This window comes from Plectrocnemia conspersa, unplaced genomic scaffold (assembly GCF_051122295.1).
Source record: "Plectrocnemia conspersa isolate PC_06_02 unplaced genomic scaffold, ASM5112229v1 ptg000005l, whole genome shotgun sequence".
Lineage (NCBI taxonomy): Eukaryota > Metazoa > Arthropoda > Insecta > Trichoptera > Polycentropodidae > Plectrocnemia > Plectrocnemia conspersa.
Window position 1 is genome coordinate 6623100 of NW_028277169.1, and position 72089 is coordinate 6695188.

The following is a 72089-nucleotide window of genomic DNA, read 5'->3' on the forward strand; positions in this document are numbered from 1 at the left end:
AATATAAATTGTACATTCATATTATATTCAATTCAAAGTTTTAATCCTTTCTATTTGGACTGTGAGACCTTGTATAATGGCTTTCTGGTTAAGGAAAACTCTCAATATGTTCCTTCACACGTTTTATTTTTTCCTCATTGGGTTTCCTGAAGGAACCTTCCATTTTAAATTTTGTTGCATTGAGAACACGGTCCACTCTTCTTTTAGATATATTAAATGTGTAAAAAAAATCTTTTGCATACTAAATTTTTTGCTTCTTTGGTATCTAAGCAATATTTAAAACTGCAAGTCCTTTCCGTTCCTCTGTAATTTATCGGTCACATTTCTGTGTAAAACCATTGGTCTGTAAGACTCCAAAATTTTGTACAAAACTAATGCTTTTCAAATTATATTATATTAAAATTATTTTATTTTTAGTGGACTTGCCTCAATTTCAAAATCAACAAACAATTAATATCATTGACTAAAATAAATTACTAGTACAAAATTACACTGTTATTTATAGATATGATTGTGAATTGAATAAAAACAGAAATTTTAAAATAATTTCTAATGAAAATTAGCGCTAATTATTTTTTTTAACAAAATGGATTTAACTGCAATTTTATGCTGTTATTATTCAACAAATAAAAATTACAAGAGATTGCTCGTTGGACATTATAATATATATTCTTGTCTACCACATTACATTTTTTCTGGAAAATTGTTCGAGAAAATAGCCAAATCAAACATTTTCATAAAGGTTTTTTTTTGTTCAAAATTACATTTGTAGAATTGTTTTTGAATGTTTTAAAACTGTTGTTTTTTATAATGCATGATAAAGGATGGGTCCGTACCAGATATTTTAAATTATGCATTCTTTATTGAAAGTTTTTATTTGAAGTCAGAAATTTTTAAATGTAAAAAAGTGTTTTATTCAAACACTCTAATCGGCCATATCTTTGCTTTGGATTGCAAAAATGTATGTGGGATTTGGTAGATTGCAAGCTTCGGAAGACCGAAGGAAAGGTGTCTCTATTTAGCGCGGACGTTACATGTTCATTAGCTTCAATCCTCCATTTCCAGAGCCATGTTTATATCTTGTATATATAATATCATTTCTTTGTTATTACTTTCGGCTCCTTGTCTGATGCCATGATTATTGTATCGTTTTCAAAACTTTATATTTGTCTACCGTAAAAAACAGATACAGTACTGGACCCAGAACACTTTCTTGTGGAACACCTGAAAAAAATTGACGGTGGAGTGTCCAAGCATAACTTGCAAATGGCGATCGCTCAAATATGATTTGAATACTGAAAACAATTATCACTACTCAGAAGGCAAAAATTCACGTCAAATGCAATAAAATCGTGTCGGCACCATCACGGTAGGAACGCAATTTTATCGCTTTTGACGTAGATTTTTGACTTCTGAGAAGGGATAATTGTGTTTTGCACTCTCCTATAATGTACAATTCGGTTTAGAGGTGCTTTATTCGTTTTTAAATTGTAATATTGAAATACCAAATTTTGGTCAATATGAGGGCGTAAAAACAATTATCACTTCTCAGAAGGCAAAAATTCACGTCAAAAGCAATAAAATTGTGTCGGGGCCGTTGCAGTGGGAACGCTCGGTAACGAGCGTTCCCATGCTTTTGCTCCCACTTTTTATTGCTTTTGACGTGAATTTTTGTCTTCTGAGAAGGGATAATTGTTTTTGCGCTCTCTTATTGGACAAAATTCGGTTTAGATGTGCTTTATTTCTTTATTTAATTTAACCACGATGGCACAATTTTATTGTTTTCGACCTGGACTTCACTATATAGCAACACTGAGCAGCAAAGAAAACATGACTAATTACCAAGTAAATATTATGAGTAGATATTTTTAATGCCTAATTAAAATATTTTGCATAAATATGTCGCAACGGTGGCAAATTTTTATATTTATTTGTATCATAGAAGGGGTTAACTCGTAACTATTAATATTTATGCTAGAAATTATATTACGATGTTAAAAAATATATAAAATGCCATTTTTGTCATGAGAATCAGAATCATTATTTTCCCTTCACCAGGTTTACTGGTGGTTCATTTAGCTGAAATTGACTGTAAGAGCAAAACCAATATAATAAGATATTAAATTTATTAATTTAATATATATTTTAATACTCTACAATGAGTATAAATTATGGAAAAAGACGATTATTGAAAATTTGGGTGAATTAAAATTTACTGCAAGTTTTTTACAAGGATTTCTTCATGCAACATGTTTTCTTGCTTCTCCTAACATCTAATTTTGTCAATTGAAGACAACTGAAAATATATATGTTGTGGTTTGTGTAATGTATTATCATTTAGAAATGCTAATTATTCGTAGATTTTTTTATTTTGTTACGTTACATGTATAGCGAAACAATTTTTTCTGCATTTATATTTTGATGAAAAGCATACTTTTCCGATTTCATTTTTTTAATTCAACTCAGACAATATTGAATATATAATGCAATGATAAAACAGATCTGTTTGTCTTTGTAAAAAATATGGAATATATTATGCAGCATGTGTAAAGCGTCCTTTACCCGTATGTGTTTTACGAATGGAGCGCATGCGCATTCATCGGTGCAGTTCCATGTGCTGATTGGTGGGCAGCTCCGCTCCAGATGACATCTCACACACATTCTCAGCCAATTTCAAAGATGCCATTTCGAATATTTTCCTAGCGCCATATTGCACAATATGAATACTCACGAGCGGTTCAATAATTTAAATTGATAAGCATAATTAATTAAGTTAAAAATAAAATAGTTTCACTTATATGTAATAACTATGTAATATGATGCTATTACATAGTTAGTATTTTTTGTACTATAAATAAGTGGTGGAAACAAGTTAAAAAGCACTCGCTGTAGATACAAAATTCGCGCAAGTTATTAAAGCTCGATTAGTGGCCGCCAGTGAAAATCGACTAAATAGTGTTATAATACGTATGAAATAACGATTATCGTTTCACTTACGAAATATGACTTTTGTGAAGGCCGTTGATGGATGCTGTCATTCTACGCTTAATGACATATTAATCTTCGTTTGCGTTTACACACATATAGAATATTTATTATTGATTCGAGTTCTTCCTTAAAATTGCAAGCAACTTAAGCAATATTTTTTTGGTATTTTTTATTTAATATACGAAGAAAATATCACCCTATTTGAATCTACTATTGTGACATTTATGTATTGACATTCAATTATCAGAGGCACCAAATTATATGGTCTATAGATTAATATAAGAACAAGCAGTTAAAATGAGCTTTATTTATAAAAAGCATTTTTAATTCATTAGTTATAAAAAAATCGTTATAAATTGTTGTCATATATATTCAAATGTAGCAATATGATATTTACTCTCTATTAAATATTTAATTTGTATATATTACAAATAATAGTGGTCTTAATAAATACCAATACGATACACCATGAGTTTCACTCTGTATGCTAATCACAAAACGATGTTCTTTCAATGCCTTTTTTATTTGCTGTAACAGAAAAAGTCGCAGATAGTCTAAGAAAATTTAGCACCAGCAATTAATCGCTAGCAATTTACCGCCGCGTCAATTGATCGTATAAACAATTTATAGCATACAAATGACCTCTAGCATATTTTACCGTCCAGAAGCAGTGAGATGTATTTATAAAAACTCACATATTCATTAGTTGATTGACGGTGTGGCAAGTCTAAAAATGTTTTTTTTTTATTAAGACGAATTTAAAAGGTTTAAATTATACGCTGTTCTAAAATGTCTATGAAACTCAATGGTTGTAAAATAGCGTTAAACTGCTTGCGATTAATTGTTGGCGGTAAATTGCTGGTGGAGAATTGTGAGCGATAAATTTTTCTAGCTCCAATATAGCTCCCTGCGATAATTTTGATAGCTGCAAAACATCCATTTGTTGTTCACACCCAAAAAACACGTTAGAAACCAAATAAGTTTGATTTTGAGTATTAAAAAAAATGTTTTTTCTTACCCGTGTAAATCGAGGGGTGAGTGTATTTCTTTACGGTCTACGATCTAGTGATAAAAATTGTAGTAAACTGTACTGTTATAATTGATGAAAACAAGGCGAACTTTGCCAATCGATTGAACTTGACGTCCTTTATTTAAAATCTTTTCCAATCCTTTCTGATCTTATTTATTTTCAAATTTATAAATACTAATTTTTCATATAGTGATACAATTTTTTATACTAAAATAAACATACATACACTTATTTACTTTAAAATATTTTTTTATGGATTTAAACTATAAGAATAATTTTTCAAATTTTTTTAAATAAATTGATTATTAAATGACTTTTTCGTTAACTTTATAGTTATAGAAATATGTAAAACTGAAATATTGTAAATGTTGAAATGACTAAGAACTAGTAATATCTATGTTATAATCACATTAAAATTACCGATTTATATTTGTTCTTAACTTAAAAAAAATATTCATTACTACTGAATTAATAAAATGTTAAAAAGTTCACATACTTTTCCATTAAAAAGACAGAATTCAAATTATTTTGGCTTTTGCTACAATTTCTGTTCAACTTTTCTTTCACAGTTTTTTATTTAAAATTTTTTTAAATGAATTTTTAAGAAATTTATTAAAACTTTTTGTAATTTTATTAAATAGCTTAAACTTTTATTTTACTAATTAACTTAATTAAATTTTAGCACTCCTATTGCAGTTAACATAGAATTTAAATTATTTTGGCTAATTTTAAAGTAATTTGCGGTAACTTTTAGTAACTTTAGTTTTAATTTTGTTCAAAAGTTTAAATTTTTATTTTATTATTATTCTTAAATTAATTCTACCATTTCTATTACAGTTCACATTATTGAATCTTTACTTAAACATGTGACAGTCATTCTTGAATTTTTTTATGTTATTAATAATATTTAAGCGATCTTAAAAAAATTATCATTTAATAATACGATATGACTATCGATATTTAATCTTTTTATTTTACAGTGAATAATATGGATTTACTATTTTTGTAAAACCTGGATATTTTAAATATATAATACTCTGTAGTTTTAAGATAACAGAGTCGTATTTATAATTCGTATTAAATAAATTAAACTATGAACTTATAGAACTGTTGTCATGAAAAATAATTAATATTAAAGGTATTTTAAGGTACTAAATTTTAACTAAATAGTATTAAAAAAAATATTCACTAAATGTATAGATACTATCAAAGAGTAATTTATTTTATTTTGTATCATTTTCATGAGAATTTTTTTTTTAATATTGTCAAATAATTTAGGATGGTGACGAAAATCACTAGGATTTCTATGTTGTCTAAATTTTATTACGTTTGATAAGCAGTAAAACAAAAGTCATTTTAATTTTCATATTTACATATTTTTTTTTATTATTAACTGTACAAATAAATTATTAAATTATTAATAATTAAAAATCAATAAAATGATTTTAAATTAAAGCATTATTAAATACTGTCGACTATAAAAATGATCTAAAACCATATTTTATGTATTTGGTAATAAATAAATTTTGTGCTATATAATAAATTTACTTGACAATGTACGTAAATAGTCATTACTCCTACACATTATTTTCATTATTCAGAAGTTCATATTATGACGTATCTTTATTGATTATCACTCTTTTTCTAGTCGATGAAGAATGCTTCAGTTAGGACAGTGTATTTAAAAATAGTTTGATGAAACATGGAAGCGATGGAATCCGTTAAATATCCGTCTTTTGATGTTAAAACTGTGTTTTATGTATTATAAAAGTAAAATCATTTGTACAACTTTTTACATGTATTATAATTAACACATTATGTTTATTATAATATAAATATATAAAAAACAATAACGCGTATGTGAAGGCGGTCGCTTTGTCCGTTAACCCACGTCGCTTTTCTCAGTAATTAAAATTAAAATATGCAGATTGCTTTATAAAGCATATGAAAATGAGATCAAATTTCATTTCACAAAGCGCACACATCAGACACGCCACGGCTTTGTAATTAAGAAACGGAACGAGTAAAAAATAAAAAAAAAACACAACCTAACCGGCAATTAAACAGTTAGCTGTATTGGCATTGAAAATCAAATTGGATTAGAGTTTCGAGTGAATCATCCCCCTCGCGCTTTGTCGAACAAGAAAATCCTCCAAGTGGTTTTTCATATGTGGAATATGAAATAAGGGAGGGCGAGTGAGTGTGTGTGCGAACACGTAATATGGGTTCTCCCATATCTTGCCCCCATGGGATATTTTATACAATACGTATCCCTACCCATATCAGGATTAGATATTTTAGTTGTAGGGACTCCGAGTGTAGGTAGGTCCCTCGTTGGCTCCACACAACTCGAACAAAGCAACCTCTGCGGAGTTTCATATCCACTGCTCGACTTGGACGCGCCATTGGCGTCCATTTTATTTTTTAAATTTATTTTAATAAGTGTTACTTATATTTCTCCCCTAGAAGTTCAAGCGTTACCATTGAAAAATAGTATATACATATTTAAACATTGAAAGAAAAAATATGCCAATAAATATGGTTTTCTAAAATTTATTTTTGTCACAAAAATATGATGACCCGATTCATAAACGTTAATCCAAACTGTAAAATTAGTGATTTTACTATAAGAACTTGTTTTTTTGTATTTTTATGACGGCCAATGTGAAAATTAAAAGTGTCATACCTTTGCAAAATGAAATCCTATTGAAAAATGTGTTTAAAAGCTTAATTTGCATTTAAATTAAAATTAATTTTTTTTTTTTTATTAAAAAACGAGTCTTATGGTGAATTGACCGGGCCCCCATCGAGCTTTTATGCGACTTGGCATATAGTTAACGCTAGTATTTGGTTCCTTTTAAAGATATGGACTTGAATTTTATGCATAATAGATATTTTAAATATACATATGATACTGTTTGAAAAAATTAAAAAAAAAAGTTTTTTTTTCCAAAACACGTTTAGTGTTATGAGTCGATCGACCCACGCTTATAAGACTTGCAATATAGTTAAGGTCAGTGTGAGCTTATTTATACATATTTAAATTGAAATTTTTGTGATATTATAGAATTCTTAAGCACCCTGTGTATGTTTGTTAACAAAATCCAATGTGTCAATTTTTTGCAAAATGGCGACAAGTATAAAAATTCAATCACTCATAACTTAGTAGTGTTGAATTTTAACAAAAAGTTCTCTATACATGAAACGTTTAGAAACCTAAAATACATCCAAATAAAATATAAAAAATATAGATTTTTGCTTCAAAACAAGCGATGTATCAGTTCGATCGGACCCCCATACTAGCCATTTTGAGACTTTCAGAAGAGTTAACGCTCTAAACTGCTTGGTTTTGAAGATTAAAAATTAAATTTTTAGTATCGTATAGAACTATCGTGCACCCTCCTATACATTCTGTATGAAAAAAAAATATATTTTTTTTACAAAATGGCGGCCAATGTAAAAATTAAAAGTGTCATACCTTTGCAAAATGAAATCCTACTAAAAAATGTCGTATGCAAAAAGTGTTTAAAAGCTTAATTTGCATTAAAAAAAATTATTTGTTGTATTCGTTTTTATCATTACTGAAAGCAAATGTTACATATATAGGACGGAATAGCGCAGTCCATAACGTTTCAGACTAGTAACTCTGAAGTTGCGGGTTCGAGCCCCAGCAGTGGCACTCAAAATTTATAAAATATTCGCTATTATTAAAAACTGGCCTCAGCTGCAGTATAACTATAAAATATATCACAGATAATAATTTATAATTAATAAAATATACGTCATTGATACCCAAACCTTCAGTCTGGTGGTTAATACTTACGTGTAGGTATTCATTATATTTGATTAACTTATTCAGTTGGTACAGATTTTCTCCGCTGTAACGCATTGGGCTTATGCCTGTCAGGTTACAACGGAAGATTCAATAAAATTAAAAAAATATGATAATGGCGAATTAAAAGAGAAAAGCTTTTACTAAATTAAAAATTACTTATAAGCAGTTTAAATTTAATTTAATGTACGCCACTGATATGTATGCCAGCCGTTCTTATTTGGCAGCCATCAACAATATCACATGCCGTGGTGCTCCAGCGGCTCAGCTATACGCACATCCTCACTACTGCATGATGCAGGGCTCACCAACAAAATATGAATCATTAAATTAAAACTATTTTTTAAGCACTAGTCTTCACACTTATAAAATATATACATATATATCTATATTTATCATATATGTATATTTAATGAACCAACTACTATTTTAAAGCATATATATTTTTCGTTCAGTGCATAGGTAGTATAATTTTATAGCATGGAAAATTATTCAGTTCGCTTTTCTTAGTGATATAGATCGGATCTTGTTTATTATACCATTTTTATCACTGTCTGATTTTTCGCTATTAAGCCAATAATCATAATATTAATTATAATATAAAACATTAAAATAAGATATTTTTCGTCTTAGGGGGTTGCTTACCACTACCACTGTTATACATACATGTAATTCCATAGAATGGTGCTGCCGAAAACTTTGAGTCTTGCTGTTAATACAGGGGTCGGTATTTTTTGTGTCCTCAGGAGAAGCCGCCCCTCGTCTGCTCACCCCATTTTTTTCAGTGTCCCCAGCACGAGGGGCCGCTTCGGGGGGCGGAGCCCCTGCGAACGCAGCGGCAAATAAAAATGTTTCGAATTCACCCTTAGCGAGAGCACTCGAACGATACGTGCGCAGAAAAATGCATCTGTTATTATTATTTTATATTATATATTTTTATCTACAAGAAAGATCGTTTGTCAAGCGTTCTCTTCAAAAGCAGATGCAAAATGTGTGCATTTTTGTCATAAATATTTATGAAACGCTTTGCTGGGGGTGACTTGATTATGGAGCGTTTTAAAAATGTATGTATAGCTATAGTAAGTTTTTATGAAGAGTTATTTATTCATTAAAATAAAATTATAGACACACATATATTAAAATTGTTAATGTAATTTGCAACAATTTATTTGCAAAAAAAAAAAAACAAAAAATATAAATATGTGTCATATTTAAATGATTTTACTATTTTAAATGACTATCAACATATTACAAGATCAAACTTTTAAAATAAAATGTTATCGTCATAGTAAAATTATTATATTTATGTTATAATTGTTGTAGTGTCATATATTTTAAATGAAATCTAAATGTATCTAATATTAAATATTATCAAAAAAAAATACGATTTAACCAAAAGTTAGTTTTATATTTATGGGAATATAATATATTTGTCTTGATACGTATTACAAATTTATTTCAATACTTGACTATATATACAATATTTTTTTGTCTATGAATTTTGCAGTAGCATGTAATCGGTCATCAGCATATCGCTGTTCAGATCAATTTTTATCAACAAGTTAAATGTTTAAGTAAAAAAAATAAGTACATGTGCAAATGTCACGTCTCTATTATTCACTTTGTGAGGAGTACTTATAACAGACAGAAAAATCGACAAACAAATGTATTTTTATAGTATAGATTCATAGTACTACTTTAAACTTATATTGTATTTTATAATAATAGCTATTAAAAATTCATAAATCAAATATTTTGCATCCTTAATTTTTTATTATTATTTTTCTTGAAATAAAATAATCTAATTAGAACCGCCGCGAGCGAACCCGGGCCCTAGGAAAACAATGATTCCGGGCCTCATGACAAAAATTACATTTTATATTTTTTTTTAACAACGTAATATAATTTCTTGAATAAATAATAATAGGTACGAGTTAACCCTTTCTATGCTACAAATAAATATAAAAATTAGACATATTTATTCAAATCATATTTTATGCGAAATATTTTAATTAGGCATTAGGAATTATTAAAATTATTTACTCAAATTCTCTTCTGCTCAGTGTTGCCATATTGTGAATTTCCAGTCTAGGTCATAAGCTTTGACTTTTTATACCAATATTACTAGAGAGAATCGAATAAAGTGCATCTAAACCTAATTTTGCTTAGTGGGAGAGCGCAAAAAGAAATTATCTCTTCTCAGAAGTCAGAAATCCACGCCAAAAGCAATAAAATCGTGCCATTGCTGACGCAGTGCATACACTCAAATAGCTAGCGTTTATATTAAGACTTTTTATAGCAATATTACAACTTAAAAATTAAATGAATCACATCTAAACCAAATATTGACCAATAGGAGAGCGCAAAAAACAATTATCCCTTCTCAAAAGTCAAAAATCCACGTCAAAAGCAATAAAATCGTGCCGTCACCGTCGCAGTGGGAACGCTCGTTACCGAGCGTTCCCACTGCGACGGCGTCGTCACGATTTTATTGCTTTTGACGTGAATTTTTGCCTTCTGAGAAGAGATAATTGTTTTTGCGCTCTCCTATTGACCAAAATTCGGTTTGAAAATACTTTGATCAGCGCTCTTATATTAAAAGTTCATAGTAATATCGATAAGGATAGCAATAATATTTTTTAAATATAGTGTAATATCGAAATGCAGACAAACTATGGAGCAATATGTGAGATACGATATCTGTCTGTACTTATTCTTTCGCTTATTTCCTTTCTAAGTTAGTTTTTTGGACTTTATCTAATTAAAGTTTTAAATATTTAATTAGCTTTAGATTTGGTTTGGGTTTGAACAGCAAATGGACGTTTCGCAACTATCAAATTGAGCTTCATAGACATTTTAGAGCAGCATGTTAGCGCCTATCAGTTAAATTATATTTTCGCTAGTAGAAATATATATCTACTGGTGAAAATGTATTTTGATTAAGTCCAACAGCTTTTCAGCAGTATTTATAGGTTCTTTATTTTAATTTTTAATATGGATTATTTTCTTGAATGCGATTTTAAGGCGGGATATTAAAGTGAAGTTAATTTTTTTAAAAATGTTTTATAGGTGTTACAAAAATCGTTATATCCCGTATTTGAATATAACTCAAAAAAGTTTATTATTTTAACATTTCAACATGGCTATTATATTTTTAGGGGAGTTTTTAATGGTTCCAAATTTAAAATAAGATGGCGGATCAAGTTGGCAAATAAACTTATTTGATATATTTTTAAGGTTTATTTCTAAAAAACTCGATTAAAATTACGGCTGTTATTATGGGCCATTTTATTTAATATTTTTATATTTTATGTTATATTTTTTTAAATGTTTTTTGGAAAGATGAAATTTTGAAAACATGGCAGATAAGATAGGCTGCCTAGATTTATAAGTTAAATTTTTTTTATTATTTTAATTTTAATTTGTTTTAATTATTATTAGTACATTTATTTTTGGTTCTGATTTTTTCTCTGAGATCCTTAAACAAAGTGTTTTATCAAGTTGGCTAACAAATTTAATTAAGATATTCTTAAAGTCAATTTAAAAAATCAATAAAACTAAAACTTTGAAATAAATAGTATTATAATAAAATCGTATTTTTTTATGGTGTTATAATAAATAATAAAATGTATGTCCTTATTTTTATATAATATGTTTTAAAGGTCAAAGTGTCCCTTAGCTACACATTTTTGCGTGAAGGACGCCTTATACATTTTTAACGCTTTTTAGCGGATTACTATTATACGTACATATGTTTTTATATCGGTATTCTCTCAAGGCACGAAGTGATCTCGCAAAAAGCCTCCACCGTATCCACTGACATCCATATATTTAATAACCCTCTTGGGTACAGTCGAATGCGGAGGGATGATGTGTGGAATTGTTAGAAAAGGTCGTAAAGGGAATAACGTGAACATTTTACCCTCGTATCTAAACTATATATATATATATTTAATATAAAAAATAACAACATTATTATAACATATAGGTTTTGTAGAAAATTAAAAATAAAATACTTTAGACTTCATCGGTCTCACGTGAATCACAAAAAAATGTGAATGTTTCTTGGGCTTTCTTTATGATTAACAATTATAGGTAACAAATCTTATTTATTTTTCTCCGACGCTGAGCACTCAAACATTTCATTAAATATTAGTTCTTAGTACACTTCAGAAGATTTCAATAATAAAGCCTTAACAAAACAATGCTAAGACTACCACATCTTTTGAGAAACGTTGCTTTAAAACATTTGTAGTAAAAAATATTAGAAAATAAAAATAATTTTGTACCTTTTCGTAGTTTATTTTTCAGAATACTTAATTAGTTTTTGTTTGTGTGATCCAAAATTGTTTTGTATTTTTTTGTGTGCATGTTGAAGAAAAAGTTTTGCCGCTAATAGTCTCGGTCCACTTGCAATATGCTCTCCCCACTCACCTGTCAGTTGCCAGGTTGATGATTGGCTTCCAAGGCTTCGAGGGAGATGAATACCTGAGGGACCGGCTGACCCTTTTGCGGTGGGACGTCCCGAAACCTCATAATGGGAGGCCGCATTAAAAACTATCCTCAAATATCCTCGGCTCAGGTAAGATACCTATATTATTAATAAAAGGTGAGCCATCAAAAAAATTAACATTCCACCAACAGGTAGAACGATTTTTGATACAATCGACCAAGATGTCTGCTGGTCTTCGGCGAGAACGTTTCAGATAAAAACAAGATTGCATCTCAATATTTATCTCAAGTTTTATCAGATTAGCAATTTAAAATAGGTGGTCCAAAATATATTTTATTTTACAGATTATGTTTTTTTTTGTCTTTAATCTAAAAAAAATTAACCAAAATATTAATTTTATTAAACCAGAATTTTTTTTAAAATATCTTAATCTCAAACAATTAATATATTAACGTTTACATTTTTTATTTAATCCTGAAAATCTACTGCTACTGAAAATAGCAGTATCAAGGACCTGTGTAAAACCTCAGGATTGAAATTTTTTTTAAGTTATATAAGAGCAAAATACTATCTTAAAAAGTTGCATATTAGCCTTCAAATACCAATAATTAAATAGCACTGTACTTTTCATACCAAAAATATTTCGTGAAATCACAGTAACCTACTATCTTATTTAGCGGTGACTATTATCAAAATTTAGAGGCTTTAGAGGCTAAAGATAGCATAGTAATGGTTCCAAATCTTCAGTGAAATGTAATCAAATTATGTTTTTTTTTTATTTCATATGTTTTTCTTTTGCTAAAATTGTAAAAAGATTTTAGTTTTTTTCCTTAAATTATAGCCACCAATGTTTTATTTTAGATTCTTAATTCTTATCAAATATTATGTATGGTATATATTTAAAAAAATAATACTGGTCGATTGACTTACCTTGTTAAAACAGTTTTATTCCGTTGTAACGCATTAGGCTTACGCCTGTCAGGCAACAATGAAAGATTAAAAAATAATATTATCAGTGCCTTTTAATTTAAAGGAAAAATATACATTTTTCATGCGGTCAATTGACGCGATGGTGCTAGCGATTAATTGCTGGCGATAATTTTTTCTTGACTCGTTAAAAGTATATATATATATAATTTTATTGAATATTATTATTTATTCTTGACTAACTATTTATGCAAAAACTATACCCCTAATAATTAATGATAATTTAATAAAATTACTGATCCAATTAATACAGCCAAAATAACAGAATAGATATAAATATATATTATACATTATGCATAATTAAATCAATCATAAATGTTTAAAAAAAAGTATTTTTATAGCAGAAAATAATAATAATTGTATTAAAAACAAAGGAATTTAAAAAAAGCTAAAAAAGTAATTTATCTCATATTTGTTGGAAAGTGTGTTATTGCTTATAAAAATCAGTATAAATAAATAAAATGTGATAGTGTATATTAAAATATTTTTTTAGTATTTGAGTCTATTTATCTATTTTTAGCCAAAGACAGCGTGTAATAATAGATATAAAAGAATCTTATTTTTGTGGCAAACGGTTCATACAGTACTAATATTGCTTATAAAAAATCATTATAAAGAGATGAAATGTTAGCAAAAATAGTACTTACAATAAAATTCTTATAATAAGAGTCTATTTATCTATTTTTAGCAAAAGGGCTAAAATTTAAATAAACAAAATTTAAAAAAATAGTAAATATAAATTAATTTATCTTATCTTTGGCAAACGTATTGCACAGTATTTTTGCTTATAAATAAAAGTAAATATGGAAAAATGATTTTTTTATAGTAGTCTATTTATTTATTCTTAGCAAAAGGGTTAAAAATGAAATAAACAAAATTAAAAAAAAATAGTACATATAAATTAATTTATCTTATCTTTTTGGCAAACGTAATAAAAGTAATCAAAAATAGTAAAATAAAATAGTAAGAGTCTATTTATTTTTAGCAAAAGGGTAAAAATAAATAAAAATGAAATTTATAAGATCTAAAAAATAATTGCAAATTTAAAATAATCTTATGTTTGTGGCAAAATGCTGAATTCAAATAAAAAGCAAATATTGTAAAATATAATAAAACTTTTGTAGTAAAAGTCTATTTATCAATATTTAGCAAAAGTGCTAAAAAAATAAATAAATTAAATTTAAAAAAAATGTATATATAAATTAATTAATCTTATCTTCATGACAAACATATTGTTCATTATTTTAGCTTATAAAAGACATCATAAAAAAGTATTCAAACATAGTAAAATAAAATTCTTTAAGAAAGAGTTTATCTATTTATTTTTTAGTAAAAGGGTAAAATGCAAAAATTAAATTTCAGAAATCTAGGAACAAACAACTATTAACAACATGTATTTATCTTATCTTTGTGGCAAAACCTAGTACACTTACAACATATAAAAGGTAATAAAATTAGTAATGGCCTATTGAACTATTTTTAGTAAAAGTGTTTTTTTATTTGTCTAATGTACAACACATACAAGTATGCGACAAATCAGACTATTTTAAAATAGTATAATAACCCACAGCATCTTACAGATGATAATTTTAATTTTAATATTCTAATGAACGAGATTAAATCATATTGTTATGTTGCGTTGTTATTTAAAGGCACTGGATTATTTCTTAATGATATTAAATTGTAGAACATTTAATTTTAGTGTTTTAATTTGTTATTCTTAAGAATAACATAAATTTTACTTATCATTATGAGTCTGCAACTTTTGTTTAGTGTTTTTTTTCTTTATGTGTATTATTTTATTTTTAATATTTGTCATTGCGTTCAAAGTAAACGTCACATTCTTCCGACACAAGACATCTTTGACGTTTAATGCCGTTTCTTAAAATATTATCTCACTGCAATGCGAGAAAGCTCTATTCCCTCGGCGACAAATTTATCTTGTTCCTGTTCGGTGGCTACCAGTTCTGTACCAAAGTCTCCAGAGACCCAACCGCCAAAGGGTTGACAGCGCACTTTGGTCACTCGTGTGACGTGTCAACATCCACCTCTGCTTACTTTTGTTTCGCGACAGGCGTCCACCGGAGTAGAGTGACAGGCACACCGAAAAATAGCATACATTACATAAATAGCAAGAGTTTGCAAATCAAGAAAGCGTGAGACTCGAATATCGCATAATGTGCGGGTCGTAAATTATCATCTCTCAACCCTTTCACTGCCGATGTGCTATGCAAATATTCGTTAATGGGCTCATAAATCTACCTCTGTGCAGATTCTTTAACTCTATTGAGCTCAAAAACCCTTCGCTTCCGTCCAGAGCCATTGTTTAAATAATCTCTAGGTCCACGCGCAAAAATTGATTTATGGCAGTACAAAAAAAGATGTGCTTCGTTTCCACATTTTATTACCACGATAAATATTTACATTTTTTTCTAATATTATTCTTAACAAAGAAGCTCTCTTCAAAAATATATAATATGTATTGCGCGCGTGCGTTTGAAATCCGAATGAATTAAAAAAAAAACATTTTTTAAATATTTTAAAATGATTTGAATTTCAATGAAATTAAATTATTTATTCGTTTGAATTTATTTATTTGAATTTAAATGATTTAAATTTCACTAAATTAAAATTATTAACAAAGCGCAGTTTTATTTAAAAAATAATATTATTTTAAACTGATTTTAATTTCGCACTATTTTAATTCATTAAAATTTCAAACGCACATGTACGAGCTTATATTCGATCAGTACTTATTATATTATATTTATATAGGAATTTCAAGTGCAAAATATCATGATCGTATCACATTTTCTCGTCATTAAAAATATACATCATAGATGAAGAAAAATATAAGATTTATTATAGAAAAACGGTACTTATTTAGTATAGAAGTTTCCTGCTCAGCGGCGCAGTAAAGCGTATAGTTAAAAAACGAATGCGTAATCTATATAATATCTGCCTCAGAATAGAATCCCGTGATAATATTGTCTGTGTAGCGAGTTTCGTATAATAAATTAGTACCGTAAAAATAACATAAATATTGAAATTAAAGCACGAGAAAAAGCAACGACTTCTAGATTTTGGTAAAATATTTATCTAAATAGAACTTAATCATCGTTAACGATCTTAAGCTAAAATATATATGTATATGTATACGTATCGAAATTAAGTTCTATTAGTATTGTCACACGTTATAATTAATCTGATATAAAAATAAAATTAGAACATTCATTTTAATATTTAGTATTATTAATTCACACAAAAGTTCACTGTTTTCGATCACTATTTCTTTTAGTTTTCGCGTGGTTTCAGCACGAGCGGAAGTTCTAGAGGGCCGTTAAGCCATAGTCCGATTTGATGACAGGCTGATTACTCTGACCCATGCCGACGCCGCAGCCCGAAGGGGTCAAAGGGGACATGTGTCCTGCCATGTGACCGGTCATGGAGTCCATCCCGGGATGCATCCCCATGGTGACGGGGTGGTGATTGCTCAGATTGTGAGGGTTTGAGCTCATACAGCTGCCGTGTGGAGATACGGGACTGAGGCTGGGATTGTGCTGGTTTTGATGCATATTCGAACTATGCATATCACTCATTATATTGTCCGTAACGTTCTCTATGCTGTCCGGCCTCCCGTGGCTGTTGGCCTTCTTCTTGTTGTCACTGTTTTGGTTCTTGGTCCTGTTCTTGGGCGCGGAGCTTCCTTTAGTCGTGGTCACTCCGGCCGGGTTCGTTTTCCGCCTGACGTTTTTGGTATTTGGTAGCTTATTGTCCTTCTTCCACTTCATCCGCCTGTTTTGGAACCATATTTTGATCTGTCGCTCGGATAAGACTAGGGTGTGCGCTATCTCTATCCGTCGTCTTCTCGTGAGATATCGATTGTAATGGAATTCCTTTTCTAGTTCTAGTATTTGGTGCCGAGTGTAGGCGGTCCGCTGCCTCTTCGGCTCCATTCCCGGTTGATAAGACCCGTTCGCTGTAAAGAAATAAAATGAACTATTGTTAGTAAAGTATGAATAAAAATAACTTAGTGAGCTAAGCAAAGCCATTTCGAAACCGACTTCCCTTTAAAACAGTGATCTGAAATTTATTTCCCTAATTACTTTTTAGATCAGTAATATGAAACAACTAATTGGTAGTTTTTTATTTTAAATATAAATTCACTGACATGCGCCAATGAAATTACATCTTAAATGTCTTTGAAACTTAATTTGACAATTGCGAAATGTTCATTATCTGTTCAAACCCAATCCTAACCTACACGAATTAACCAAACCCAACTTAACCTAATCGATATTCTCAATCTAATTATAATTATAGAACTTTCATTAGATCAAGTCCAAAATACAAACTAAGCCAATTCATCTCTTAAGGGAAAATAAGCGGAAGATGAAGTACAGACAAACGATGCATTTAGAATTTTTCTCCATAGTTTGTCTGCACCTAAAATTATGATAGCTAGCCTTACCGATATTAACACAGACTTCTGATATATGAGGACTGATATATGTATATTTAAACCGAATTTTGGTCAACGGCGCCGACACGATTTTATTGCTTTTGTCGTGAATTTTTGACTTCTGGGAAGGGATAATTGTTTTTACGCTCTGTTATTGATCAAAATTCGGTTTAGATATGCCTCGTTTGATTCTCACTTATTGTAAGTCAGTGCGATTTTATTGCTTTTGACGTGGATTTTAATCAGGCACCTCCTTGAATTTGGTCAGCAAAATGCATGTCATATGATGAAATACTAGGAATCGTCCCAGTGGCTGAGGCACTTCTTAAACTTTGTTTAAAAAAATCAGAACTAAAATATTTTTTTTAAAAATGTACGCGGAAAAGTGATAAAAACCTTTTACAAGAATATATTTTTATAAACAAGGATTTTATACTCAAATGAACATAACATAAAACAAAGCACAGGAACCGTCTACACTCCGAATCAAAAGATCGAAAAGAAAAAGATAATACAGTAAACCACATTATCTATATAAATTGGTTATACCATTTTTTTGATTTTTAATGTTCTTTAAATATATTATAACGCTTAATAAAAAATAATGAATTTTTTAAGTGCTGAATTAATTTTCAAAATATAGCTCCATAAAAAGTAACGTAATTAATCATTTATACTTTAATTAATCATTAAGAAAAATTGTCGGTACTCCATCATGGTATTTATCAATGCTCGGCACACAGTATGGCGTTGCGCCATGGTGTGCTCCGGTGCTCAGAAAAGTTGACTTAGGAAAAGAAAATCATATGCGCCATAAGCTATATCCATAATGAGATTTAAAATTAGTTGCACCTAAAATAGCTTTTTCATGTGTAATGCATACCATAATATCCAGAGAAAAATGTATTTAAGTTATATTAAGTTCAGTCTTTTGTGTCATCGGATTTAATATTACTTTTACGTAATATTTTACTTAGAGCTTCTTCTGATGTATTGCTATATATATGTTTCCATATAATATTTTGTGTATTAAAATTTTTATGGATTTTGTAAATATAGAAAAAGCGTACTTTTTCTAAAAAAATACTTAAATTCTTAATACCATAAAAATCATTGTAAAACTTTTGTATTTACAAATTATTAAAAAAAAATGTTTTTTAAAAACAACAAGCCTTTGTATTATTATTGTATTAGTTATATTGTAATGAAATGTATTTTTACGATGAAAAAAAATATTTTTCATTAAAATTTCTACTGTTTTTTAGATAAAACATTTTTTTTTAAATTCCTATATTAAACTCTAGCTTTTATTTTTTTTAAATGTAGCTCAATAGATTCACAAATTTAATTAAAAATAAAATAATGTGATTTTAATGAAAGTTCATAATCAGAAAGTGCAAGTAAATATGACGTACTATGTCATTTTTTTAATTCTAAATTAAATATATAATCAGAAATTTATATAAAAGTATAAATTTGTGATTATTGACTTAAAATATGTTAGTTCGAATCCTATATGGGAGATCAAAATTAGTGTTATAATATAATTATAATTTAAATCGATTATCATTGACTAGGTTTTCCTAGATTTTCATAATCTCACGGATGAATATCGTAGTGATTAATTAAAAATCTAGCTAGGTCGTACATGTTAAATATTGAACATTTTCGTATAATAAGCTATGCCAGTTCATAGAAAATATTTTATACATATTAAAAATAAATATAAAAAGTAATTCGGTATAGCTTTATTATGTATTTTAATCTGTTTTTTTTTCATAAATTTAAAAGCTGATTTTCGTAATTTAAAAATTTAACAAAAATTGAAGTTTTATGTAGTTAATCATAAGGTGTTACTTGCTATGATTTAAAATGATATATTAAAAAATATTAACAATTTAAAAAGAAGGTAGATTAACTTACATTTCTCATAAAGACTTTTACTAGAAAAAGTTTATTCATTCAAAGAAGTATAATATATAAATATTAAGATAAAGAATAACAGCAGAAAGACAAAAAAGTCGATCAAAGCTATGATTCAAAATTAAAAATAATTTTCGTAAATAAAACTGAAATACAAATTTTGCAAATTTAACCGAAAAAAATAGGTTTTAAAATCTGTCATTAAATTATTTTTTATTTTTACTGAAATTCTAGAGCTGGATTTATTGCCATAAATTATCATTTTTAATAGAATAGGTCTTAAGGTTTTAATTGGTTGCGCATTAATATATTGTTATATATGAAAAAAAAATTTAATACACTGGTTTTATTTATATAAATTGTATTTGTGTAGTATAACGTATTGTGTATGATGACATATTAAGTAATTGCTATGTTAATCATAACAATTTGTTGTACATAAATGTTTATTATTGTCAGGTTGTTGCGAAAGATGTAATTGTATATACTTTCACCTTATCACTTATCAGAATCAGTCAGCAAATAAAATTGTAAATAATATATAGTATATAAGGTAGAACATTTGTATAATAAAAAGAGTCTGAGATCGGGCTCACAAACGATACTTCAGAATTATCTTTAAATACGTTCTCGTCCAACGTCATCCTCGCCTCCTGGTCCATAACATTTGTATTTCTTAATTAAGTAAAATATCATTGGCTATTAAAGTTTATAGATAATAAAAAAGTGCTATTAAAAAACACAATAGGTAAAGAAAATGTTTTTAAGAAAATAAGTATAATTTATAAAAATATTTTTTAATAATATAATATAATATAAAGTTAGTTTTTTATATTATACTGGTTCGTTAGCCATCTTGGTTTTATTTTAAAACAGCGGCTAATAAAATAACCATGGAGAGAAATGTAATGAAAATGTGATTTATAATAAACATTTTATTCTGATTTTTCAAAATTAATATAATGAATATATTGATAATGATAATGAGTCTGATCCGTCATCTTGTTTAATTACATCTGACAGAGAATAATATGTTCCATTATAAAAGTTGTATTTAGATTTTTTTAAATTATATATAAATTTAAATTTACCAGATCCATTTGAATATCAAATCAATTGTTTAATAATGATTTTAAAGATGCATAAATTAATTAATAAATTATTTTTCATAGATTTTGAAATGCATATTTTTAATTAATACAAAAACAATTTAGAGCAGTGCATAAACACAAAAAAAAATTTTTAATAGTTAACCATAATATAATTCATTATAAATAGATTGTATAATTTATTCTTATTAATTTTTTTATTACATATATGACCATTATGACTTTCTGACAAGTTTCTTCAATGCGGCATGATTGCCATTATACTATTTAACATTTAAAATTAAGATAGAAGACAGTGTACATAAGTTTTTCCAGCTTCTCATAGTTTACGCCAAAAATATTATTGTATTTTGCTAGTTCGCTGGACTTGCAGCAAGAGGAGCGTTCTCAAGTGCTGACGTCCTGGCCATAACAGGCAAGAATAAGGGACGCGATCACGACTTTCAAGGTCAATTTATAATTTTTTTTTTGCCCTATTAGCTTTTTTGCTTTTATTGTATACGTATATAATATTTATGTTCAGCATGAGAAGAGCAGAATAATCACTATAATGGTTTAAGGTGAAAATATTTATATAATTTATATACATGCAATTAGTTTTACAATTTTTTTTTATAACAAATATTGTTAATAACTATAATATACAATGTATGTATTGCTCTATTAAATCTATTATCTTAGAATATCGTTAATGTTTATATTGTCCCCGGTCTTCTTTACATAAGCAATCGCAAAAAAACTTTTTGAGTCCTTTACCCCGAAAAAAAATTGAAATTCTCCGTTCGTGTCCGTTTTGCGGAATTCGCCGCACGTCCCCTGGCCGACCGCGAACTGTCGGCCGAAATGCCTGGCTTTTCAATCACGATACCCGCCGCACATTCTTCGAGTCTCACACCACACGACCAGAAATGACGACGTCGACTTTTCCCCAGATTTTACAATTACTTTGTTAAAAAGTAAAAAATCGCGTCATTGTGAGTTTCCGCGGCAGACCAAAGGATTCCGTTTCCACATTCCGTCATCTTTGCGTCTCGGCGATTCCCAGAAAAGTCAAGGGAATGCCGGAGCGGTACTTTTGTACCCTCTGTATAGTAAGCGTCCCACCGGTGGGTACTGTTTTTGAACATGGTTCATATTTCACGCAGTGTCACGTCCGACGTCACTTTCTACATGAAATTATCTGAGAAATTATCAGAGAAACGTGATATTCAGAAACGAAAGTAGGCTTTCAAATGTGAACTTTTATAGATGTGTTGGATTCGTCATATTCTTGAGAAAACCATAAAATAATTTTTTGATGAAACTTATTATATATTTAAAAATAATCAAATGAATATTTTTTTCTAATTTAATACAATTCATTAATGACAAGATAATTAGATTATTTAAAAAAAAACAACTTATAGTAGGTACCTATATAATATAATATTTTTTACAGATTTTTATTAAATATAATTTATTTATATAGGCTACTCAAAAATATTGTTGTATTTTATATTAACAAACAGCAGACATGGGTTTTAAATACAGCAAATTTTCTATTTTACAAAAAAATTTTGTTTGTTTTAAATACAATGTTGCACAGTAGATTTTCAAGCGTTTAAAGTGAGTAACTATTAAAAATTTGTTACATTAAAATATTTTTCATTAAAATATTGTTTAAGCAAAACTGTAAAACATAAGTTTAAGATGCGCTATTTTACAAAAAAAAAATAATACGCAAAAAAAAATTCTGTTATAAAGATATTATAATCAGATTTGCGCGTAGAATAAAAAATGCTGAAATCTGTTGATTTAATCGATTAGTTTTTTACTAAGGGCTTTATTATTTGCATAAATTAATTAGGTTAAAATTTTAGTAAATTGTCAATGATTGAATGATTCGGTCAGTAGTTTTAATCAATAGTGAATAAATAAATGTATTTAATTTGAGTGTTTTAACAAAATTTCAGTATTCTAATAAAAAATATAACAATTGTTATACAAACGATATATAATATATGAAATCGAATAAAAAATATATTTTTACAATTTTAGAAGAATATTTATTATATATTATAATATTTTTTATAATAAGGATACTGAATAATAATACATGATAACTAATCACATATTTATAATATTACTGAAAATTTTATTAAAGTTACTGACAATTAAATATATAGCTATTGATTTATAAAATAAGTTCTGTTAAATTTATATTATATACATTTGTGACAAAATATATTTTTTTTAATTTTCTTGATTTTTTTTTTTTTTAAATAGTTATTTTATGGAGTATGGAATATATAAATTAAGCGTAGCAATTTGTGCATCATTTTGCTTAGATTACACTTAATAGCATTTTTTACTACAGATAAAAAATGCAAAATTGTTGTACTTTGTAATTATGTGAAAATAGTTTATTAGTTAGTCGTTTTTAAATTATAAAAAATGATTTTTTTGGTAATCATATAATTGCAAAATACAAATATTGATAAAATATATTATTTATCTTGACGTATCAAAAATCAATTAATTAGTACGATATGAAATATTTTACTGTTTAAATAATTCAGTCTAAATAAAATATAATTTTCGGGTGCTATTGATTTTATAGTACAAATAGTTCATTAATTATGCTTAAGAGTTAATCTGTATTTATTTAAAGAAAAGTTTCGCTATCATTATTTTTAAATTCACAATAATACATTTTAAGCATTTTGACACATCATTAGAAAGATGAGTGTATTCTTTACTAATATACATATTTTTACAACTATAATAGGAACATTTTAATTTCTTTTCTTATGATCATTAAAAATGACGCAATTGATTTCCAGAAAAAATATCAGACTTTCCTCGATTTTGAAGTTCGATTTAGTTCAGTTTAGTCCAGAAAATTTATCGCCCGATATTTACCGCCAGCAATTAATCGCAAGCAGTTTACAGCCGCGTCAATTGCGTATTTCCTTTTTTTTTACATACTATTTATTACGTTTAAAATTAAATATATATATGGTATTTTATACGGGGTTCGGAAAATTCATCAACCGCAATTCACCGCCAGCAATTATCGCCGCATCAATTAATTGCATAAACAATTTATAGCCTATAAATAATCGGTAGCATATTTTATTGTCTGGAAGCAATGAAATATGTTTATACAAACTCGTTTATTCATTTGTTGTTTGACGGTGTGGAAAGTTTTTTTTTAAATCAAATCACATTTTAAAAGGTTTAAATTATATACTGGTCTAAAATATCTTTAAAACGCAATTTGACAGTTGCGAAACATCAACTTGCTGTTCAAACCCAAACCTAACCTAAGCGAATTAAGCTAATGAAAGTTTAGAAACTATAATTAGTTTTAGAACATTCATTAGGCTAGGTTTGGGTTTGAATAGCAAATAGACGCTTTGCAACTGTTACAGTGAAGATATATCTTCAATAGTATAAACATAATTTTAATAACTAGGCAAGTTAAATGGTTAAAAAAAATAACTTATAATTCCACTAGGCAATATTAGTAAAACTATATTTATTTACTGCGCGGTTGATTAAAGTAACAATTTTATTTTTTATTTAAAATGACTAATAAATTATATGTATTGTCTGGCGAAAAAATACACTAGCGATCATTTGTAGGTTATAAATTATTTATTAATTGACGCGGCGGTAAATTGCTAGCGGTAAATTGTGGGTGATAAATTTTCCGAACCACATATAAAATACCATATGTATAATTTTAAATGTGAAAAATATTATGTAAAATAAGGAAATACTAAATTGATCTGGCTGTAAATTGCTAGCGGTGAATATCGGGCGATAACTTTTCTAGAGCCTCTATAATATAACTATGTATGTATTTTTAAACGCACATAACTAAATAAAACTTTAAAGTCAGTTGAGGAAAATATTATTTTTTGCTAGAAATCAATTGGGTCATATTTAATGATCAATTTAATTTTCGCTTTGTAGTTATATTATTTATGATATTTGAATAAAAAATATGTTTTAAATAGGTTTCAATTTACTATGTACGCTAATTTATGCTATATTGTGCACATACAAAACTATTTTTTTTAATATAAATAAAAACAAAAAAATATGATACATCATATACTCTAATTGTATATAATTTAAAAGAATAATTTTAATGGTGTCATTTAGTTATCGTCAATTTAATTTTTGAGTATTTTTGGAGTTTAAGTAAATCACTATTTTTAATACCTTTATTTAAAAAAATCTATTTTAATTGAATTGAAGTGTATGTATAAACTGACCTTTTTATACATACAATAAATAAAAGGAGTGGAACATTGCCTTCAAAAGCACACCCTTTCTAGGTAGTACTTTCACAATAAACGTTATTATTTAAAGGGACAAATTGTAGATTTTTGCCATTTGTGTTAAAATTTCTTTGCAAATTATTGTTGACTTTATTGTTTTTTGAACATTTAAAATATATTAGACATGAGAGGAAATATTCAATGAATGTAAATTAGTAACAGTAAATTAAGTTATTCGATCTGAAAATTTAGATATAATATATATATAGAAATAACGAAAAATCAACAACAGCACCAGCTGAATTATATAAATGTTTTTATAGATTGTACTATCAATAATTTGACAACTAGATTAAATGCAATAAAATAAATAAATAATACATTCAGTTTCATGTGGTGATTCCTAAAAGAAAATCTAAAAAAAAACAGTCTCGAATCTATCCCGAAAATATTTTTTAAAATATGTTATTTCAGTAAAATCATTTTGGAATACATTTTCACAAATAGTTATATATTTTTACCAGTGAAAATATAAATCATCTAACATGTGCTAGTAAAATTATATGATTTCAACTTTTCTATATGTAGTAATATATATATTTATATACTAATTTTAATTTAATTATTTGCGAATGTGTATTTTTTGGTAAAATTATATTTTCACTAGTAAAGTCCAAATACATTTTTACCAGTATATATATTTCTATTAGCGAAAACATAATTTAACTGATAGGCGCTAATATGCTGCTCTAAAATGTCTATGAAACGCAATTTGACAGGTGCGAAACGTTGCTGTTCAAACCCAAATCTATCCTAATGAAAATTGTAAAAGTAACTATAGTTTTAGAACTTTTATTAAGTCAAGTCCAAAATACAAACTAAGCCAACTCATCTGGCAGGGTAAAATAAGCTGAAGAATAAGTACAAATAGAAGTAGATTATTATATTTTAGCCGATATTACTATGGTCTTCTAATATAAAAGGGCTGATCAAAGTATATTAAAACCGAATTTTGGTCAATAGGAGAGCGCAAAAAACAATTATCCCACTGCGACGGCGATGGCATGATTTTATTGCTTTTGACGTGGATTTTTACCTTCTGAGTAGGGATAATTGTTTTTTACGCTCTCCTATTGGGCAAAATTCGGTTTAGATGTGCTTTATTCGATTCTCACTTTATAAAAAGTTTTAATATAAACGCGATTATTGCTTTTGACCTTGGACTGGAAATTCACTATATGACAACACTGAGCAGCATAGAATACACGACTAATTATCAGTCATTTTTAATGCCTAAAAATTAAAATATTTCGCATATAATATGTTTTCATAAAATAAGTTGCAACGTTGACAAATTTTTATATTTATTTGTAGTTAACTCGTACATATTATTATTTATTTAAAAAAAATTATTACGATGTTAAAAAATACATAAAATACTATTTTTATTATGAGGCCCGGAATCATTGAATTTTGTCAATTTCCTAACAGTAACTCTCAGAGCATTGTCGTACGAAAAATCCTGATGAAAGTAACAAATATCAGATATATAAAAAATCTGCAATAATACAGATATCTCTTACTTTTGTCACTTGATGATTTTACTCACTTTTGTCAGTTTGAAAAATATTTTCTAACAATAAAGAGACTCAGGAAGAAGAAGCATATCTTAGGTAAAGAACGACAATGGTTTAGTAAGACCACTACTTTATTTTATTTATGATTTTCTTTATATTTTAATTATATTGCTTAAAATATTCAAAGAATACAAATCACCTATTTAGGGTTCAACAGTAAAAATATACATTCGTTTTTTTTACCAAGCACATAAACATCACAATGTTTTGAAGTTTCCAAACGACATTTCGCACAATATCGCCAATTTATCACACAGTCACACAAAACGCATTCGAAAAGCCGCAAAGGTCCGAAAGATTAATACGGACATTTTGTAAAAGATCCTAAAGAGCCACACTCTTACCGCAAAGATCCTTCTAAATAGGAAAAAAATAGTAACAGATTGATAGCTCGTTATAGTCGAATTTGGAAAAGCGCCATTAGGGATAATGAGCGAACATTAGCCGGCACAATGGCCGGGGACTCGAAAGAGTCCCGGGGTCCCGCGCCGCCATTGTGGGACCCTCGAAACAAATTGCCGCCGATCAATAACGCTCGTTGTTGTTGTTATACGAAAACCGCAGTTTGTTGCCATAATGCTGTTTTGACACTTAACAAATATCGGCGCTATTTTCGGTAAAAACACACTTTAGATGCGGACTCGTGATCGATCGCCCTCGAGAGACTGGCATTTATCAAAAAATCTTTCTGGAGTCATGTTGGACAATTATACAAATCGACCAAATAAGTTTTGTATAAATATATAAACATTCAACAAAAAATGCATTGTTGAGTCTGTGAGAAAATCTCTGAGGAATTGATTTTTATTTTTTTGGTAAACTTTGACGTAAAAATATTTTAAAGTCGTGTATCAAACATAGAGTGAATATAAACTTATTTAATCGCATATTTGGTTTTAAGAAAAAAATACTATTTATTTGTGTAATAATCTAGTTACGAAATAATGTTATTATGTCCTTTTTAAATTACAAGCTATTTGCATCTGAAAATATTTATATTATGTGCAGAAATATACTATTTAAAGACAATGTGAATATAAATATATGATTATATTCATATTGTAGTTCATAAACCAACCATTACTTAAAACTTTGTTTTCAAAACCACTCTCTTTTTGTCTATTCCTAAATAAAAATAAGTCTTTATTTTTCTAAAAAAATCCTGATTAAAAATTATTACATTTTATTTTGAAAATAGTGGCATCATAAAACTTTGTGAAGTGTTGCGAACATTTCGAATGGAACAGACCATCTCTACCTAAATTCTATAATATGTTATACTTGTTTTTATCAATATTGAAAGCAACTATATTTCAATTAATTATAATTTGTGTCCATAAATAACAATATTGGAACAGATAAATGAAATATTTATGATAAATTGTAATACATTAGTTAATAAAATAGCGGAAGTTCTAAATGATAAAACACATGTATTAATTACATATAACAATAATTAGTACATTATTATGTGTTCTTAAAATGATGCGAGCGTTGAGAACGAAACAAATATGTTTTGCCTGAATTTGACTATTCTAAAGTATTTTTAAAATACGCTTAGTAATGATATGCTTAAATTTTTCAAGCGTATTAAATTGTAATATTGTACTCGATTTTAGTATTATTTCGTTTTAGCGAAATGCTGCGAACGTTGAGAATGAAACAAAGCATTAAAATTTAAAATTCAAAATCTGATTTAATAAAATATTTTTTGGAATAAATTTTTTGAATGAAAAAGCTTACATAAGCAAATTTAAGCAAAATATTTCAAGATTGTGTTTTTAAACTACCATATACAGTTTTAATTAAAGTGTAGATTTAAAACTAATTGTAATTATATACATGAATTTACAATCAGTTTCACTAGCAAATTAAATTAAAGTTAATATTAAAGTGACTCTATTTTAATACTTTTGTAGAATTTATTTTTTACAAATCTTCACAAGCACAAGCCCAATGCGTTACAACGGTTTTAAGACAATCAGAAATAACCGAGTAAACATTAAGACACCAGACTGCAATTAATTGATGTAAATCTATTTTAATAAATATAAAATATTATTACAGCTTACGATCAACTCAAATATGTTCTTATCTTTATAACCTATGAATATTGGGGTAAAATATAATATATGAAGTAAAAGAGATGGCATTAAAAAATCATTAAAAAAATATGCACACATTTCGTTATAAACTGTAGATAAAAAGGTATCAGATATACATTTTTTCTAATGATTTCCAATAGTGTAAAATAAATATTCAAAATATAATTCATCCGTAATACATAATTTGATTTAAAAAAATATTGTTGTATTTTATAAAAACATACAGTATAATATTAGATATAGATTTATTGTAATATAATATTTATAGTATACAAAATAATATGCATGTATATATATTATTTAAAAAAATTCCTCTCTAAACCATGACTTTTAAGAGAGATAATATAATAAACTCAAAAAGTCCTATGAAGCACCGCCATGAACGGTTTAAACCAATTTATTCAATTGAGAATTCTGATGAATCAATTGACCATTTCGAGTACAGTCGGTCGTTAAGGAACAGTAGGTATATAATAGATCATATGTTGTAAAATGTGAACGTTACATTATGTTGATATATACCTACTACTAAATTTCATATGGAAATGTGGCGTTTTCGCAATTACAATATGAATATGCGATTTTATCAAATAATTGCCTGCGCGCCGCTCGTTTATTTTTAGTCATTATAAACATTGCTCGTTTGTGTCATTAAATTATACTTTAAATAATAAATCGTGCAGTATGATGACAAATTCATTTATGTCATTAAATATTGAATATATTTTAGAAATAGAATATTGAGAAATAAAGTTTCAATAATGATTTTGAAGTTGCGACAAAGTCTAAAAGTATGGTGAAAAATAAAGCTATGCTTTAAAGCACAAATAAATATTTATTTAAATTAAATTGAGACTATCACGACCTAACAGGTTATCCCAATGCGTCACGATGGTTGAAAAAACAATACATAGTATTATTTCAATATACAAAAAATAATACATAGTAAGAAAGATGCAATAAAAAAATCATGAGATATTAAAATTAAATAATACGAACAGGACCAGCTTTTCGTATTAATCAGATGCAGCGTTTTAAGGAGCCGGATGGCCACAGATATTGTCGAGATATTGTAGAGGTACTGGTCGTAATGGGAAATAAAAGAGGACGCGATGGTGATTTTTTTCAAAAAAAGACGTTCCAAAACTAAAATTTTCGAGATTAGTTTGATTGTCGAAAGCAAGAAAGTAGTATGAAGGAATGTTTAACGACATATAACTTTATCCAAGAACTCAGCGATTCGTATTCCAACGCTACCATTGTAGAAGAAAGGCTAGAAATACCCTTTAAACAATAGGCCACCATAGGTTATATATATAATATAATAATAGATATGTTTATTCCAAAATAAATGTCGGTTTTTAACGAAGCAAAAAATCACATTTAAATATTTATTTTTATTTTAATGATTTAAAATAAAAATCTCTCGGTCTTTTTTTAAGTAGATTTAGCATGAAATGTTGCAGGCTATGATGCAAAATATTCCTATAGCTCCGATAAAAAACAAGATCTCTTCAAAAAATAAAATATTCCGATAGCTCTTTAATAGTTAATATAATAATATTAATAATCTATTGAAAAATCATTATTATAATTAATAACTATCATTTTGTATGTGTTTATTATTTTCCTATTTTTTTTCAGATTAATTATGCTAAATATATGTGATTAACTCAACTATGTACAATATATAGTTAAGAACTAAACAATAAATCTCTACATAAACTTTATCGACCGTTTGTTGTCAAATTACAATTCGATGAATTGAATAGTTTATGAATTGAAATATTTTTTAATATAATATAATACAGGAAAAATTGTATACTTTTTTCGATAAACTTATATTAAAATCTGTATTTGTATTTGATATATTTTATATAAAAATTAAATGACTTATCTACATTTTTAATATATTTATTTGTGAGATTACTGAAATCTAAGCTAAAAAAGGCAAAAGTAGATTATAATAAATTATATAATTATTTTTTTATAGTTTTATAAGACACTAGAAATTTAAAAAAAGAGATTTTTTATAATTTGAAATTAATTTTTTTATAATATTGATATAAAATAGTCTCATTGTAAACTTCTTGAATCTCTTATATCTGGCTCAAAATGTACTATTGAATCTAAATTTTATAATAAGCTGACGAATTAATTTGTAACAATAACAATTATGAAGTGAAGAATAAATTAAAATAAAAAAAATTTAATTTTAGTTTAAGTTTTACACTTGGTATTTTTTTTATTGAAATATTTGACAGTATGATTTTGTTATTATTTAGTTTATGTTATTATTGTATGGTAAAAAAACACATATTTTATGATATGCGTTATTTTTTGGTAAATAACAAATTCAAACAAAGAAAAATGTCTCATTTAATACTAAATGTTTGTTTTATAAAATTATAAAAATAAAAATAAATACCTCATATTACATAAAATGCAAAGCAATACATTTTTCATAATTTCTTAACTATTATTTAATATATAATAATATAAATAATTATGATATATAATATATTTATATTTAATTTTAAACTATTTATTTATAAATTATCATGATTAGTGATATTTAGATTTTATTTGTGTGATTTTTTGATTAAATATATATTTTTATAAATATGAGAGAAAATTGGTTTGTTTGTAAGTAAATAAATTTAATAAAGAATATTTATTAATTTTCAGTTAAAAAGGAGATTACATAAATTTTATTATGATATTAAAATAAACCGTTTTTAACGTAGATGTTATCTTGATCGTGTGATTAAGACAATACAATTTAGTTATCAGCTATTTTATGTTTTGAATAAGACATTTTTGCTCATAATTGTTTCACATACCAACAAATAATTATCATCCGAAAATCGTATAATATGAGAATGAAAAATTACCACACAAAAAAAATGCTAAATTGCAATATACTTATTTGAAATTATTCTATACACTAATTTGCAAATATTTGCATCACACTAAAGGGATACACTTAACGTTTCATTAAATTAGGCAAAACTATCTAAAAAAATTAAAACTGTATTAAAAACAATTTTGTATTTGAAATTGTGTAATATAAAAAGAGGTAAATAAACAAAACGATTATTTAGTAAAAGTTAAAATATATTAACTCATATTCAAGTATATACAAATGTTAATAAATAAAATGTAAAAATAGTGGAATGTGTGTGCCACTATTTATCCATCCAGCTTCTATAACTAACGCAATAAACATATTCACATCTTGCATCTCTGTTTATAAGCTGATTGCCAGGGAGCGTTCTCGATCATTGCTGTTACAGAAGAGAATAAGGGACGCAATCGCGACTCTCTAAGGCAACTTAAAATCGATTTGAATCATGTTAGAGAAAAAAAAAACGCAAATGCAGCTTTCTAGGAAAACGATTAAAAATTGTAATTTATAATTTTGTGCCATGAAATGTTCACTAAAAATAACGTTTTTATTAAATATTTTAATGATGGTTTTTATAGGACTTTTCGAACAGCATTTATTAAATCATATATTAAATAAGAACATATTTTTTTATGGTTTAAGATTCTGGCGTATCTGACAGATATTTTTAGTGCAGTAAATTAACTAATTATTACAATTTTAATACAATATTTAATTAAACTTTGGAGTTCTGAAGTTTTTAGGAATAAATTTGGATGCATTTACCATGTTCTATGGCAGCATTTCTCAAATTATGTTCAGTGAAAAAAATTTATTTACTTTTGGCGTTCAGATGTGTGTTAAACATACATTTTCAAGTGAGACCACTTCTAGAGAATTTTTTCATTTTATTTATTATCCCATTAAATTGTATTTTTAAAAAAGTTTTGCATATCTAACCGATATTTAAACAAAATACTATGAAATTAACTGTTTAACTTAAGTTTGATAAGTTTCCAGTATTGCTTTTATTCGATATAAGAAGTTTCTAAAGTATTTTAAGAACACAATATTTAGTACTATGCTGCAACTAAAGAAAAGTTCAGGAAGAGACTCAGTTTATTAAGGACCAGATACTAATATTTTACCAAGGACCAGAACCAATATTTTACCAAGCAGTAAAATCAGTTTTTTAGGGTTAATATATAAATATTATTAATAAAATGTTTGTTCAGAAAAAAAATGTTTTGCTTCTCAAGCTTAATAAAATTGTATCTGATTATTTATTCAGATAATTCTCACTAAAGTAGCAAAAGCCAAAATATCAAATTTTAAAACAAGTAAAATGCTTAATCTTTTTTGCGGAAATTAAAATGAAAAGCTATGACTAACTATTATTGTTTTTCCTTGTCTTTCAATAACATATTTATGTATTATGCTGTAACAAAACTAAAATACAGAAATAAAGTCAATGTCTGAAATCAATTAAAATTGCAATTTATTAAATGAATATTTATTAAAAAAATATTTACGGAAAAAAATATTTGGCTCTAAAACCTTTTAAAAATGTATCTGATTCTTTCTTCAAGGAATTCTTTTCAAGAAATTCTTCATGGCAAACATAGGGTTAAATAATTTTTAAACAAATTAACTAGTTATTTTTGTTTGCCTTTCTTTTACAATTACATATTTATGCAAAACAGAATTTTCATATTATGATTCAACCTAAGTACAGAAATGAACTCAATGTAAATTATAATTTAATGACTCAAAATATTAAAATTATTAAAATTTTGACTGCCGTACTATTTAGGATGAATGTCTAAGTATAGATTACTAAATATATGTTTAAAAAAAAATTATTTGTTCATTAAGAATGTATCATATTCTTTTCTTAGGAAATTCTTGTCAAAGTAGCAAAAACCGATGTGTCGGACTTTGGCAAATATATGGTTAAATAATTTTTGAACAAATTAACTAATTATTATAGTTTGACATTTTTTGCAACGATAAAATTTTAATATTATGCTGCAACTAAACCAAAGTACAAAATTAAACTTAATGAAATCAATTGAAGCTTAAATTTAATGACATCATTAAAACTTTGATTACCCAGCTTTTAGAAGGAATGTCTAAATATCGACAATAAAATATATGTTTGGAAAAAATAATTTCCCTTTAAAGATCATGAAAATTGTATCTGATTTTTTTTCATGAAATTCTTGTTACCATAACAAAAGCCGTTATATTAGATTTTGTTAGCAAGATTGTTAAATATTATATATAACTAGTATTTGTTGTTTTTACAAAAATATATTACATTGTGTACTGCCACTAAAGAACAGGGCCAGACTCATTATATCTAAGGTTCAATATGAGACTTTAACTCTTAAATATTGTGCCTTAAAATAAACAAGTGTCAACAATAACTGAATTTCGAAAAAATAATTTGCCCCTAAAACTCATTAAAAGTCAAATTAAAAGGCAAAAGCCGATATATAAGACTTTGGTAAACATAGTGTTAAATCGTTTTTGAGCAAATACCTTGTTTGACTTTATTTTACGACATATTTATGTAACGTAGAACTTTTATATTATGATGCCACTAAACTAAAGTGCAGAAATATATAATATAAATTGAAATTGTAATTCAGAGTACAAAAACTTGTCGAGCTTTTTTGAATTAATGTCTGAATATCGATTATAAAATATACGTTCGATAAAAATTAATTTTACTCATTATATAATATTTTCTTCATGTAATATTAGCTAAAGTAGCAAAAACCTATATATAAGACTTTTACAAGAAATGTGTTCTACAAGAAAATTTATAAAACAGTTATTGTTTGTACTATTTTAATAACTACAATGCAACTAAATTAAAGAACAAAAAGAGATTCAACCTCTAATATTAATTAAAATTATAATTAATTGGTACAAAACACTTTAATTGCCTAATCTATTAGGATCGGTAATAAAAAAGATAATTTTTGACACAATAGCATAAATCGATTAATCTCATTTTGAAAATACTAGTGTTTTATTAATTTGTAAAATATTTTATGTATTTTTCGTTACGGATAATTTATAATTTTTTTTTTATGATATAATTTCAACAATTGTAAACATTGACCAATTGTAATTGTACTTATGTATACTTTAAAAAATGTGAAGCTTTCTAAATACAATTTTTCATTGAATTTAATTATAGTTATGGATATTTTTTACTATATAAATTTAACAATTGTAAACAATGTCTGTATTTTGTACATATGTAATTTTTTTTAAATTGCGAAACTACAACTAAATTTTTGTTATTTTACTCAATGCTTAGATTCAGTTTGAGAAACCATGATCTAGGGTATTTTATGGTCCATAGTTTGCCACTTTAATGCTTTAGCTATGTGTTATAATTACGCTGGGATACAATTCATTGCATTCTCAACGCAGCGTGTATTCAATAAAGCACTTTTTGAAGTTGCTAAAGGGTGGTGTCGACAATCCATCGGCGCTCGGTGCCACCGAGCGCCGATGGATTGTCGACACCACCCTTCAGCAACTTCAAAAAGTACTTTATTGAATACACGCTACGTCGAGAATGCAATGAATTGTATCCCAACGAAATTATAACATATAGCTAATGCATCAAAGCGTCAATATATTTTATCAATAAATAATAATAACTCACCGACGCCTGCCACGTGAATTTTTTTCATCCAGGGATAGATGATCCTGTCCCCGTTCTCCGACAGCTCGTCCTCGTCTTCGTCGTCTAAATCCGGACTTCCGTCCATCATGAGACGATCTTCGTCCATCTCGGATCGACCGTCCACGGACGTCGAATCTTCTAGCCTCATCCTTAACTCTTGAAGCTGCTGAGCGGCCGGAACTGCCTCTTCGATCCTCCTCTCCAGCCTGAGGCCCAACTCCGTGAGTCCCGGAAGTCCTCCCTGCGTGGGAGTCTCGAGATTACCGTTGGGTATCTCTCCAGCCGTCGGATGCTGGATCTGCTGAGGATAGTAGGAGTATCCTCCGTAGCCGGCCAAGTAAGGCGTGCTGGCCGGCTGGTGGTGATGTCCATAGCCATATTGATGCAAATGGTGATGCTGGGGATGATGATGCGGCAGATAGAAATCTCCGCCAGGGTTGGGGATGTAATCTGCCTGGCTGTATTCTTCGCTCGGTGGAAACTTGGGGTCGGGTTGGAGGTGCTGGTATCCGGCCGCTCCGGCCGACGGCATCAGGAAAGAGGACATGGTGGCTCCGCCCCCGGGCCAGCGCCCGACCAATCACGAGCCTCCGCCCGCCCCCATTTAGCTCACCGACACGTGCTATCGCAACTCACACTATCGCATCCCCGGATCGATTCTACCATGCAAAAACAACGATTCAAACGATCATGTCCACGAAGAGCCGATTATTTAAAGTGTAAAGAATGCATCAATGTTGTTTTCACTTTTGTTTGCACTCGCGAGCTGTCAAACTGTGGCGCGAGACGTGCGAGCCGGACGAAAGCTCGGGACCGATTGGCGAGAGCCCGCCCAGCGTCTGCTGTTCGCTACCCCCACCGTTCAGGGGTTTTTAATCCGCGGTGGAAAAAATGCGAAAATGACCTCTAAAATCGAGTTCGATAGCACTCATTATCGATTATATGCGGTGGTGTGGTATTATTTAAAGCGAGCGATAGAACTTCGCATCTCTCTCTATCTCATGTGTGTAATGGTCAATGAGACAAAGTAGGTTTCTTTGTTTTATTTATGTTCGATTGACAAAAGTAAGACGATGATAATAATAATAATAATAACGCCTTTTTGTAGATATGTTTTGTAAGCTTTGATATGCTTTAGAATTAGAAGTTTTGTAAATTATAATTCTGATGGTTCCAAATATACGACCTTGAAGATGGAAAGCATTAGTTTAAATCAGAACCGTGCATATTAATCTGAGATACGTGGACAAACTCCGGCCCACAGGCCGGATTCGGCCCGCAAACGTGTGGAGCTTCGATCATTTTGTCTCGACTATAAAACATCGAACGTGCATGGGTTTTATCGGGGTATTTTTTTCATAGTACAATGTCGGGGCTATATTAAAAAAAATAGATTCAGAGTAGATGTTTAAATATTATTTGTGAGTCTAAAAAGGATGAAGGAAAAATATCAGAAAAACCAGTGAAAAAATGAGGAAATGAAAATAATATACATAAGAGTTGAAAATTAAAAAAAATAAAACTAAAGTAGGTAAATAATATCCAATGGGATAGGTGTAAGTATACATACGAATGCTATGGAAATAATCATAAAGATATACTCTATTTGCGTTAATAAAGTCAGTTCGAGAGCTGAGTCAAAAAAAGATGCATAAAAAATATCAGAAAAAGCATTGAAAAAATTAGGAATAAATAAAGGCAGATAAACTCAATGTCATTTTAAAATTTTAATTTAATGATCCAAAACAATAGGATTAGAATTTAATTAAGATGAATGTCTAAATATTGATTAATAAATATAGGTATGTTCGAAAAAAAAATGATTTGATTCTCTGAAGGAGAAATACCTGATAATTTGATTATTGCTACTATTATACATGTACCTAAAATAAAAAATTAGTGAAAAGGTTAAGGAATTGAGACCAATAAATATGTTGCCTTGTATGGAAAAGGTGATGGAATAATTAGTAATCAAATAATTAAAGGATCTTATTATTTCACAAAACATTCTGTATGAACAACAATTGGGATTCAGAGAAAAGTGATAAATGATTGATTGTTGGTCAAGGATACGAACAACATCATTGGAGCAGTTTTCTTGGAATTCAAGAGAGCTTTCGAAACAATAGAGAGAAAAATATTGTTAAAGAAATTATAGAGTATAAGTATAAGTGAAATAGTTTTAAGATGGTTTGATTAATGTAAATTACATCTGTTTGCGGACGACACTTCAATTTATTGCATAGTTGACAATGTTATAGAAGTTGTAGATAGTTTAAATAATGGATTAAGTATAATAGAAACATGGTTAAAATATTATGTACTTTAACTAAATGAGAATAGAACAAAACGTATGTTTATAAATTATAATAATATAATAGATCATAATATAAAAATAGTTATGGGTAACTCTGTTATAGAAATAGTTGATAATATAAAATATTTAGTAGTAATTGTAGATAAAAATTAAATTTTAATGAATATTGTAATTATTAAAATCAATATTTTAGTATTTATATGTATATAAGTTATAAAATAATATGATATCCAAGTATTTTAATAAGTATTTAATTAGAAATAAAGATGTACAGTATCTGCTCGATGTTGCAAGTAAGTATTGCAATAATACCGGTATTACCGAGATAAAAACAGCCAGTACTAGTATTACCGGTATCGACATTAATAATATTTTAATTAATTGGTAATAAAAATGAACGAAAAAATAATTTGAATACCGATATATTTTTTTCCAGTTTCTCATAGCTATCGCCAAAATCATTCTTGTGTTTGCAAAGCTCGTTGAGAAACTACATGTCTCGTGCAAGAGGAACGTTCTCAAGCACTGATGTCCTGGCTGCAATGGATAAGAATAAGGGACGCGATCGCGACTCTCTAGGGCACTCTAAAGTTCTCGACACTATCCTATTAACAACTTTAAAAAGTATTTCATTGATTAGACGCTACGTTGAAAATGCAATGAATAGTATCATAACGCCCCTGACGAAAAGCCACTAGGATGCAGATACGGATACGACTCTTACTCTCTTTCTTGTAGAAGTATCTTAGATTTTTTTCGAATTTTCTTCAACAACAAGGAGTCTCGGATTTTAGAGAATGAAGGCATATTCTATAACGTTATGAACTAGCATATCGTACAGAACGCGAATCGCCAATAAATTATTGAAGTGACACATGCTCCGCATAACGAAGCCGAGCATACTCGATACCTTTTGCAAAATTTGACAATGTGTATAGAAAATCTTCACCCCTCATCGACGGAAGAATTTTTGCTTAACCTTTTGCTCTCTGATTCTTTTTTTTCAAAACTAATCTGTTACTCTAATTAAAATTTGTGACAAAATATTAATAAAAATATTTATATATTTATAAAGTAAATGAGAATATACAGTAAAATAGTATTTAATACCCAATTTAAAAAAAAACTTTTTTAAACTTAAAAATAAAAAGTTTGGTTTGTTATTTCTGGGTCACCATATCTGTCCATTTGTATGTCCAAACTCACGAAATGAATTTTTGGTGAATATGGACATACAAATGTTTTGTATGTCAATATTTTGATTATTGCACTTAAATAAATTAAAAGTAACATGTATGCTTTCATTATGCTTTATATTCATCATTTTCATTTTTTCAATAAATAAAATAAACAAAATAACCACACATACATTCCCAGAAAGTTTATTTCTAATTATATTATATTTTAAGCGCTGCCTAAACTGTGAGAGAAAAATCAATAAGAAAATTTCTAGTTGGAATATCAATATCTAGTTAAAAACTAATTAAAATATTTTTTTCATATTTTTAACATAATTCAGGTTAAAGATAATATATTTATCTAAATACCACATATAAATAAAAAATGTCCTTTAGCATTAAGTTTCACGGTCATATTTGTTTGTCTAGACGGCGAATTTAATTGATAATTAACTGTAAGCTAAATCGAAAATTGACCGCTAAATGTCAATTTTATGTTGAATAGTTAAACTATTTATTAATCACACAATGAGTGCAAAACCTTTCAAAAAATACTCTAAACCAACTTATAAAAATATTTATATGGCATTTATCTATTGTAATAAGTTAATTAATTTATATATACATATAATACTTTTCTATAACGAATTGTAAAAAAAGTACGGTAAAAGTTTGATTGAAATTATATTACTTTTAATTTAATTAAGTACCTATGTGAAAATTGTATTTATTTTGTTATTACACAGCAGGCTTTAAATTTTCTATCGTGGGGTCTTATTCTTGAAACTCGCGTAATAATGTGGATGAATTAGACAATAGAATATAAAGGATGGGACCAAACAAAAAATCCTCGTTACATCTAGAACGAAAGGGTTCATATAAATAGCACGCAATTATTTTCTGATGCATTGAAAAAATATTTCTATGTTGCGAAACGGTCACGGGGAACAATATATCACAAGAAGAAAAAAGCACAGTGAGGTCACAATATTCCCGTTGCATAATTCGACCTCAGAAAGATGTCCATCAAACTAATGTCACTTTCTAGAGGCGTATACATATTACATTGTTCTAAGAAACGAGCGCAACAATTGGCTGGAGGTTCCCTGCATGATCGTGATATGTCAGCAAGCAACGAAGAGAGGGCAGAGACATGGCAGACGTGCAGATATGCAGACACGGCCCGTAGACAAAGACTATTTGGTCATGAACGACCATCATTAGAGAGAAACTTCACCAGAAATGACTGCAGCAGAGGGACCAATTTCCACTACACCGTCGCTGCTTCACCTACAAGGCTTCTGAGGATCTTTTACTGACATCATCCTTTCGCCAGCATCTCCACCACCGCTCGGAGAAAACCATCTCGCCCATAATAGTACCCGCAATATATATATTTAACTAATAAATTATTACCAGTTTCCACCAGCGTCTTTTTGGCTGCGAAGTCACACCCCATAAGGTCAGAAAACCTTAAACTATATACTTTATAGTTAAAATTGTATAATTTTTATCTAAATCTACAATTTTTGAATAAAGTGTAGCAATTTACAGTCCACTTATTAAACAAAGCATGCTTTATATCTTTAATATGATATTTTTAATTTAACATGTAATATTAATTAAATAATGTAAATACATATATTGTAGCGCGAATATTTTTATAATAATAAAATAATGTTATCATGTATTTAACCTTAGCAATTTATGATCGAAATATTAAAAAAAAACAGTATTTAATTATTTTATTTAATATTTTGAATTTAAAATCTGATATTTGATTGAAATTGTAGGTTTTTTTCTAAGCCTGTATTTTTATTTAAAAAAATGAACAATTGATTAAGTCTTTTAGTGATAATTTTTTGCGTAATATCTAGAGTTTCTATCGAGAGTTTTTTGAGAAAAGGGCCAAATCAAGAATTATAGTTTTTCAATAAATTAATTCAATTCTCAAAAAATTTTGTAGAAAAAATTTAATTTGTACGAATATTTTTTGATGTTTTACAATTACAGTATTTTTTATACAGCTGCATAAGAAAAGGTTAGTCCGTGCCAGATGTTTAAAAATATGTATGCTTCCTTACAAGCTAAAAATTATTTATTACACTAATCGGCTTTATCATTGATTTTCAATCTAAATACTACATTAATAATCAGTTGAGAAGAAACCGTACCGCGATTGCGAAAATGTATGGGGGTTCTTGACAGAGTTATGCTAAATAATATCATATTAGCTACAATTCTACTTTGCAATACAAATGTTTTGTGTCTTTGTTTATAAACTGACTTTTAATTTAAAAATAATACGGTGAGTCATACAGAGAAAGTAATTTTGTGGTTCTACTCGAATATTTTTTTTTAATATCGTTTTTTAAATATTTTATTTTAATAAATTGCAATTAAAAAAAAAATAATAAGTGTCTACAGCCTGTTTATTTAACAGTCAGTGGGAAATAATAATGTTAAACGCGCGCCCATCACGTGCTTTTGAATTTCTGCATTGTGATAGGTTGCTTGCTGCGAGGGATGCATCGGTACGTGAAGGGACACGTTTTTGAGGTACGGTTGTTAGATTTTTTTGCCTAATATAATCGCCCCTTTCACTTAATTTTTAATCAAAAAATATCTTCCTATCGATAGCAAGTTTTTTCCAAATGCCAAATTTCCAAATTTGTTGTATAAAACTCAGTGCGTTCCATTAGATTTCTACCATGTGATTGGTCGTTCGTCATGAGGGATGTGCCGGTATATGTAAGTACATAGGGCAGAATTGGTTTCTTTTCAATTGGTACGGTTGTAGAAATTGATATATTTATATATTGCCCCCTTTACTTTATTTAAATAAAAATATTTCGCTGTGGGCTTTTGCGCCCAGAACAATTGGCGATTATCACAAATAAGTTTTTACTGAAAATATATGATAACGACTCTTGAAAAAATAGTGTGTAGTAAGTAACTTTTTGTCAAGTGGTGATTTATCCCCTCCCCCTCTCCTTAACTACGGATTTTTACTTGTTCAGATTACTCGCGCAGCACGCGTTGCTTCACCTCTCAAGCGCCACGCATGATTCCACGAGGGCATCCCTGACCCTGACCCGCGCAATGCGCGATGATGCAGCAGGTCGCGATTGATTGCTTTGCCGTAGTAATTAATGACAATGCGTTCGTTGTGTGAATGAAACGGCCCGGCGATGACGCGACACAAACCGAAGACCGGTCATTGTTGACTTTTTTCCATGACCCAAGGCCGTTCGGACCGTTATCGAGAAAACGAAACCACAAACACTACGCACATGATCTTGCACATTGCCAGAAAGAGATCGAGAGTTTACCGTATGGCAATTATATAGCGATTAGAGCAGGGACGAGGGGGGCAGATTTGCCCCACCTTGAATTTGGCCAGAAAAATGCATGTTATTTAATTAAATACTAATATTTCTTGCATATTCTACTAAAAATATTTATTATTTTTTATATTATCTAATAAAAATATTCTAAAATTTTCAAAGAACAAAGAAGCTGGAAGAACTGATATTTTAATAGAATTGCACGTCACGCAAAGAGTGATCTGAACTGAATAATTTGATTTTTTGCAGATCGGGACTGAGATCATGAACGAATAAATATGTTTTTTTTTCATTCCTAATGTTTAGTGTAAATTGAAAATGGTTGCAATAATTACAAACCAGTTATTTGTAATTTATAATTTTTTGTTTAAACGATTTATAAAATATAATATAATTCGCACTCACCAAATTTTTCGGCGTACAACTGTCACGGACACATTTATTTTTATAATTACACTTTTAAACCACACTAAACACTTATTTATATTTATTTTTATTATTTACACTTTTTTATATATTTTAATTTCACAACTTTTGCAAATGTATGCTGTATCTTTCCTTATTCCACGTGCAGAACAAGCACAAGATTTTCTTCTCACATATTTCTCTCCACGTTTGTTTTTACTGGCTGATGATTTTTTAGCTTATCCGAAAGCCTTTCTAGTGGACAGACAGCACGGCTATATGTGGTAGAAACTGATGAATCGATATATTTCACTGAATTCTGCATCCATCCTTTAGCCTTACTCAAAAGAAATTCTTCGAATTTAATTTTGCCGTTACGATTCAAATTTTGATAGACACTGAACAAATTAAACAATGCGCGTTTAAATAAATAATAAAAACTTCTTTTGTTTATTCCATTGTTTTTCGAAATATTATGTAACTAGGATCGGTGCGATCAACAAATTTCATATATTTATTATACTCTTTTATACATCGAGGTTTATATATTGTAAGACTGGTCGTTCTGTTTGTTCTTCCCGTGTCTATCATCTGGCTATTATGAAAGGTAGATATCATTTGAAATTTATTTTACAAAATTTAGATAAGCATTTCACCTTTTCTGGCATGTTTCATCTGTAGGGGCCATAGTTTTATATTTTTGAGGGATTCTGGCAGACTCCTATTTTTTCGGGTAGTTCCACAAAGTTCTGTTGTCCGTAAAAATACATATTTTGTGAGTAAAATGCAATTATAATAATTGTCACCATAAACAAGGTGCCACTTGTCCAAATATCGATTTAATACATTCACAATGTTTACGAATCTTCCTTCATTTTCGGTGTATAATTTAAAATTACAAATATATTTAATATTCATATTTGGTTATTTTCATAGGACTGAATATCCGAAAAATAAGTACCTGACCATTGAATCATTCCCTTATCCAGGGAAACGTTTTGCTTTGGCTTGAAAACATTATTGAATTTGCCTAAAATGTAATTAAAAATTGGTTTCACAATCGCCAGTCAATCTGTACTATTTTAAATTGTTGTATTAATAAAAAATCAAAAGGGAAAATTTATTTTCATTTTATCACCTAATTATGCGACTTACAGATTTAGAAACACTGGTTAAATGACATAATTAACAATATATTAATGAGAAAAATCATAGGAAATTAACATATTAAATTTCAATAAAATATCAGTAGAAATAAATAAAAATAATTTTGCTAAATAACATTAAGGTGCACTAATTAAAAAAAAGTGTATTATTTATAATTAAGTAGTATTAATTTTTTAAATAAACATTTTTAATAATTTATTTTGATAGTCATTTTTCGTGTAAATAATATAATAGTATTCAAATTAGTTTGCGCAAATATTACCCTCTCTCTAATGACGTCACGCGCTAGCTTTTGGCCTTGTATAATATAAGGTGTAATAATTGAACTCGCCCAATCATTTGCCTTCGTTGTAGACAAGTAGAAAATAATTCTTACAAATTATGAGATTTATGTGTGGCTATTTTCGGAGTGGTTTTATTCAAAAGTTTTTTTGTAATGCAATATTATTAATTTTCTATAGGTCTGTGTCGACAATACAATAACGCTCGGCAACTTTCGGTTGCGAGTTTTGAAAAGAAAGTCGCGATTGCGTCCCTAATTATTGACCGTTGCGGCCAGGACATCAGCGCTTGAAAACCAGATTCTCAATAAGCTTGCCAAACATAAGGATGTTTTCGGTGATAGCTACGAGGATCTGGGATAGTGCTCATCTATTTTGGGTATGTACAATAATTTGTTTTTGTAATTTTTTAAATGCTTAATTATTGTTTGTATAATTGTCATTACGTCATATTGGAAAAATATGTTACGTTATCATCGTTTATATTTTCTGAAATTATATTTTATGCAAAATACTTTAATTAGATATCTACTTATACTATTACCTGATAATTAGTAGTGTTTTTTTTGCTGCTCAGTGTTGCCATATAGTGAATTTCCAGTTCAGGTCATAGGCAATAAAATCGGTGAAAACGCTCGATTATCAAGCGTTTATATTAAGGCTTTTATAACAATATACACTTCTCAGAAGTCAAAAATTCACGTCAAAAGCAATAAAATCGTGCCATTGCCGACGCAGTGAAAACATTTTTATAGCAATATTACAACTAAAAAATTAAATGAATCACATCTAAACCGAATTTTGACCAATAGGAGAGCGCAAAATACAATTATCTCTTCTCAGAAGTCAAAAATCCACGTCAAAAGCAATAAAATCGTGCCGTCACCGTCACAGTGGGAACGCTCGTTACCGAGCGTTCCCACTGCGACGGCGTCGACACGATTTTATTGCTTTTGCCGTGAATTTTTGCCTTCTGAGAAGAGATAATTGTTTTTGCGCTCTCCTATTGACCAAAATTCTGTTTGAAAATACTTTGATTAGCCCATCTATATTAGAAGTCCATAGTAATATCGGCAAGGATAGCTAGGTATCATATTTTTTAATCATAGTGTAATACCGAAATGCAGACAAACTATGGAGCAATATGTGAGATACGATATCTATCAGTACTTATTCTTCCGCTTATTTCCTTTCTTAGTTAGTTTTTTAGATTTTATCTCATAAAAGTTTTAAAACTATAATTAGTTTTAGATTTGGTTTGGGTTTGAACAGCAAATGGACGTTTCGCATTTATAAAATTGAGCTTCATAGACATTTTAGAGTAGCATATTAGCGCCTATCAGTTAAATTATATTTTCGCTTGCTGAAATATATATATATATATATATATATATATATATTTACTGGTGAAAATATATTTGAACTTAACTAGGGAAAATATAAATTTACCAAAAAATACACATTCGCTGTAACATTTATACACCGGATGTAAGTAAATAATGATGAGTATATACATATATATTACTACATATAGAAAAGTTGAAATCATATAATTTTACTAGCACCTGCCAGATGATTTATATTTTCACTGGTAAAAATATATATCTACAGGTGAAAATGTATTCCGATATGATTTTACTGAATATTTTTAAAAATTCGAGACTGTTTTTTTTAGATTTTCTTTTAGGAATAACCACATGGAATTGATTGAATTATTTATTTATTGATAATACAATATATAAAAACAATTATATAATTCAGCTGGTGCTGTTTTTGATTTTTCGTTATTTTTTAGCTATTCGATCTGAATTTTCAGATCGAATACCTGAATTTACTGCTACTAATTTACATTCGTTGAATATTTTCTCTCATGTCTAATATTTTTAAACGTTCAAAGAGCAATAAAGTCAACAATAATTTGCAAAAATTTTAATACAAAGGGAGCCGCATCAAAAATCTGTCCCTTTGAATGATTTTATTGTGAAATTTCTACATAGTGGATGCTTTTGAAGTCAATGTTCTGCTCCTTATTTCTTGTATAATATGTATAAAAAATGGCTAAGATAACTTATACCTGAAATATATCAGTATATAGGTACATCTCAAACAACTGTAGTTTAGTTCAGATTCACTATTTGAGGTAAATTTTTACTTTTTTTATAAATTGATTCTTTCTATGATTTTTTTAGAGGTGGGCACTGAGAATTTTTCCCCTCCCCCTTTTAACGTATATCTTATTTATTTTATAAGCGCAAAACAGTCTAATTTTTTATGATTTACATAAGTTTCGCCATTGAGTAGATTTTTAAAATATAGATTAAATTTTATATGTATATATAATGTTATGGTTTATGAGTATTATGTCTTATTTTACAAATTTTTACCACCATATTCGTGAGATGAAAATTTAGCCATCAAGTAATAATTTACGATATCAAAATCACGCCCCTTAAATTAAGCCAATATTAACGAGTAGGCGGTTTATTTCGTGTTGTGGTCGCACAGTAGCATAGTGTCTGAGATCAGTGCCTAATTGCTTTATGCCATGCCGATAATTACGAACGAAGCATGTAAATTCCGGCGAGTAAAGCGCATAACGTCTTAATTAAGCGATTTTTAAGTAAGAACAACAGTGCATTTAGACGAAATAAGCCATTTTGTGTACATACTATCGAGTCTCGCTTATCTAGATTCTGGGCTGTTTATAATTACACTTCTGTCATGTTCGTTCAGACGTTGTGCCATGTCAGTGATAGGTAACTGTTGTAATTATAGAAATAAAATTTAAGTAGTTTCTGATATATGTATATAAAACTGTTGTGAAAAATATATATTATTTGCAATATTTTTTCATGATCTGAAAATATTATATTCATATACGAAGAGAGAGGCAGTCAAAAATGTATTTAGACGTTCGAAAATTAATACAGACGAGATTAAATTCCAAATTAAATCGCTATGTATTTTAATCGGCGCCCGCCCCCTCGAGCGCCCGGCCCTGTCTCTTCATCCCATTTAGCGGGGCCATTCCGCAGCATCAGCTACTTTCGCCTTGCCAACTTAATCGAAGTTAAATGAACAGTACGACAAGCGCTTTAATCAAACTTTAGCCGGCTCCGACGACTAAATTGTCTCGATACCCGCACACATTCATAGCTATCAGGCTACCCTGTGTTATACCGATGTGTAGGTATTACGGAGGGCGGCTCTAGGGAGGGAGATGAAAAAAAAGCCTATTTAGATGTCTCCTCCCGCTCGAAAACGAATTCAATTATTCGCCCAAATGACTTTTTTATACGCGGCCGTCCAGAAGATGAAGAAAAACTTTTTTTTAACAAATGTAACGCTTTATCATCAATCTCGGAATGACATTAGGATAATCTTAAAGTTTAACTTCATTTATAAACAATTTGATTGTATTTCGCGTCAGGTTGCTTTAGATATTCAATATGTACTTATATACAAATACTTTATGGAAAATTAAATTAAAATCTAATGACTATCAAATTTATTTCAGTCTCTTATTATCAAAATGATTCTTAGTAATATTTATTTTTGGCCACATACTAGAATTTGTAGATTGTAGATTTTCTGCAAAATCTTTTTATAAAATATCATGTTTTTGTATGAAGTCTAGAGCTATTTAGAGATTTTCAAAGATTTATTTAAATTATATTTAGACCATCGTAAAAAAAAACAATATTATTGTAGCTACCATTAAATAGAAATATATGCAACGCCAATGTATTAAGGAGCCAGATGGTGACAGACATAGTCGAGTAGTATCAGTTCGATCGGACCCCCATACTAGCCATTTTGAGACTTTCAGAAGAGTTAACGCTCTTAACTGCTTGGTTTTAAAGATTTAAAATTAAATTATTAGTATCGTATAGAACTAACGTGCACCCCCCCATACGTTTTGTATGAAAAAAATATATAATTTTTTTTTACAAAATGGCGGCCAATGTAAAAATGTAAAGGGTCATAACTTTGCAAAATAAAATCCTACTTAAAAATGTCGTATGCAAAAAGTGTTTAGAAACTTAATTTGCATTTAAAAACAATTTTTAATTATTTTTTTTTAATAAAAACCGAGTCTTACGGTATATTGACCGGGACCCCGACGAGCTTTTATGCGACTCGGCATATAGTTAACGCTCGTATTTGGTTCCTATTTAAGATATTGACTTGAATTTTTGATACAAAATAGAACTTTCGAATATACTTACGATACTGTTTAAAAAAATAAAAAAAAAAAAAAAGTTTTTTTTTTCAAAACACGTTTAGTGTTATGAGTCGATCGACCCACCATACATACGCTCATAAGATTTGCAATATAGTTAAGGTCAGTGTGAGCTTATTTATACATATTTAAATTTAAATTTTTGTGAGAGTATAGAATTCTTAAGCACCCTGTGTATGTTTGTTAGCAAAATCCAATGTGTCAATTTTTTGCAAAATGGCGACAAGTATAAAAATTCAATCACTCATAACTCAGTAGTGTTAAATTTTAACAAAAAGTTCGCTAAAAATGAAACGTTAAGAGGCCTAAAATACATCCAAATAAAATATAAAAAAAATAGATTTTTGCTTCAAAACAAGCGATGTATCAGTTCGATCGGACCCCCATACTAGCCATTTTGAGACTTTCAGAAGAGTTAACGCTCTTAACTGCTTGGTTTTAAAGATTTAAAATTAAATTTTTAGTATCGTATAGAACTACCGTGCACCCCCTATACGTAGTACGTCGAGAGTGAACACGGATCCTGGGAAAACAATGATTCCGGGCCTCATGACAAAAATGGTATTTTATATATTTTTTGCCATTAATATATAATTTATTGAATAAATAATATTAGGTACGAATTAACCATATCTATGCTACAAATAAATATAAAAATAACCACCGTTGCGACATATTTTATGAAATCATAATTTAAGCTAAATATTTGAATTCGGCATTAAAAAATATTAAAAACATCTACTCATAATATTTAAATGAAAATAAGTCGTGTTTTTATTGCTGCTCAGTGTTGCCATACAGTGAATTTACAATCAAGGTCAGATCAGAAATTTAAAATGGATATTCTTATTTCTTAAGGAATGAAAATCACTGAGTCAAAAACGTTCAGTAGCTTTTTAGCAAATGATTAGGAAATATTGCAAATTAAAATCAAAACAAAACTAATTCTATTATTAAAAACATACTTTTATAAAAATATTCTGTTGTAATTTTTATACAACCATTTAACCTTTTGAGTAGTAAGTTAATTTACACACATTTTTATTTATTAGTATACAGCTAGGAGTGACTTAATTTTACGTATTTTCTAAAACAATTTCTGTTGATATTTTTTTATTAATATTTTATATTGCATTTATACTTAATTATAGAAAAAACAGTGATTACCAACGTTTAACTGCTATGATTTATTTTACTACTTTTTTGTATTATTATGTTTTAATCATTTACTTAAACACTTTACTATTATTAAATTTTGTTTATTTATTCTATTTTTTTTGTATATTATTCGGCTAATGTGTATTTTTTTGTCAATTCAAAAACTTTTATTATTTTTAATGAAATTAATATAAAATATTTTTTGATATGTTCATTTAATTCGTAGTATATAATTTATTTAATTTAAATCAAATTACAAAAAAATTATATGTTTTTTAATTATGTTTTTTAATTAATATGTAAATATATTATATAACTATCTGAGATATCCCAAAACAGTAAAAGTTTGACCGCCGTACATGTACGGCGATACCGCTCAAAGGGTTAATATCAATGCGTATAATTGTTATTTGTTAAAATATCAACATTTTGTTAAAATATCAACATTTGGTTAAAATTTAACTAATCATTTTATTTTAAAACTACTACTTATTCACTTGCATATTATATCAAAGTAAAGCGAAGGACTCCTTATTGCTGAAGAAAATTCAAAGAAAAGATATTTTTACCAGCTGGAGTACGAATTGTATTCATATTTGTATCTGAGTTGTATCATACATATTTGTATCACTTTTTAAAGTTACTAAGTTGCGGTATGGATAATCTGTCATTGCTTGGCGGGTTTTAGATTTCTCTGGAGAGTCGCGATCGAGTCTTTTATTCTTGAACGTTGCGGCCAAGGTTGTCGGCGCTCGAAAGTTATTCTATCGCACGAGCCATCCAGCTTCTTAACGAGGTGCAAACATAAGGATGTTTTTGGCGATAGCTATGAGGAGCTAAAAAAATATATAGAATTGTGCTCATCAGTATAAATGTTTTTTTTAATATTTATTGGTATAACGTAAACCTGACAAATCATGATGAAGCTAAGAATAAAATGGTCAATCACTGATCTAATAAATTCACACCTTTCTTAAAAGCTACTTTATTGAAAAATAAATTCCAACTGGCATATGCCGCAAAAATTAGATAGATTTATATATAATATATCTATAGATTTATATATATATATATGTGTGTAAAAAAATAGTATTTTCTTTAAGAAGTTTTTTATTAAATTTCCATTTTTTAAAATCTATTAAAAAATTAATAATAATTTAATTTGATTTATCTTTTTTTAAAAAGGAAGTTATAATTTTATTAATTTTTTTAATAACTGCAATTTTAATATAATATTGCGTATCAGTAACAAACTTGTGTATAAAAGGGTTATTTTTAATAGAACATTTTTCTTTAGGAATTTTTGGGATTTTTTAATATGTATCTTGAGACTTTCTTTTATATAAATAAATCAGTCAATTGGTAGTTTTAAAAAGTTTTATGAGCATAGCTTGAATATAAGTTAATATTAGCGTCTGTGTCATCTCATAATAATATCGTAAAAAATATATGAATAAACAGGGAAGCACAATCTAATCATTCTAACATTTACATATTTTACTTTTCAACTTAAATTCTAATATAAAGTAAATTCATATATATACATAAATATGTTGGCACATTGCTATTTAGATATATATTACATTTTAGATATATTTTGTAACATTTTTTTGTGACACTTTTTCCGTATTTTTCCTTCAACAATAGACTGTCCCGCGATCGCTCGGACAAATTGAAACGATGCATAAAACAACAATGGAGTCTGACAAAAGGCTGATATATGGCCAAGACGGACCATTAAATTCATCAAAAATCGCTCTATACCTAAGTATGCACGATTGTGAATCTCGCTCCGGATATGATACACGTTCTAAGATGCAATTTATCCAATAATTAATTTTATAAGTATATCCATAGCAGTTGTGATGGATCGAGATTATCAATCAATCAGTTGGAGCCGCTCAAACGCCTCGGGAGGCCCAGGGCCGAAATCGGACCTCGGGTAAATATTTTTGTGAAGGGAAAAAAATATGCGTTTCTCTCAGTGGCCGTTTTCTTTTTTTGCTTCCAGAGAGGGATGTCGCAGGAAGAGGGATGGGGTCTTTTCGGTCCCCTTCCATAACAACTCTTCGGCTCTTCGTCTATTGGAGTGCTTACAAATCCACACATAAACGAGCCTATTCTATGTGAGTACAATTTCTTTCGTTTCGTATATTCTATAACTATATGTTTGCTAGGGGTTGTTAATCATTGTGGGAAAAATCTAATGCTAAATATAGATTTACAAAATATTCGTCACTTATGTATTTTAATATATTCAGATAGAATTTATGATGGCAATACAAAATTCTTAAAAATCAATCAAAAATTAAATATGATTTAATATTCTCATGCGTCATAATCAATTAGGTGAATTTTATTTGGGTATTATATTTTTATGGATAGTTATTATAAGAAATCATTTCAGTTAGTATTATACTATTACCTCTATGATAAATATAATAAATAAAATACATTTTATTTACTTAAAACATAATATTTTTCATGGGTTAAAGCGATTAAACAGTCTGATTTTATAAAATACAACAATATTACCGCAGTTATTAATGACCTGTATTTATTATAAAATATGCTGGTTTCTGATATACTCCTTAATAAATATAAATAAAATCGTAGATTTAATGAAATTACTATAAAGCTACTGCTAACTGACAGCTTGACCCCCATTTTAGTAGCTATTCAAAAAAGTAGAAAAGCATTATTTTGTAAAAAATTAAATATGCTAAATATTTGAAATTAAAATGTAATTAAAGTTAAGAAAATGTGTTTTAGGATTTAACTGTTTTTAAGGATGCAATAATTGATACATAATTGAACAACTATTTTTTTGTTGCGGATCTAAATATACATTTATTTTTACCAAATAAAATGATATTTATTTACTGGAAAAATTTAAAGTTGACTCATGTTCATTTAATATACATAAAAAAAATATTGCATATTAGTATTTTACTAAAATTACTAAAAAAATTAGAAATACTTATTTACTATATTTGCAATATATGCATTATTATAATTCAAAATCATAGATTTCTTATAAGATCATGCTGTTTAACGTATATATTCCTTATGTTGATCTTTAGATTATTTTTAAATATGGTGTCGTTTACATTGCGCGAGAAAAACTAGATACTACTATTTGCTTAGAAATCACAGTCAGTAGGTAACATTCATAAAAGCATTTATTTGTTCTAACTTTACCGAATAAGCTTATCACACACCCTATTAATTATGCGATCAGAACTTAGCTTCAAATTGATTCAATATGAATTATATATTTATTCAGAAATCACAATCAGTAAGTAGCATTTAAAAAAATTATGTCGTATAAGTGCATCATATTTATTCACATTTACTTTACATATACTTTGTTGCTAAAAAGGTGGATATTTTAGAATGGCGTATTTTTATATGTTTTCTAAAATGAGATTAAAAATCAACAAACGGAATTTATCCCGCTCTTATTATAATTTATATGTGACTGGTTATGACTAAATATATATATTTTTAACTATTTAAAACTTGAAATGTTTGTACTAATAATTAAATTTAAATTAGGAGATATTTAAGAAGAGTATTTTTAGATTTACTTTCCCTATGCTCACACTTTTACCATAAAATTCTTTTATAAATAAAAAATATTAATTAAATAGATTTTTGTATATTTTTTTCTTGTAAAATTGGTAACTACGTAAATATAAATAATCAAAATCACATCGATTTTTAATTTGTATCTATTAGTCATAATAAAAATACTATTCTTGAAAAAAACCCATTCCATTACCAAGTGAGCTTACTGTTTCTTTTTTTGTAGCATATTAATTTGCCTGGCTTTTGCGAAATGTGACGGTACATACAAAATTTCCATAATATTTTCACTTTTGAATATTGATGAAAAAAACAGTGCTCCACTGACCGTGATTTCTGAATTAAGTATATGTATTTAATTGAAATAAATTTTTGAATGATTTGTTGAAGCGTAAGTTTTTTTAAAAACGATGATTTTTACTGAAATTTATTGGGGATATTTATCAATGATATTTTAAAATTTTCGAACAAATCTATAAGAATCAGGTAGATTTCTGTTTATCAAAATGTGTAAAGATATTTTATTTTTAAATTTTAATAATTTTTATATTTATTTAATTTATTAAATATACGTTTAAGAGCACCTTTTAGCTCTTTTCATTTTTTCTAAGGTTTTAAACTGGTTTTTGATTATTTAATTTGTTGGTAATAAACGCCATTTTAAAGCAGGAAAACAGATTATTAACTTACAAACATAGCCGAGATTTACATAATATATTTTTTTTAGTTTTATAGAGATCTGATAACAATTTATATTTAAGGCTAAAATTTCTTTTATTGTATTAATTTTTTACGTTTTTATTTTTTTTCGAGGGTTTTTGTAAAGTTTTTTTATTTTTTGAATAATTGCCAATTTTAAACAAAATAATAAACATAAGCAAGATATTTATATGGTCTATTTTTATAAATAGATTTCATGTAGATTCGATTATAACCTCGGCAGTTATGTTTTTAAAAACAATTATACAATTCTTTAATTTTACTATATTTTGGATTATATATTTTCTATAAATATTAAAAAAATATGATGACGATTATATTTATTAAATTTATATCTCTTGAGTAACAAGATGAATTATAAGTATGATACTGTCTATTTTTTGACTTACGAATATTTAAGAAAGAGATTTTTTAATCGAGTTTACGTTTGGAAAAAAAATTATAGAATTAGTTTTTAATGCCTAATAAAACTATTGAAATAATAAACCCTAGTTTTATAAAACTAATATGTATCTTATTGTATGAATTACATATTTAATAAATCACCTAAGTTTAATTATAATTTAAATTCATGAGTTAAATTACATATATTATATAATAAAAAAAAATTACGATAAAATTTAAGTGTAACTTAACATTTATTTTATATTAACATTATTATTCAGTTCCTACTCTTTACACATTTTTGTACTTATTAAACTACGTTTCAGATATATTTTCGATAAGATAAGCTTTTCAAATTAAATATAGGACAGTGGATTGACGAGCAAGCAAGAATCTGAATATTTAACGCTCGAAAATACTTGAATATACATTTTCTATTATGGAATACGTGTATCGTGGGCTGTCGCGAATTTTCTACTATATTCACCCCCACCCCTGCAGCACCTCCACCCACCGCACCACCCTTTCAATCTATTCCCCCGAAGCCGCCAACCCCCTTCTTTTACATGGCATGTGTCATCGAGCTTTCTCTCTCTTCTATACTTCATTTATAAGCTGTGCAATACTGCCAACTTATATTATGAATATATAAATTGAAGATTATATATATTTCTTTTAATGGTGCTTTGATAAGTTATACTTTGTTACTTTTATCTATGAATGTATTAATATCAAGAAATGTGACATGTTTACTCACTTCCTTAAAAAAACCTGAGTAACTACCAAATTGTCATATTTCGTTTCAGATCTGGAGAATATTTTCAATAATAATGTTGTACAAATCGGATTCTTTATTTGATATAAATCGATAAAAATTTACCGCTCGCGATTTACCGCCAGCAATTAATTGACAGCAGTTTACCGTCGCGCCAATTGATCTCTAGCAGATTTTATTGCGAGGCAATACAAATTTATTAGTCATTTTAAACTGAAAATAAGAATTTTCTATAGTTGTTTTTTCGTAATGCAGCTAAAAATGTAAGGTAGATGCTAGATGTACATTTTCTATAAATAAATATATAACCGATATATTACGCCAGCGGTAAATTGCTGGCGATAAATTTTACGGATCACAAGTTCAATATACTATACACGATTTAAATTCAAAAACCCTAGAAATTATATGCGTTTTACATATAATTACAGATTTTTTAATAATCTTTATCGATAATACGTTTTTTTCTTTGTCAATTTATTTCTGCTTTTTGGTCTTTCTTGTTTTATTTCATATTTTTTATTTATATCAGAATGTTCTATTTATCTAAAACTTAGATTTTGAGAACCATCCTAAACTAATCCGCAGCTGGGTGTGTTATTCAATATCCATCAGCGGGAAAGCCGAGGACAGTACCTGTTAGTGCATCCAGATCCTCTCGTTCCTCTCTAATAAATAGCGATTTTTGCGGGAGGATATCGGAGGGTGGCTGCTTCTTCCACCCCAACAGTCATCCCCTCCCCCCTGTCACCCTCTCCCCTCTCAGTCGCCCGGCAGCATCATCAATCACGTCCGGAGCGCGACAGTGTGCAATTCTCGACGTCTCTCCTTGCCTCGCCGGCTATTTTGTGTTGCCAGACTGCCAAATAGCAACTTTGCCGGGACGTGACTGTTGCCAGTTATAAAACTCGTAATTAATAACGACGCGGCGTATTAAGGACATACGAAAAGTATAGAGAGTGAGGGATGAGCGCAAACTGTAGAGGTTTTGAAGTTATGTGTAAATTTGTGACTTTTTATCATAAACGCTGTGTTGTAAATAGATTTTGCTTTAAAGATTGTTAAAATTATTAAAATTTAATTTTACAAATTTTATAATGTTGAATAAATTATAAAAATTAATTACAATTAAAAAGTTTTTTTTGGGATGTTCTTATAATATATTATAAATCAAAACTTTATTTAGATATTAGTTACTAGACAATTTGATTTTTTATGGCAGATTCTTACCATATTTAGACACATATTTCAATCATTTGTGTTAACACTATCAATATTTTGTCACAACACAATTTTTGACTGCAAATATGATACATTTCCGTTTCACTTTATTTAAATAGCATTTTTAATTAATTATTATATTTTTTGTCAAATATATTTCTTAAAATTAGATTATTTGACAAAAATTTTTTTTTGTAATATTCTTACCATATTAAAAAAGGTATTTTTATAATTTGTGTTAAATACTAAGTATATTTTGTATTAAATTTTATTATTGTGCTATATTTTATTACTACTTGTAAATATTTTTTTGTCTATTCTAATTTTTTTTCAAAATTGTTTTTTCCCCACAAATAGTAAGATTGTTTTTTTGGCATTTTTTTACAATATTTAGTTACAAATCCTAACCATTTGTGGTGAATATTTTATTTTGACATAATATGTTCGTAGATATACTAATATAATACTTATTTTGTCATATAACATTTTTTTTACAAATATTATTATTTTGATCAATTTTTTTAATACATTATGCATTTTACAGTCTAAAATTATATCATTGAATATTCAAAAAAATATGTTGCACACCAGAGTTAGTTTTTTGTTAAATTTATTTCTTCAAAGAAAAGCCTTTTTTTTGCTTTGTGTAATTTAGCATAAAGGTCGCCTTATCGGACTTGAAGGACCAGCGAAACAGCGAAGCTTACTATTTAAATAATTTATTTCGTCTTTCTAAATATGTTAATTACAAATAGATTTACCCCGAATTCAAGCTTTTCCGGCACAATGGCCGCTGAGAGCGAATTTGGGGCCTGGGAAAACCATGATTCCGGGCCTCATCGCAAAAATGGCATTTTATATATTTTTTAACATCATGATATAATTTCTTAAATAAATAATAATAGGTAACCCTTTTTATGCTACAAATAAATATATAAAAATTTGCCACCGTTGTGAAATATTTTATGCAAAATATTTTAAATTAGGTAATAAAAATTATTGAAAATATCTACCCATAATACTTTACTTGATTAGTCGTGTTTTCTTTGTTGGTCAGTGTTGCCATACAGTGAATTTCCAGTCCAGGTCAAAAGCAGTTAAGTGGTGCCATCTAATATTACGAGTAAGAATTAAATAAAGCACATCTAAACCAAATTTTGTCCAATAGGAGAGCGCAAAAAACAATTATCCCTTCTCAAAAGGCAAAAATTCACGTCAAAAGCAATAAAATCGTGCCGTCGCCGTCGCAGTGGGAACGCTCGTTACCGAGCGTTCCCACTGCAACGGCTCCGACACAATTTTATTGCTTTTGACGGGAATTTTTGCCTTCTGAGAAGTGATAATTGTTTTTGCGCTTTCCTATTGAACAAAATTCGATTTAAATATACTTTGATCTCCCTTTTATATTATAAGTCCATAGTAATATCAGTAAAGATAGGTAACATATTTTTAAAACAACTTTTTTTATAAATATATTCTCCCCTCAACCACTCACCCTCCCTCTCGGCAGGATAGGTTATAAGAATTAAAGGTTTTTTACAAATTATCCTATACCTTCCATAAAGTTGAGAAATAAAAATTAAAAAAATAATTTAATAATGAAAAAAAAAATTCAAATTCAAATCAACATAAAAAAATAATTTTATAATTTAACATCAATATTGGTAGAATTTTTTGTAATTTTATTTTATGGAAAAGACATAAGTTTTGTTATTGTTTTGTGAAGCCTTGACCCTAGCGGGAAAACTGTCTTATTAAGCTTGAAGGACCAGCGAAACAATTTGGTTATTGTTTTAATAATTTATTTTGCATTTATAAACGTTTTAATGACAAATAGGATTATCCCACATCGGAGATTTTTAGAAGCCAGTGGTCCAGGAAACGAGCAGGAAGCTTCCGCTCATGTTAGTTCAAGCATTTTAGGCATACTAAGTTTCATTTTAATGCTCCAAATAAAACAGTATATATTCTTTCAGTGGCATACCTTTAATAAAAGGTACTAATAAAATGTTAATCACTACTTTACCCATTTTTGATACGTAGTAAATATCTTTCCACCACTATTTCTGTAGTTTAGTTTGATATTCTGCAAGCTTTAAAATGCTGTGAAATCTTCTAAAGATGCTTAATAATTAAGAAAAATATTTTTTGGCAAATATCGCATCTCGTTACTACTGCTTTTCACATAGCAATCTCTACGAGTATATTTCAGCATTCTGAAAATTTCCCAGTAGAAAATCTAATAATATTCTTATAGTTAAAAAATCTTAACGTCCCTACGACGTTACACCTTACAACATAAAAAAAGCATTTACTTGATGCCCCAGTCGCTTCTTTCTTCGCAATCTCTCCGTTGTCTCCCCCCATAATATGATGGGCACAGTCATATCGGCCCCAGTCTCCAGAAACACGCAGATGCCTCCACCTTCAACCTCCACACCTACCTCCATACCCACCATACTCAAATATTCCGCTGATTAACCGTCACACGCTCGAACAACATCACCTGCTTTTGCTGCTCTCGTGCACTTCTCGGAGCCTTATAATGGTAATCTCTCCCGATGTCTTTGTTCTTAAACTACTCAGTTCCTACTATATCCGCCCCTCGTATATATGCGGAGAAGTGTTTGTGTCTTGGGTTTAAACGGTCTTGACGAATTGCGTTCGAGACGGGGGGTCGCACGAAGGCGGCTAATAAAATCAAGATCGACCCAATGAGAAAAAATGTTGGGAGCGGCTGACGAGAGTAAAAAACAGTGCCTATGTATAATATGATGGTGTTTTATTTCGAGCGACGGATAAATCAGAAATAAAGTCAAACCTGATTTAATGTATAAAAAAAATATTTAAACTAATAATTAATTTTGATGTATTATATATTCTGTACTGTTAATTTTTTTTTTTATATTTATAAAGAGATTTATCTCATATATCACACGCATATAGTTAGATATAGTCCGGTTACCCCAACAAACTATCAGATACTGAGACTTTTCCGAAGGGACTATTTTTCACTTCCACCGTGAAAGCATTCTCTCCCGAGGGATGTTTTCCCAAGAACTGCATTCTACCGAATCGCTCGTTTTCTTTGTATACTTATACACCACCAAGATTATAAGCTATACTCACGTCCATTTATAGCACAATACCGTTTCTGATACATTAATAGCGGAGAGAAATAGGAATATGTTTCGACCGGGTCCGGAAGAAGAAGACGAAGAAAACGTGAATGGAGCATCTCTCTCGTGACGTTTTCCACCCCGATTCACCCCTTTTTCACCACCCACAAGACGGGAGCTAAAGAGAGGAGATAGGCTTTTCTAGACTTCTTATGACATGAATAAATGAGTTTCTCCGAGTAAACATTAATGCACACAAATTTATGCCGTAAAGCGCTCCGGTTATCTCTCTTCGAATAATTTAATATAATTTTAATAGCATTTATATTAAGCATGTACCATAAACTCAAATCGAGACTGTAGTAATATGGTTACAATTTGTAACGAGAATAGTATCTCATGAATCTATGCTAGGTACATTTATATTTGTTATTTTTAAAGTATGTTACAAAGAATTTTCACTTTAAAAAATATGCAATGTAATTTAGGATTTCACTCTATGGTTATATTTATATATTAATTTAATTTAAATATGAATATATATGTATATCCATTTTTTTATAGTGGAAATTGCAACTCAAATTGGCATGCATTTTTCTTATTAAGTCATTAATCGCGAGTGCATAAACGAGGTTGTTGAAAATTTATATTTTTTCTATAACTGTATTTCTAAATATATAGTTTTAAATAATTAAACATCAAACATAAAAAAACATGTTTATGTATTGATGCTTAGTAACTTGAATTAATGGTCAATTGTTTTGATAAATTGACAGTATGGTCAGAAATATTATTATTATTTTATGTATATGTATATCGCATTTTAATTGTTAAGTCAGTTATCGCTGGACAGGGCTTCAATTATAATATACAATTATAATCAAAAGCACAAATATGTATTGTGAATCAATCATAAAAATGCAATTTAAATGTTTGTTTTTGTTAGAGCGAAAACGATATGTATATATTTAAATAAATAATCTGAAAAATAATTAAAAGCAATAAGACCTACTACTAATATAGGCTATGAATGAAATTTAAACTGAGGAACAAAATTGACTGAAGTTACCGTAGAGGATTAAATACGTATATTGGCATCTCTTCTTACATTATATTTTAATTGTTTGCCATACGTAAATGTTATTAGATCTTTCATTGTTTCTGAAAATTAACTGTAAGCGATACTATATAGTGGGTAAAATAAAACTTTTTGTTTACACTAATTTGAGATTTTTCCTTATTATTATCATTGCAATATTTAATTGCTGTTTGTCTTTTAATATTTGATCCTAGAAAGTCAATAGTAATTTTGTTAGAATGACGGTGATATAGTATTCATATAACCAAACACTTACTGGCACACTCATAATTTAATGTTTTGTTTATATTGTCTATAATTACAATCCTAAATAATTTTGAATCGTATTCAATTAACACTGCTGTGATTATAACATATTTCACTGTTTATTTAATTGCACGAAACTGTGCGCGGCGCGCGACAGATTACAGAAGAGTTGTCATATGTAAGCAAATTTGCAAAAATCCCATTTACAAAATTTGTGTAGAGGAAACTACACAAAATTGTAAAACACTAATTTAAATATTATTTAAAATAAAAAGTTTCAAAATAAAATATTTTTTATTTTAATATGGACTGCAAATATGTTTAGTTTATTAATAATTTTAAATACAGTGAAAAGTTTTGGCATTTATTAATTAGTAAAATATATAATGCTGCGCAGAAAAAACCTTTACTTTAAAAAAAATATATTTTAAAATATTTTTTAATAAAAATAGACAAAGGTCTCAAACTTATTAATATTTTTAAAGCGCAAATTGTGCTTATTGCCCACTTTGGGTCCAAAGCAACATATTAGTTGATCGATATTTTTAGTTTATTGTTTCTTTCTAATTAGTAAATTTAATTAAAAACTGGCTTTTATATTTACACATAAAATATGTGAAAAACTTTTTTTATTTATAAAGTAACTTACGGTGTAACTAAAACCGTTCTTATTACTGATATTTAAATGAATGAAAGTTACATTTTGTTTATATCACATAGTAATATAAAAAACCTAATTGTTTATAGTTGATAGTTATTTAAACAAAAAAATATTATTTCAAGAAAACACATAAAATTTGCTAAAACACAATCAATGACTTATAATCGCTCACATTGCAATAATTATAGGTAGCGTTAGTAAGGTGTAATAGCATATTTTTTAATATCAGTCATATTTTGAGCGTATGTGTAACCGATGCTATTTATTATTATTATTTATTTAAACTGCAAACCTATTTTTAAATGATAACAAAATGTTACGTTTTAATACTATTTTTTATGTTGGTATTTTTTGTTTTATTAATATTTAGTTTAGTTGCAAACCTAATTTAAAAATCCTTAGTTTCATTATTATATAGCTTAGTTTTAAACTTAATCTTAAATTAGATACAATATTTAGTTTTATCATTAAATATCTAAGATTCGCATCACACTTTGAATAATATTTTTTTTTTCTGAAAATATTTAGCTGAGATGTAAAACTATTTTCAAATAAATATGTAATGTTTAGTAGTTTTTTAATAAATTAAATCATTTTGATTATTATTGTTGTAACGCGGTAACAGTAAAAAACACTAAAATCAACCGCATATCTCTCATTTATATTGTAAATCGCACAGCTACACAATGCTTTTAATATCTAATTTTAATCATTAAATTTAAAAATAAATTTAAAAAATCAGAACGAAGCAAAAATAATATTCAAAACCTAAAAAGTTGAAAGTCCGGTATTCACACACTGGCTAGCTTCGGTACCTCACGACAGTGAAGTACCGACAGCTATTGAGTTATTATATATTTGTAGCAAAAATGCGGTCCCAAATTATAGTAGAATAAAACTTTTTACAAGAAAAATAAACTTTTTAAAAAAAAGTAAGCATTAAACTTTGAAAAACACATCAATCAAAACTTAGTATTTTTAAATAAAATCCAGCGCTTCATAACATTTCCATGCTGTTTTAACATAGTTAAATACGTTTTATGCACATTTCACTTCAATGTATCAATCGATACACCTTATTTCTTACCCAAATACGTACATACACACACACACATGATCGTGTCTATGTAAATTTATTTAATTCTCGTACATTCACGTTCGGTAGCCGTTCACCACCTCGGCTCCATTGTGTTCACCAACGGCACCGTGTGTACGCTCCCACAACTTATATCCTTCCAACAGTTTCCTAGGAATTTCGACTTTATTGTCGACTCGTATTGGGTTCAGAATGTCTCGGAGACTGGCGAAAGGTTCACTCGGTGCAATTTCGCTTCGTCATCTTGCCGCTTGACAGGTAACAGTTGCTATTTCCTGCGGTGGCTGGCGCGGCCCTCCATTGGCTTCCACACGCGGTATAATAGACTCGATACATAGGTATAAGCGATGCTTATTTGTTGCGATTAATTATTCATACGTGAAAAACTCTACTGAAAAATCTGTGATTGGTTTGATTATCCATGGTGAGATTAGTGCAATAATTTATATTAAAATTATAAAATATATGTGATGATTTGCTGCCAAAGGTAGTCATTACTTAGTTCGATATTAAAATTTATTTCATTTGAAAGGTGAAAAGTGAAAGATTTTGCCAACTTAAAAAAAATATTAATATTAATATCGGTAAAATGCTTTACTTTCATTTCATACCACGCGAAAGATAAAGATCTAAAAATTTCATTTTTTAATGCATATTAGTGTATATTTTATGGGGTACCTAGAGCACCCCGACAGGCACGCGACGTAAAGCGAATCAATATCCGACGAGTAATTTATAACGAAACGCTAAAGTGAAATAAGTCGACCGCGCTTATAATTTATTATGCAAATACACGCGACACGAAAGGCACGTGAGCGAAATGGACGACAAACAATGGCGCTTCTCAAAGTGTCGAAGCGTGAAATGGGTCGAAGTGATACAAAAATGAATGGACATAAAATACTTACATATACTAAGCTTTCCATTAATATCAGATAGTCAACATTCACTAAAATGGAATGTTGTATTTTATTAAATCAACAATCAGTTAATAAATTTGCACTTTTTTTCATTTCTTTAAGACATTCTGAAGTGAATTTTAAAACCACTGTATAAAACGCAAAAGTAGCTTATTTTGCAAAAATTAAAAGTTCATGAAAGACCTGAGACGGTATTCAAATATAAAAATATATTTCTCATAAGTATTTATATTTCAAGAAATAACAACAAATCGGTAGCTTTATGAAATCGCACTTTAAAAATTGATTATAAAATAGTTATAAAAATACTAAAATCATAATTTGACTGATATTATACATGAAAAAAAAATAATAATTATTTTTGATATTGTCCGCAAACATTTATCAAAAAGTTACTAACCATTAATGATTATTACCGTGCTACATATTTTTAATTTCTATGTATTTGTAATTGATAGATTATTCTTTAAAAATACTAGGCAGTTTCAAATAATATTTTACTAGGATTTAAAGGCTTTGTCATTTACGATATATTTATTTGGACTTTGGGTTTTGTGGTTTTATAGTACAAATTGATTTATTTTACCCTTTAAACACCAGCGACTAATTAATGAGCTACCTGTTATTTATCTACACGCATCAGTATCTTTTTATAATAAATATAAAATACTTGGTTTACTGATAAATTAAAGTACAATTTAAAAAAAAAATATTTTAAATAATTATTTGATTTATTTAAAAAAAATATCGCTGGCGTTCATAGAGTAATCAAATAAATAGAAAGGGCGACGCGCACTAAAAATTATGCAAGGAAAAATCAAATAAGCTAGTCTCTCAGTCAGTCACCTCGACGCGTGCGCCTAACGCGCATTCGACTAGGGCTGCGCATTTCATACTTCGCATTTATATTTAATATCAAGTAAATGATGAAAATAATATTTCATTAGTAAATATTTTTGTCACATATTAAGGTTAGTAATATTATACACGTTTTTTGGATTTCGTTTAGAACCAAAATTGCGGAAAATATGGCTTGAAAATGTTTTAACCTAGATTGTTTTTTCTCATTAACTCAGACTCTTTACAAAACCAGCCATCGTCTCCACTGCCGTCAATGTCAATGTCAATAATGATGCTTACAACTCTCAAAAATTTTGATTCTGATTCAAGAGTTGTCACTTTTCTAAAAAGAAAGAACAATGCAAAATTTGTACTTAGTCCAAGCTTAATCATTTACATACTTACTTAAAATTTTTATTATTCTAAAGCATATCAATATATTCGACAGACTTTAAATTTTTACCCGATTTACCTAAAAACCATCGGTAAATGGTATCAGAACTTAATCGGAATCCAGAGTTTACGTTTGAAGCATTTGAAGCATTAAAAATAAAATCTCAATCGACGAATTATGAACTAGCTTGCAATTTAGTTATAGATGAAATCACGATTAGAAAATTTACCGAGTGAGGTGAAAAACGTTTCATGGTTACATCGACACGGGTAGGGCATCCAAATACCCGCCCAAATTAATTACCCAGTTCACGGGTATTTTTTGTAAAAGAACCGGGTACCCGGTTCGGTTTCAGGTAATTTTTGTCAACTGACACAAAAATATACTGACCCGGAGTTAAAGTTTACGAATATTATATATCTTGGTTTAAAATATAAACGTGGATGACGTCCGGACGGTGGCTTTTGTCACCTACAACCGGCATATTTGCGCGCGATCGAAAAACATGCCAAATAATCGCAATTTGTAAATTGTTATATTAATAAAATTACGCTACTGATAATTATAAAAGTTTATGTGGGCACTCACCAATACAATATCAATGAAAACTTTTCGGTCGTAAATATTCAGTTTACGCAAAATCTTTGTCGGCTTTTGAAAAATGCCATAAAGCATAAAGATGCTACTTTAGAATACGAACACCACATCTGTGACTATCCTAGAATTTGTCGCCATCGATTCTAAATAAGAATTCGTTATGGTGTCGTCACACCATATATAAACCGATCTAGGAAAATACATAAGGATATTCGAAAAAACTTTTTTTAACAAAATCAAGTACCACTAATTTTTTTTAAATTATTTAATTTAATATGAAAAAAAATATAATAACGATATATGTTAGAAGAATATACTATCAAAAATATAATTAATCCCTTTTGGTGCCCTAAAATATTCAAAGATGTCAGTGAGAGTCTGTTGAAGTCCCCGATAAGCATGTGGTATTACGTGACCACGATGCAGCGCTCGACATGCGTGCTAACCATAGAACGCCTATGCGCATACTGAAACTGAACCGAGTTACTCGTTCTATCTCAGTTTGCGAAGCACCATATCATTATCTCTCTCACTCTCGTCACTTAACACACGAGAGAAAGCAAAAGAGGAAGTATCTCACCGCTCGCGCTCAAAACTTCGATCCCTTTGACTCAGAAAAAATGCCGACAATGTTCAGAAGTGCTCGAAGCTGGTCAAGTCGACTGAATTACTCCCACTTTACCTCCCGTTCTCGGTAACCTCCGACCACTTCCGAGAGATTTTAGAGCAGGCAGAATCGAACTCGACCAAAGTAACCTACTATATTCTCCATCCTTGGCCAACCTTGGCCAACTTCTAGAGAGTGTGGTTCAGGTGTTTGAGTAGTTATGTAGACTTATGAAGGTCACTAGTCATTGTTCAACTTCTTAGTAATAGTTAGGTGATCCAAGTACACGCCCAAATTCATTACCCGGTTCTCGGGTAATTTTTACCTACTACTATATAACTGACCTGAAGTTAAAATTTACGAATATTATATATCTTGGATTTTGAATTATCTTGAATTTTAATCGTAGTTCATTTTAAAATTTCAATGTCATAAATGGGAAACCACTACGTTATACTAAATTCCACAGTAAGCTTGCTGTGTAACTGTTTCTGTAATGAAGTAAGTCGCCTACAACCTGAAAAGGGTGACGGCACATTAGGAATAAATACATATTTAATGCCAGGTTTAAATGAATTATGCCACTCCAAATTTTTATATAATATTTCTTCGTATCATTTTGAGATATGAATCATTAAAGTCGCGTCAACATTTATACTTGAGAAAGCAATTGAGATTAACCCTTTGAGTAGTGAGTTAATTTATACACATTTGTAAATTGCTTAGGTTTCTATTATTAAATTTCGGTAATTTATTTTACATATTTAATATACATTATTCGGCTTTTTTGGATTTTTTTTATATTAATACAGAAGCTTTCAATTTTTTTTATAAAATTATTTTTTGTTTTATTGATTTATTTAGTATTATTTTCTAAAGAAAACATTTACATTTATTTAAATTAAAGAAAATATTATATAATGATAATATTTTTTATTTGTTGTTTTTGTGTTATAACATCTCAAAACAGTTTAAGATCGTCTGCCGTACATGTACGGCGATACTCCTCAAAGTGTTAATATTGAGAACGCCCATTTTGGATAATTTTAATTACTAATTACTAAAATCGTGTTTGATGAATCTCAGATACATATAGCTATTCGAGTTTAGGATAGTGTTAAACTGTTTTTATTCGGTTACTCGCAGTTAATGGATTGCGGTTTAGTTATTTTTATTATGTAGTCTTTACAATACCATCTTGCGTTTTTATTTTTAAAAACTCGTTATTAAGCAACGCTCGCAAAGAATGCCAGTATTTTCCCGATACTTCCCGGACACAAAATTTCAACCCCCGGGGGTGACTGGCACAAAGATATGAACTCATCAAAAGTTCTCCGAGCGAACAGAATGAAACTTTTTCCAACGGAATCGTCGCTTCAATCTCCGTCCAACACAATAGAGCTGCAACCCGGAAAGTTTTCCGAGAAAAACAGGAAAAGCGCCTCGAGCCAAGCGAACCGGACAGAATCGATTTCGAAGAGACACGTATTGGCTATTTCTTATTATATTTTCCTCAATTTTATTTGAAAATATAAAAAAATAATGGTTATAAAATTTGACACGTTAAGCTAGTAAAAAATATTTTACGTTACCCGTTTAATTTTTAGTGTTGTGTCATTCATTATTTTTGCACGATATATTAATCAAAACAATATTTTTATTATGAATTAGATTTATTTGTTCTGTAACTATTTTTTTATTCGAGTTACTTTTAAGTAATAGATAGATTCGATTTACTACAACTGGTTATAGCAATTCTTATTATAGTATATTATTTTTAACCCTTTACATTAACGGACAGAAAACGTTTTCTGCTAACAAGACAAACGCTGAAGATAAATTGTCGCGAATCACATTTGCGGCAGTGCACGTTCGGTTGCATAAAACCTCACCGTTAATGAAGGGTAGCTTTGTTTGCTCTTGCGTTTAACCCCTTAACACCCCTGAGTCTGCAGGAAAGAATAACGCGGTGATTGAAGCGGTTGTCACACCTTTGAATGCTCTCATATTTGCCTGTAATTAATTATACGCCTAAAAACGTGACTCGATTCAAGTTGACGATCCCTAAGTGTGCTTTTTATTAAATTGTTTATTGAAAGCGTTAAGTATGTAAATGATGAAATTAATATAATTTAAGTAGGGAGTTAATAGTGTTGAGAAAGAATATATTTAAATTTAATTTATAAAATATAATTATATATTTTATAAAAAAATAAAATAAGAACTTATATAATGTATGATATAAAAATATTGAACTAAAAGTAGATTTTTGGTAATGAAATTAAATATAAAAACTTGTTGGTAATTTTAAAAATTATTTGGAAATATTTAAAAATTTGCAAATTACTGTAAATTTTATCGGTTATCAAAATTTTTGTTCTGCCAATAAATCTAATTTTATATAAAAAAAAAGTGATTGAGTTATTGTGAATTACATAAATTCCGAATATACATATGTATATGATTGCGCACACAAAATTCCGCATATTCAAAATTCAGCTACTCTTACAAAATTACTTGAAATATTTTTTACATAGAGAAATAATAAGAATATATTTATGTTTTAAGAATAATAAATATAATAAAACACAAAAATAAATTTAAATTAAAGAATTATTAACTTTATGTTATCAACAATTAAAATCAAAGAAAGTCAAAGAAATATCTTCACAAGTACGGGTCGTATCCGTATTTGTATCCTATTGCCGTTTTGCTAGAAGCGTTGGTATACAAATCATTGAATTATTGGTGTAGTGTCTATCAATGAAGCACTTTTTAAAGTTGATAAGGGGCGGTGTCAATGCTCAGTGACGTTAAGCTGCAAGCTTTAGAGAGTCGTGATCGCGTCCCATTTTCTTGCTCGTTGTGGCCATTACGTCAGCGCTATAAAAATACACATGGGATGGCGCTTATCTATTTTAGATGTGCACCATAATATTTTTCCTAAATGTTAAATTATATAAATATTGTTTATATAATGACCAACTGTCAAATCATGATGGTCATATTTGTAATAAAAAATAAAAATAAATTTGCTGACGACACAGAATTGCTCAAACGTGTCACAATATGTGACAAATCATGCATGTACAGTTATGACTTTGAAACAAAGGTCAAATCGTCTCAATGGAAGCACCTTAAAGAGTCAAAACTAAAAATAGAACATTCAGTTCGATCGAATGTCAAGGTTTTCTCGTCGCTATTTTCTTTGATTTATTTTTGAATGTTTACGTAGAATGATCAACATTTTTTTAATTTTAATCCACTACGCAATGAATGAAGCATATCTAAACCGAATTTTGGCCAATAGAAGAGCGTAAAAAACAATTATCACTTCTCAGAAGTCAAAAATTCATGTCAAAAGCAATAAAATCGTGTCGGTGCCGTCGCAGTGGGAACGCTCGTTACCGAGCGTTCCCACTGCGACGGCACCGACACGATTTTATTGCTTTTGACATGAATTTTTGACTTCTGAGAAGTGATAATTGTTTTTGCGCCCTCCTATTGACCAAAATTCAGTTTAAATACACTTTAACCAATTCTTTTATATTTGTAGTTCGTAATAATATCGGCAAGGTTAGCTATCATATTTTTAATACATAGTATAATATACGAAATTGGACGCCTGTCTGTACATTTTCTTCCGCTTATTTTCTCATCAGAGATGAGTTGGTTTAGTTTGTATTATGGACTCTTTTTGGTTTCTGCACTTTCACTGGGTCAAGTTAAATTTATTTTAAAACTACATATTATGATTGATACATTTATTAGTTTTTATTAAGTAATTTTTATATAATTGTATTTAAGAAAGTTTATTAGTTTTTATTAGTTTTAAAAAACACGTAAAACGGCTCACCCGTTGCGATATATTATTGACAGTAAAAATGTGTTTCTACTGTTAGTCGAAGGATCAATAGAAACTTTATGAAATTCCGACCATTATCAACTTATAATTTTAAAATAATAATTTTATAATTTTTATTTATAGATCACAAGTGAAGAATAAATATTTTTTATTACTTCTAAATCGCCTAATCAAATTATTTATTCTGTGTAATTGCTATCAAAATTGTTGGAGTATTAAAAAAATCTGTTCACATTTCTTACTAGAGAGCTAATCAATAACTGATGGAGAACGAACGAACAAGACACCGACGGTAATAATAACAATATACTTAAATGTCGTTTTTTGTGTACAACCGTCCTCCGAGTATGCCGTGTGTATTTTTGGCAAATACTCGCATTTTATGACGAAACGAAATGTGTTTTAAAACTTACATTGTTTCGGACTGATAAATAGATTTTATATACACTGCTCTCACTATCCACTTAATCTCTAAATGAGTTTTGTGAAATAGAAAATTGGAGATATATATTTCATATAAAGAAATCAAATATTATATTAAAATTAAAATAACAGATTTGGTTCTTTTAAAAATATACGCGTATCCGGTTTCGATTCTACTTGGGTTAAAAGTTCTCTAGATATCTAGCAGTGTCCAGTAATATTGGTATGTAACAGCGTCTTTTCTATGATAGGGATAGCTGGCGAAGTAAAAACAAAAACAGACATATTTCTAATATGTACATATACATTTTTATCTCATTCAGATATATTTTTACCGACATAGTCAACGGAATATGCTTTAAATATTAGCAATAAGCAGGTCTCAATAATTATATTTAAATAAAAAAATATGTGATATTTATTTAAATTAAATTAAGAGCATCGTGACCTTATAGATTACCCTGATGCGTCACGATTGTCAAAAACAATACATTATATTATTTTAATACACAAAAAATATGTAATTAAAATAATACATATAAAAAAGCAAACAATTTTTTTTTATAATTAAAGAAAATATTACATACATGTTCAAAACCATGAAAGATACATCATAAGAGTATGACATAGAAGATTAAAATAAATACTTACAACCATTATTTTGTGACTCTTTTTATTTTTCACATTTGGGTGAATATCGCATCTACATGTGTCGCACTTATCACGTATCTCTATTTATAGCCAGACTATGGAATTTATCTTGTCGATAATCTCCATTAACGAATATACAATTGTGAACGATTTGCCATTATATTTTTTTTAAATATTTTCACGACGTAAACTCTAAACGAGGTATAAAAAGTTCTGAGAAATCCAAGCAAGGAATACGGATATATCTTAAATTCTTAGGTACATATATTTTAAATGACAGGCAATCAAACTTTTAAATACCTACATGGGTACAAACTCGCGATATCAGATGTTTCCCATCTGCGGCCCTCGGGGCGACCCATTTACCCCTGCAAGTGCATTGATTTCTTCAAAAGTTGCACAAAGTTTGCGCAAAGTGATTAATAGTCTTTCCATTCGGCCCGTTGTTATTATATTAATTTCAAAAAAACTTTTCCGATTCGCAAAATGCACGAAACAGATGCACTCGAGAGGAGAGAGAAACGTTATTAATCATCCAATATGTGCCCGTTGATTTTTCCCCATTCAGTCGTCGCATTGTGGCATAATAGGTTCGTTAGAGGCGAAACCAAAGGAGTTTAGTTCCGAGTTTTCTTTCTTTCGAGCTCTTTGAAAAGGAAAAAAATGGTGGACGCAATAATTTCGATCTGCCGGTGGTCCCTGTATCAAATGATAACCGCCTCTCCATCAATATGTGTTCACGTCTACCGGCGGATACCTGGACATGAATCCACCTCCTCGCAATCGGGGGATGTTCAGATAAACTATTCTATTTTTATATTAAAAATATTGCTTCATAACAACCTTTTTAATTAAATCTTTCATATATAAGTCAATGAGTCACGTCCACGATTTATTACAGTATTTTTTGATCTGTTATGTTACAATGGTCATGCAATTTAAATAAATAAATAAAAATTTAATTAAAAAAATTAAGTAAAAATAATAATTACGATTGAGTTTTACAGTAAAGTTATATATTTACAAAAATAGTTTGATATATGTTAATTACGGCACCCCGACAAAGCAGCGCAGGACAATCCCGCGCCGTCATAGCCGCGCAAAGTCAAAACAAAATTAATTTTATAACATGGTTTTTATTTATTAATAATTACAAATATATAGAGGCGTCTTGCTACCGCTCGCGCCGACTTTCACTGTAGAACCAAACAACCTCACCTTTTTTTTAATGATATTGTATTGATTTATTTTCATTTCGGTATATTTTGTAACTGTCCAGCATCATCAAATCTATGACTAACTGTTCAAAAAGCGAATCACTAGTGATATAGCTGTCCACAAAACAAAACAATCAGAATTAAAAAAATCAATTTCTTTCATTTTATTCAATTTTA

At 28.6% G+C, this 72089-nt stretch overlaps 1 protein-coding gene across 1 annotated transcript; it reads right to left on the reverse strand.

The window, feature by feature from the left end:
* Positions 1 to 15680: 15680 nt before the first annotated feature.
* On the reverse strand, positions 15681 to 36188 carry Dfd (homeotic protein deformed). Its single transcript, XM_088185486.1, has 2 exons — positions 35373 to 36188; positions 15681 to 17269 (listed from the first exon to the last, which is right to left on the reverse strand). Exons 1-2 carry the CDS (start codon positions 35938 to 35940, stop codon positions 16620 to 16622), a joined length of 1218 nt encoding a protein of 405 aa, XP_088041612.1. The 5' UTR covers positions 35941 to 36188; the 3' UTR covers positions 15681 to 16619.
* Positions 36189 to 72089: the final 35901 nt, after the last annotated feature.

Coding starts and splice junctions, on each gene's coding strand:
- Dfd (XM_088185486.1), bottom strand. CDS start 35,940: ATGTCCTCTTTCCTGATGCCGTCGGCCGGAGCGGCCGGATACCAGCAC. Junction 17,270..35,372: donor AATTCACGTGGCAGGCGTCG/GTGAGTTATTAT, acceptor ATTTCTTTACAG/CGAACGGGTCTTATCAACCG.